At 33.1% G+C, this 72,089-nt stretch overlaps 4 protein-coding genes and 1 long non-coding RNA gene across 6 annotated transcripts; 2 read left to right on the top strand and 3 right to left on the bottom strand.

Annotated features, from left to right (window-relative positions):
- Nucleotides 1-251: 251 nt before the first annotated feature.
- On the top strand, nucleotides 252-1,621 carry LOC139898122 (uncharacterized). Its single transcript, XR_011776887.1, has 4 exons — nucleotides 252-360; nucleotides 897-938; nucleotides 1,126-1,207; nucleotides 1,467-1,621. It is a non-coding gene; the product is annotated as an uncharacterized lncRNA (long non-coding RNA).
- Nucleotides 1,622-27,790: 26,169 nt separating this feature from the next.
- Nucleotides 27,791-29,767, top strand: LOC139899774 (glycosyltransferase family 92 protein RCOM_0530710-like). The gene is made up of 2 exons (XM_071882609.1): nucleotides 27,791-28,057; nucleotides 28,240-29,767. The coding sequence occupies exons 1-2, from the start codon at nucleotides 27,946-27,948 to the stop codon at nucleotides 29,751-29,753; spliced, it is 1,626 nt and encodes a 541-aa protein (XP_071738710.1). The 5' UTR covers nucleotides 27,791-27,945; the 3' UTR covers nucleotides 29,754-29,767.
- Nucleotides 29,768-30,653: 886 nt separating this feature from the next.
- LOC139899775 (serine/threonine protein phosphatase 2A 59 kDa regulatory subunit B' eta isoform-like) lies at nucleotides 30,654-35,702 on the bottom strand. Of its 2 annotated transcripts, XM_071882610.1 has the most exons (3): nucleotides 35,570-35,702; nucleotides 33,862-35,248; nucleotides 30,654-31,276 (listed from the first exon to the last, which is right to left on the bottom strand). In XM_071882610.1, exons 2-3 carry the CDS (start codon nucleotides 35,044-35,046, stop codon nucleotides 30,920-30,922), a joined length of 1,542 nt encoding a protein of 513 aa, XP_071738711.1. In that variant the 5' UTR covers nucleotides 35,047-35,248; nucleotides 35,570-35,702; the 3' UTR covers nucleotides 30,654-30,919. The 2 variants fall into 2 exon arrangements, with proteins under 2 accessions (XP_071738711.1, XP_071738712.1); XM_071882611.1 differs by lacking the exon at nucleotides 35,570-35,702 and having other exon boundaries at nucleotides 33,862-35,358.
- A 6,864-nt stretch (nucleotides 35,703-42,566) lies between these two features.
- On the bottom strand, nucleotides 42,567-46,119 carry LOC139896264 (serine/threonine protein phosphatase 2A 57 kDa regulatory subunit B' theta isoform-like). Its single transcript, XM_071878861.1, has 3 exons — nucleotides 45,851-46,119; nucleotides 44,162-45,552; nucleotides 42,567-43,099 (listed from the first exon to the last, which is right to left on the bottom strand). Exons 2-3 carry the CDS (start codon nucleotides 45,353-45,355, stop codon nucleotides 42,740-42,742), a joined length of 1,554 nt encoding a protein of 517 aa, XP_071734962.1. The 5' UTR covers nucleotides 45,356-45,552; nucleotides 45,851-46,119; the 3' UTR covers nucleotides 42,567-42,739.
- An 850-nt stretch (nucleotides 46,120-46,969) lies between these two features.
- LOC139896263 (AUGMIN subunit 6) lies at nucleotides 46,970-52,031 on the bottom strand. Its single transcript, XM_071878860.1, has 13 exons — nucleotides 51,810-52,031; nucleotides 51,649-51,705; nucleotides 51,452-51,546; nucleotides 51,151-51,301; nucleotides 50,911-51,036; nucleotides 50,651-50,807; nucleotides 49,871-49,931; nucleotides 49,590-49,779; nucleotides 49,258-49,383; nucleotides 48,910-49,071; nucleotides 48,560-48,800; nucleotides 47,997-48,464; nucleotides 46,970-47,455 (listed from the first exon to the last, which is right to left on the bottom strand). The coding sequence occupies exons 1-13, from the start codon at nucleotides 52,011-52,013 to the stop codon at nucleotides 47,415-47,417; spliced, it is 2,079 nt and encodes a 692-aa protein (XP_071734961.1). The 5' UTR covers nucleotides 52,014-52,031; the 3' UTR covers nucleotides 46,970-47,414.
- Between the last annotated feature and the right edge of the window lie 20,058 nt (nucleotides 52,032-72,089).

Raw genomic sequence — 72,089 nt, 5'->3', positions numbered from 1 at the left:
GAATTTGAGTCACTGTAGACTCGACTATTTAATTTAAAAAGGGTAACTTAGACTTTTCCCACTCTTAGATATTTCCTTCCATGCATTCGTACCTTCTCCAGATGGTTCCACCATCTACCCTCACTTCCCATTGAACTCCCATAAGCTTCTGCTTTCTTTCCCCCAATTTTACTCCACCACCTGACTTTTTGCTACCGCACAACCACCACAACCCCCACCGCAATCCCAATCGCAACCACCATCGCAACCATCACCCCAACATACGCCCCCGCAACCACCACCGCACAACCATCTTTAAGTGATTTACGCCACCTTTTAATCTGATTGTTCCTCTACATCTTTTAATTTTAATCAAAGAAAGTAAGTATTCTTATGGTTTTCTGTCTATAGTTTCTCTGAATATATTGTTGCAAAAATGATTTGTTTCATACAACTAATGATTTTTGCTCAGGTATTAGTATCTTTGATTAATTTGCCAATGTATGTTTTTATTTGTATAAATATAAGGTAAGCTTTATTTTGTTATGCCCTTACCGATTTATTAGTCGTGTGTGACTTATTATTGATATTAGTATGTCTGTCTTATTATATATAGCATACTCCGTTGCACCTGTGAGTATGAGCTGCACATGGTTATATGTTGTTGTGCTTAGTATAATTGTTATCGATATAACTTACCATCCGTGTTTAGCTTATATAAGTTCATCTATAGTCTTTAATATCATAGTAGCATAATGACACTTAAAAAAGACAAAAGTTATTTACAAAAGTTAAACAATAAGTAAATCAATTAATGACAAACCTAACAAATGATATTCTGTAAACCATAAAATAGACACACACATATACAGAAAAATCAATTAGCTGACATTTGATTTCAACTATGGTGGGCGTAGGCGTCTGAACGAGTAGAGCTGCGAGCTGACTAAATCCTGAAGGTATTCTATTTTAGTTCTAATCAAATTGTGCCACCATCGTCTATTGATGTTCAGAATGCTTTTACTTTTGTTACACATGTGCTCAAGCAATAGATGTTGGGGTCTGATGTTCGGTATGTAATAATTGGTAACGGTGTTGTATTTGTTATGCGTTTTTATTGAGTTCGCTTCATGTAATTTTCTATAGGTGCTATATTTATCAGTCCACCTGCTTCCTGTGTTGTGCCGCATAACTATCCGGTGTTAGCATACGTGATGACGGTGGAACGGTGCGTTATCCTTCTAACCACTCTTGCTCAAAGGTACATGTTAGTGATTATGTTAGCTTAAAACAATCTGCACTGAAACTTCATATGGGTAGTGCCGTATTTTTTTTTTTGCTTATATATATATGTGTGTGTGTGCGCGCGCGTGCGCGCGTGCGTTTGTCCGCGCGTGCTGAATATAAATACATTTAGATGATAATTTTGTGGACATCATATATATATGTTGTTCTTATTGACATCCGTTGCTAAATTCTGTGTTCAGTGTCAGGTGGTCAATTGATATCCCACTAACACAGCAGATTTTGGCACATCAACAGTCGCGACAATGGAGATTGTGAATATCGGAGGTACGCTCTTTTGAATTCTTTTTTTGTCGGCACTGGAAATTAGAGAATAGTATGTTTAGTTCACATTTATTTACGTAGTTTAATAATAAGTTACACTGTTGAGTATCATGTTGTTTGATTGTATAACTGATCTTTATATGTCAAAGGTCACAATTGATTGTATACTCATTATAAGTATATTAACTATACAAAAAGCTGATGTAATAATATAATATATGCATGCATTATTAAAATTGTTTTAGGTTAATGTACCAAAGTTAAAGGTGATATGTGATTTTGGATGCACTTCCTATGAGTACTTACCTAAAGTTTGAATAGAAGGGAACAAGCTTTTTTTTTATCTTAGTAATGAAGGATGATAAACTATAACTTCTTTAGCTTCAAATTATGAACTTATATTTTTAAATGTTATAGGAAATAAATGTAGGTGACATCAATGAGAGGGCTATAATAGCATTTGCAATTGTTGAAAATAATGCAAATATCATAACAGACAAATTCATATGCTTCTACCTACTGCTTATTATTGGGTAAGAAAATGTATTTTCTATGCTTATAATAAATTATTGGATACTTTGTTGTATAACATATGTATTTAATCCGCAACAACGTTCGGATAGCCAACCACTTGTAATATTACAATAGAGCAAAATTGTTTTACTGTTCACCAACAGTACGGTGAGGGTATTTTCGTCTTTTACCTTCATAACATATATAGCTAGGGTTTTTTTCTGCTTTCATTTTCTAGATGTTTCTGGCTGATTCTCACCTTCTCCATCACCTGGTGATTTTACCACCTACTTCCTCCCCTGCTTTCTCAGCTCCTATGATTTTTGTAGGCTCGGATTTGCTTCATAGCTATGAAGTTACTGTGGAATGCTTCCCTTACTCCTTACCTCACCCCCTGCAGATATACCCATCACCTACCTAATTTTCCAACTTTTATCGACTGTAAATATCTCCACCGTGCTATCAACCTATCACTGTCTGCGTCGCAACCACCTCCGCCTATTACTCTCATCGTCGCAACCAAATTCGTCACACCCATTCCGCTGTTTTAATTTTATATATTTTATATCTTACCTTATCTAATTGCCTTCTTCTAATTGTTTTTGTCCTTCTATGTGTTAGGATTTGTTCGTTTCTCGAAAACACGATGGCCTTTTGTCATTCTATGGTATGGAATTTTGGTTTTTTATTTAATTCTAATCGTTCGATTTTTCGATTAGGGTTTTTGGATGTTGGTAACGGATTAGAGATTTTTTTAATTGTTAAGTGATTTAGGAGACGAATATATTGAAGGTCAAAGCAATTTATATCAGTACACAAACTGGAAGCACCATTTGGTACTGTAAAATCAGGTACATATTTGTATAAAAAATTTATATTTTCTGTTTTGCTATATATCTTAACTATTATAGAATTAGATTTCTCGTCTTCATATTTTATTATTATTGGTAATAGTTGTGACGATCGCTCCAAATCCATATGGACTAACACGTCATTCATTGATTTCATTACGAGGTATTTGACCTCTATATGATACATTTTGTAAACATTACATTCTTTTGAAAAGGCACACCATAAATGTATATTTAAATCAAAGGTTTTCGACATCTGATGATTTCTACATATAGACAATCACCGTATATAATAGTTTACAATAGTGCTTTCGTTGACAATGCAGTCAAAATAAGGTACATGGTGATGAATTGGTGAATGCAACGTTTTCTTGAAAAATATGTTATGTAAGACTCCATGCACATAGCTTGTATATCATATAAGCAAACAGCGGAAGACTTCTAGGGAATCTGAGAATAAACATGCTAACAAGTGTCAACACAAAGGTTGGTGAGTTCATAGTTTTAGTATTTCGCATAATCTGTATATAAAAATGGATCACAAGATTTCAGTTTTTTCATCCAGAAACGTTTATCAAAATGTTCTACAAGAATGAGCACCCTGGTAACCAAGCCTTAACGTCTATAATAAGTACCCCTCGTTTAACATGCAACCAACATGTACAATACACGCAATCCAACGTGTACTAACTTCAAATAGCATACGTCTGTTTTATAGTTCAGGCTAGAGTTTCTTTCTATACCTGGAACAGACGGGGATGTCAAACCCTATGGATCCATATATCTCTATTCATCGGTTCTTATAACCGACAGTTACTAGTTACCAAAGCTAAGGGATTTTCGGTTCAAACTCGGTGTAGAATTTAGTATGTACTTGTATCCATTGCGTTTAAAATAAATTGCATGTATTCTCAGCCCAAAAATATATATTGCAAAAGCAATTAAAAAGGGATCAATGAAACTCACCTTAGCAGCATATAAAGTTGTTCATCGTAATGTGATTGAAACTCAGAATATCAAATAATCGTAGATCTCAACCTAGAGAACATAGGTTGGTCAATAAATGTCTATCAAGCTAGGTCTGGTCATAGTGTATCACAATCCTAATGCTCGAGATCGACATACAAAAGTTATCCAAAGTCGTTTCAAAAAGTCAATTTTGACAATAGTTCAACAAAACGAGACGTACCTTATTTAAGGATTCATTTACTCGGCTGGTAATATTTAAAAATCCATTTTATCAATCTTGTAAACAAGTTGTTTAAATCTCAATTGCAGATTCAAAAGCAATTTCATTTAACGTCAAACATAATTTAGTTGATCATATCTTTTAATCCGTTCATCAAAACTATTCGATATCTAAATGAAAAGTTATTGATTTTTCGCCAGCTTTTCAAAAACATGTATATCATATACCTTTTACCAGTAATATATGTATTTAATTCGTGATTCATTATAAACTGTTTATCGATGAAATTTAGCATACAAGCATGTATAAATATATATACTCGAGCACTAGACATGTATACACTATTAATTTATAAAGGATAAAATATAAGTACTTACGTATGAATATTGAGATTCAATATTGTAGGGAAAGTACGTAGACGCAACGAAGATGATAAACACTAATTTGACTCACGAGCAATACCCTCGAACAATACCCATAACCTCCTTAGTAATAACCCATAGTTTCCTTAGCTTTGACCCATTTGAAAACTTGGTTTGAAATAACCCGAACCTACTCACGTCGTAATATTTTATGTATAATATTATTAATATTAATAATAATATCAATACTAAAATAATAAGATTAATAATAATATTAATCTTAATAATAATAATAATAATAATAATAATAATAAATAATAATATATATTTATGTATAACAGAGAGAGATTGAGAGAAAGTGGGTAAAGAGTTCGGCAGAAACCTGGGCTATTTATAGAATAATTCCTGATTCTGACCCCCATGCGATCGCATGGGTTTTGTGCCTATTTTCCATACGATCGCATGGCCCTCTGATCCAGCTCACAAACTTTTGTTTTCTTGTTTGTCGACATAATATTTAATTATATATATAATATATATAATTTATATAATTAATTATATATTATATTAAATTCATGTGCATAGTTGACTTGTAATTTTTGTTCCGATAAGTCGTACGTCATCACGCGACATGTTCCGGTTCCGGTTTTTTGAGTGTCCCTTCGTACACTGAGAAAACTTGTATTTTACATTTCGTGACACGTATTTTTGTCAAAATATAGCCTTAAATTATCCCTAAACTATATCACTCGAAATATATCTTAAACTCTCGAGTGTTTTGGTCATTTACTTCTATAAATCAATGGCTCGTTATCTAACGAAGTATTTTTAATAATATTGTTTTTAAATCAAAACGTTTTGTAACCAAATTAATATTTATAAACACGTTTTAAATATACGTCACAAGTTATTCATATATCCAATTCCAACAGTTAATATTCCTTATTTTTGTATCGTCTAGATTACGTTATTTAAACAAACACTTTACCATATTTTCCGAATATCGTTAAGAATGAACGATTTCTCAAATCAGCGTGAACCTCACAACAGAGACCCGTAACAACATCGTAATCATTAAAAGACTTAGTAAATATCTTTTAATTCAATTGTTTGGCATAATCTTTTAACTCCGTAGTTAAATATATCAATCAGATAATCAAACCAATAAGGTTAATGCACAGTATCATTTTCATAACACTTTGTTACGTTTCCAGGTTATAGTATGTATATCTAATTACATATAATTGTTCGCGAATCGTTGAGAACAATCGAAAGGTATTTGAATAGTTTAAAATTTTGAGATTCAAATTCATAGACTTTGCTTATCGTGTCGGAAACGTTAAAGATTAAGTTTAAATTTGGTCAGAAATTTCCGGGTCATAACAGTATCCCCCCGTTAAAGAAATTTCGTCCCGAAATTTGAGTGAGGTCGTCATGGCTAACAATAAAAATGCTTTCATGACGTATATGAGTCGATAAATAGAGTTTTATCACCGTTGAATAATATGGATATAACAATCCGATTACTCGAAGCGTATGGGAGAAGTTATCGTATAATAGTGAATTTGAAGGAATAGAGATTCGTCTTAACTTTTGATGTAGTAACGATTGATTTCCGGAATTTAAGGAATAGAAAATCTTCATAATCTAAATAAGATTTGATTCTTCGGGAATTAAGGAGATTTTGTTTTGCGTAATCTGCCTCGATTGCTATGTCTGATATTTCGCTATAAATTGACCACTTCCGTTTCATTATTTTCACCACTCCTACATTTTCTTTCTCATTTCATACTTCCAAAAGATTGTGAAATGCTTCATCCAGTTCTGATTCTTGATATACTCCTAACTTTCATATCCGTCATTCTTCTTTTTCATCTACCACCAGAGGAAGTTACTTTCTTCTACCATTACCTTGGGGTTATAGTATTTTTCATTCTCCCGTTTCTTTATATCGCTATACACATTGATATACACGGTTTGTAAATTTCGAGGTTGTTATCGGGCTTATATTCTCCATTATATTTCGGAGCTTCATGCTTTCATTTTCTCTTCCCGACTTTAAGTCAAGCGAATAATGGTCCAGAATTCGTAGGTATGATGTTTTGAGATGAACATAACTAATGTTCTAAGAAAGAAATTGTAATGGCACGATCTTGATTTGTCAAATTACTAGAATATCCGGAAAAGACCGAATCATCAAGAAATATGTTTTCTTGATAACTTTAGAGATTAAATAGAATGAAAGAGTTATGTAACATGGTTCATGATGAGGGTGAGATCTGTGAACCTTCATCACATTCCATTAGAAACTCAGCATGACTTACTGTAATATAATCACGTTGGCCTGACGTCATTATATTATACTAATTCATGCTTCAGTTCCCAACACTACTTCAAAACATTCATATTTTAAACTTGAATTTTTCAGAATTTAGAAACTAACACAGTTTCTTTTATGATGTAACACAGATAGCGTAAAGGAATGAATAATTTAGATGGTTACGAAATTATCTTCAGAAATATTGAGGATATTTATAATGAAAGATACGATGATATCTTAGAATATTCAAGATAATGATGATGATGAAGAATATTGTCCGTAACGGTTTTAGAGTAAGGAGTAAGGTATTTGCTAAGGATTTCAGCAGACACTGAATCATTTGTATTCTTTGAAGGCAGGTTCAGTCTTTGTGATTTATCCACAGCCTCCTTCATACTTTGCTCAATCCGTTTTCCAGTTCCAAACCTTCTCCTTTTCTCAGCTTTACCACCATACCATTCTTTATCATCAAACTTTTGACTGTTAAGCTCGTTTACAGTTTTTGCTACTTCATCAACATTTTTCCAAAATTCGGAGAACTAGTTTCGTAGTTTGGGGTATTTTTCAGAAACTTCACATTCGAAGTATGTACGTCCAGGAGATAGACATTATATGTATATATATAATTGTTGGCGTAGACGTGCTGCAAGATTTCAAAATACTGATTGCTAATTCCCGATAATTCGTATGGCAATTCTCGTTACAGGATGTGGATGAGTACATGATAGGGTTTCAATGAGTATAAGGATTTTTCGGAAGGTCAAGGATAAATGAAGTTGTTGGTAAATTTACTGCTAATGTGGTGGAACATGAAAGGTTCCCGGTAACAAAAACGTATATGCCAAAGTTACCGGTCTGAAAGGTCGTCATTGACTGGTTGAATGGTTGATAATACTGGATACTTTGAAAAGGAATTGCAAGATTATTTTCGGTAAAAACAACTCTAAAGGATCTTGCATGGTTTTGAAGTCAAAGTATAGCTTTGAAAGATGTAGAGATCTAAGAATGATGTCACCAGTTCAGAGTTATGAATTGGATTCTGATCCGTCAATATCATAATGTGTAATTGAATTTGTATGAGATGATTGGGTATCATTGTGAGCATGATTAATAGATTTGTGAATCAAAGTTGAAGAATGTACAATCTAACATATTAATTGTGAACTTATATATTTCCCGAGTATTACCTACCCGTTAAAGATTTCACATTTAATATTTTGTATAAAAGAATTTTCATTACAGTCTTTATGAAAATATATGTATGTATATTTTCTTCAGATGTAATACAGATTTAATGAGTTAATATCATATTAAGCTTATTTGATTTTTGGCTTGAATTAGAAATGAATAATCTCTAAAACATTAGAGATTGCATAATCTTTGCGGAGTATTTCACTAATGAAATCAATACTTCATTCTTTATTCTTATTGATATTCCTCGATAAAGGATGTTGGTATTCGTGGAATTCTTGCTAACTTCGCAAGGTGCAAATGATGTCTTCTAGAAAGTTTCGAGTGCATCGAAGATGAAAGTGTAAAATCAACCATGTTATTGAATAATACACTTGGTTTATTATGAAACGAAATTCATTGAATTGAAATAGAGATTGTAGTTAACGAAGGTTGTACATCATAGCATATTTGTAATATGAATTAACCGAGTAGTTAAGTTCCATACATAATAGCTTAGTACAGAAAGATTTATTAGGGTTTAAAATTTATATATATAAGATATACATATAAATTCTTCGGAGGGAATGAGTTATTATTTCATAGCTCGTTGATTCAATATACGCGTTATTGATTCGTAATGATGTCTACGGTAATTCTTGAACTGACGGAGCTTGTGATGTTAGAGGTGCTGTTGATTCTAACGATGTTGACAGCACTTACTGTGTTGGTGAAGCTAAGGGTACTATTGATGTTGTGATATAACAAGTCTAGCTTGTAAATCATACACCATTCCGATCAGAGTTTCTACTCTATCTGATTTATGGCTAGGGTTAGAATAGATAAGCTCTAAACTTTAGAAATTACATAATCGCCGTAGAATGTTTCTCCGATGAAGTTATGAATCAATAAATCATCGTTTATTGTCATTGATACTCCTTGGTATCTATGGTGCGTATGATGGTGATATCCGAGGTACAGATCGTGATGTTGAGGCGTGTGATGTGGATGTTGTTGGTGGTGGTAATGGTACTGTTGGCGTTGTTGTTAGTGGTACTAGTGCTGTTGGTGCTGAGGATGGTGATGTTACTGGTGTTGGTGATACTGCTGGTGTTTGTAAATTGTGTACAGTGCTCTCTAAAGTTAACACTCGAGCTCGAAGTTCTTTAACTTCTTCTACTAACCCTGGTTGGTTATCGGTTTTAGGTAGAGGTCGGATATCTTTTCTAGTTCCGTTAATGGTAGCTTCAAGATGAAAAATTCTCGCAAAAAGAGTATAAACGGTGTTGCGAACAGGTTCGCCGGTAAGCGGATCGAGTACTCCGATGTTAGGCGGTAAGTTCGGCTCGTGGTATGGAGTACCTTCTTCATTTCTCCATAGGGTAAGTATTTCGCGAACCCATCCCCATTTTCTAAAGAAATCACGGTAGTTGATCGGTCGGTGTGGTCCCGTCACGCTGTCTTCGGAGTTGGAGGGACTTGGTCTATTCGAAGAGGCCATCTTACGCGATCACTGAAAGTTATGAAATGATTCTCGATATGAATTGAGGGTTGAATACTGGATGATACCTTCGTATTCTCGCATACGTATATATAGTAAAAGGATTCCGTAATTTACGGAGGGAATTTCGAAAAACACCAAATAAGATCCACTATAGTAGATATGATAGGATATGATTCGTCTATACACTATTCATGCAATCAATGCAGTAACACGTGTTTAGACTTGAGATGATAGACAAGTAATTTCCGACAAGGAATGATAAGCAAAACTTTTGACATGCAGACACAGTCGAAGTCCAGACTTACTAAAGCATCCTAATAACTATCAGTTAGACACACTTATGCAAGACCTGGTTCACTAGGACCAACGCTCTGATACCAACTGTGACGATCGCTCCAAATCCATATGGACTAACACGTCATTCATTGATTTCATTACGAGGTATTTGACCTCTATATGATACATTTTGTAAACATTACATTCTTTTGAAATGGCACACCATAAATGTATATTTAAATCAAAGGTTTTTGACATCTGATGATTTCTACATATAGACAATCACTGTATATAATAGTTTACAATAGTGCTTTCGTTGACAATGCAGTCAAAATAAGGTACATGGTGATGAATTGGTGAATGCAACGTTTTCTTGAAAAATATGTCATGTAAGACTCCATGCACATAGCTTGTATATCATATAAGCAAACAGCGGAAGACTTCTAGGGAACCTGAGAATAAACATGCTAACAAGTGTCAACACAAAGGTTGGTGAGTTCATAGTTTTAGTATTTCGCATAATCTGTATATAAAAATGGATCACAAGATTTCAGTTTTTTCATCCAGAAACGTTTATCAAAATGTTCTACAAGAATGAGCACCCTGGTAACCAAGCCTTAACGTCTATAATAAGTACCCCTCGTTTAACATGCAATCAACATGTACAATACACGCAATCCAACGTGTACTAACTTCAAATAGCATACGTCTGTTTTATAGTTCAGGCTAGAGTTTCTTTCTATACCTGGAACAGACGGGGATGTCAAACCCTATGGATCCATATATCTCTATTCGCGCTCATCGGTTCTTATAACCGACTGTTACTAGTTACCAAAGCTAAGGGATTTTCGGTTCAAACTCGGTGTAGAATTTAGTATGTACTTGTATCCATTGCGTTTAAAATAAATTGCATGTATTCTCAGCCCAAAATATATATTGCAAAAGCAATTAAAAGGGGATCAATGAAACTCACCTTAGCAGCATATAAAGTTGTTCATCGTAATGTGATTGAAACTCAGAATATCAAATAATCATAGATCTCAACCTAGAGAACATAGGTTGGTCAATAAATGTCTATCAAGCTAGGTCTGGTCATAGTGTATCACAATCCTAATGCTCGAGATCGACATACAAAAGTTATCCAAAGTCGTTTCAAAAAGTCAATTTTGACAATAGTTCAACAAAACGAGACGTACCTTATTTAAGGATTCATTTACTCGGCTGGTAATATTTAAAAATCCATTTTATCAATCTTGTAAACAAGTTGTTTAAATCTCAATTGCAGATTCAAAAGCAATTTCATTTAACATCAAACATAATTTAGTTGATCATATCTTTTAATCCGTTCATCAAAACTATTCGATATCTAAATGAAAAGTTATTGATTTTTCGCCAGCTTTCCAAAAACATGTATATCATATACCTTTTACCAGTAATATATGTATTTAATTCGTGATTCATTATAAACTGTTTATCGATGAAATTTAGCATACAAGCATGTATAAATATATATACTCGAGCACTAGACATGTATACACTATTAATTTATAAAGGATAAAATATAAGTACTTACGTATCAATATTGAGATTCAATATTGTAGGGAAAGTACGTAGACGCAACGAAGATGATAAACACTAATTTGACTCACGAGCAATACCCTCGAACAATACCCATAACCTCCTTAGTAATAACCCATAGTTTTCTTAGCTTTGACCCATTTGAAAACTTGGTTTGAAATAACCCGAACCTACTCACGTCGTAATATTTTATGTATAATATTATTAATAATAATATCAATACTAAAATAATAAGATTAATAATAATATTAATCTTAATAATAATAATAATAATAATAATAATAATAATAATAATAATAAATAATAATATATATTTATGTATAAGAGAGAGAGATTGAGAGAAAGTGGGTAAAGAGTTCGGCAGAAACCTGGGCTATTTATAGAATAATTCCTGATTCTGACCCCCATGCGATCGCATAATTATTAGGTGAGTCAATGGGACTTGTTCTAGAGGTAGACATCTATCACATAATATCAAACGCGTTAAGAGATTAATATATCACATAATATTCACATGTTAAAAATATATAGTTTCCAACAAAATTTGTTAAGCAATCATTTTTCAACTAAACACGGTCGAAGTTCAGACTCACTAATGCATCCTAACAAACTCGATAAGACACACTAATGCAAAATTCTGGTTCTCTAAGACCAACGCTCGGATACCAACTGAAATGTCCCGTTCTTATTGATTAAAAACGTTCCATATTAATTGATTTCGTTGCGAGGTTTTGACCTCTATATGAGACGTTTTTCAAAGACTGAATTCATTTTTAAAACAAACCATAACCTTTATTTCATAAATAAAGGTTTAAAAAGCTTTACGTAGATTATCAAATAATGATAATCTAAAATATCCTGTTTACACACGACCATTACATAATGGTTTACAATACAAATATGTTACATCGAAATCAGTTTCTTGAATGCAGTTTTTACATAATATCATACAAACATGGACTCCAAATCTTGTCCTTAATTTAGTATGCAACAGCGGAAGCTCTTAATATTCACCTGAGAATAAACATGCTTTAAACGTCAACAAAAATGTTGGTGAGTTATAGGTTTAACCTATATATATCAAATCGTAACAATAGACCACAAGATTTCATATTTCAATACACATCCCATACATAGAGATAAAAATCATTCATATGGTGAACACCTGGTAACCGACATTAACAAGATGCATATATAAGAATATCCCCATCATTCCGGGACACCCTTCGGATATGATATAAATTTCGAAGTACTAAAGCATCCGGTACTTTGGATGGGGTTTGTTAGGCCCAATAGATCTATCTTTAGGATTCGCGTCAATTAGGGTGTCTGTTCCCTAATTCTTAGATTACCAGACTTAATAAAAAGGGGCATATTCGATTTCGATAATTCAACCATAGAATGTAGTTTCACGTACTTGTGTCTATTTTGTAAATCATTTATAAAACCTGCATGTATTCTCATCCAAAAAATATTAGATTTTAAAAGTGGGACTATAACTCACTTTCACAGATTTTTACTTCGTCGGGAAGTAAGACTTGGCCACTGGTTGATTCACGAACCTATAACAATATATACATATATATCAAAGTATGTTCAAAATATATTTACAACACTTTTAGTATATTTTGATGTTTTAAGTTTATTAAGTCAGCTGTCCTCGTTAGTAACCTACAACTAGTTGTCCACAGTTAGATGTACAGAAATAAATCGATAAATATTATCTTGAATCAATCCACGACCCAGTGTATACGTATCTCAGTATTGATCACAACTCAAACTATATATATTTTGGAATCAACCTCAACCCTGTATAGCTAATTTCAACATTCACATATAGAGTGTCTATGGTTGTTCCGAAATATATATAGATGTGTCGACATGATAGGTCGAAACATTGTATACGTGTCTATGGTATCTCAAGATTACATAATATACAATACAAGTTGATTAAGTTATGGTTGGAATAGATTTGTTACCAATTTTCACGTAGCTAAAATGAGAAAAATTATCCAATCTTGTTTTACCCATAACTTCTTCATTTTAAATCCATTTTGAGTGAATCAAATTGCTATGGTTTCATATTGAACTCTATTTTATGAATCTAAACAGAAAAAGTATAGGTTTATAGTCGAAAAAATAAGTTACAAGTCGTTTTTGTAAAGGTAGTCATTTCAGTCGAAAGAACGACGTCTAGATGACCATTTTAGAAAACATACTTCCACTTTGAGTTTAACCATAATTTTTGGATATAGTTTCATGTTCATAATAAAAATCATTTTCTCAGAATAACAACTTTTAAATCAAAGTTTATCATAGTTTTTAATTAACTAACCCAAAACAGCCCGCGGTGTTACTACGACGGCGTAAATCCGGTTTTAAGGTGTTTTTCGTGTTTCCAGGTTTTAAATCATTAAGTTAGCATATCATATAGATATAGAACATGTGTGTAGTTAATTTTAAAATTCAAGTTAGAAGGATTAACTTTTGTTTGCGAACAAGTTTAGAATTAACTAAACTATGTTCTAGTGATTACAAGTTTAAACCTTCGAATAAGATAGCTTTATATGTATGAATCGAATGATGTTATGAACATCATTACTACCTTAAGTTCCTTGGATAAACCTACTGGAAAATAGAAAAATGGATCTAGCTTCAACGGATCCTTGGATGGCTCGAAGTTCTTGAAGCAGAATCATGACACGAAAACAAGTTTAAGTAAGATCATCACTTGAAATAAGATTGTTATAGTTATAGAAATTGAACCAAAGTTTGAATATGATTATTACCTTGTATTAGAATGATAACCTACTGTAAGAAACAAAGATTTCTTGAGGTTGGATGATCACCTTACAAGATTGGAAGTGAGCTAGCAAACTTGAAAGTATTCTTGATTTTATGTAACTAGAACTTGTAAAATATATGAAGAACACTTAGAACTTGAAGATAGAACTTGAGAGAGATCAATTAGATGAAGAAAATTGAAGAATGAAAGTGTTTGTAGGTGTTTTTGGTCGTTGGTGTATGGATTAGATATAAAGGATATGTAATTTTGTTTTCATGTAAATAAGTCATGAATGATTACTCATATTTTTGTAATTTTATGAGATATTTCATGCTAGTTGCCAAATGATGGTTCTCACATGTGTTAGGTGACTCACATGGGCTGCTAAGAGCTGATCATTGGAGTGTATATACCAATAGTACATACATCTAAAAGCTGTGTATTGTACGAGTACGAATACGGGTGCATACGAGTAGAATTGTTGATGAAACTGAACGAGGATGTAATTGTAAGAATTTTTGTTAAGTAGAAGTATTTTGATAAGTGTCTTGAAGTCTTTCAAAAGTGTATGAATACATATTAAAACACTACATGTATATACATTTTAACTGAGTCGTTAAGTCATCGTTAGTCGTTACATGTAAATGTTGTTTTGAAACCTTTAGGTTAACGATCTTGTTGAATGTTGTTAACCCATTGTTTATTATAACAAATGAGATGTTAAATTGTTATATTATCATGATATTATGATATATAATATATCTTAGTATGATGTATATACAGTTAAATGTCGTTACAACGATAATCGTTACATATATGTCTCGTTTCGAAATCATTAAGTTAGTAGTCTTATTTTTACATATGTATTTCATTGTTAATACACTTAATAATATATTTACTTATCATTTAACATAATTAACCAAGTGTATCAATATCTTAATATGATTCATATGTACCTAGTAAGACGTTGTTATAACGATAATCGTTATATATATCATTTTCGAGTTTCTTAAATTAATAGTCTCATTTTTATGTATATAACTCATTGTTAAAATACCTAATGAGATACATACTTATAATAAAAACATGTTAACTATATATATAACCATATATATGTCATCGTATAGTTTTTACAAGTTTTAACGTTCGTGAATCACCGGTCAACTTGGGTGGTCAATTGTCTATATGAAACATATTTCAATTAATCAAGTCTTAACAAGTTTGATTGCTTAACATGTTGGAAACATTTAATCATGTAAATATCAATCTCAATTAATATATATAAACATGGAAAAGTTCGGGTCACTACAATTAGTGTCAACCCCGAGTCATAGGGTACATTGGTGAGTCAGACTACAACCGGCATATAGACTTGAAGTACGAATTACTTGACTACTTGTGCATTATACTCGTACTCTTCTATCATATCTAATTCTTATTCAATCTTAATCTCACGTTACTTGATTTAATTGACGCGCCACCTTGACTATATGAAGTAATGTCGAATGCACATATGAATTAGGGTAATATAATTTCCGGGATTATATTATGGTAACTCATATGAACGTTCCGACATTATGACATAAAGAATTTAAGGCGAGTCAAGGAAAATTTTCTCTCTATTTTTATTCCATATCACGGTTAGTATTATTTAGAATACTAACCAACGGTATTCTTTTGTTTTGAAGGAACAATGCCTCCTCGCCGTGTGCCACGCCGTGAAACTCCCGAACAAGCACTAAAACGAATGGTGACCACCGCCGTAGAGGCGGCCATGGCCGGTCACTCCACCAACAACAACAACAATAACAACAACCACAACAACAACAACCAAGGGGCCGGTAACTCTAGCGAAGGGTGCTCCTACAAGGCTTTTATGGGGTGCAAACCTCATACTTATGATGGAATCGGGGGACCGGTTAATCTTACTCGATGGTTCGAACAAACGGAGGACGTCTTTAGCATAAGCGGTTATCGGGACCAAGACAAGGTCAAATACTCCACTCACACTTTCGCCGGTGTCGCCCTCACGTGGTGGAACACCTATGTTCAATCGGTGGGTACCGATGAAGCTCATGCCCTCTCTTGGGCCGATTTAAGGGAAAAGATGATTGTTGAATATTTCCCTCGCGAAGAAACCCGAAAGCTCGAACAAGAGCTAAGAGCTTTAAAGGCGGTCGGGAACGATCTCAAAGCTTATAATCAATGTTTCGCCGAATTATCCTTGATGTGTCCTAATCTCGTGAACCCCGAATCTCAAAGGGTTGAACTCTATATGGATGGTCTTCCAAAGAGCATCAAACAAGGTGTGATCTCCAAACCCGCTAATCATCAAGCCGCTTTGAACATGGCCCGTCAATTGATTGAAACGGTTGATGAAATCGTAGTACCGGCTCCTAAGGCCGAGGACAAATCGGGTGGCAACAAAAGGAAATGGGAAGCCACTCCATCAAGCAACTACAACAACAACACCTTCACCAAAAAGCCTTTCACCAACGACGGCAAGAAGGTTATGCCGGAACTCAACCTTTTTGCAACAAATGTCACAAGCACCACTCGGGTGAGTGTGGCAAGCTAATTTGCCACCGGTGCCAAGGAGTTGGTCATAGGGCCAACAATTGTACAAGTGCCGCCCCCGTCGCTCGAAAAGGGCCCAATCCTTCAAAAACGGTCACTTGTTATGAATGTGGCCAAACGGGCTTATAGGAACGAATGCGCGAAGAAGAACGCCAACCCCAACCCCAACACACGCGGTCGAGCCTTCAACATTAACACCGAGGAAGCCCGGGATGACAATTAACTAGTCACGGGTACGTTTCTTCTCAACAACACTTATGTTACTTGTTTATTCGATTCGGGTGCCGATAAATGCTTTGTATCCAAGACTTTGACTCATTCTTTTAGCACTCCACCACTTCCACTAGATACCACTTATACCATTGAAGTAGGCAATGGGAGACTATTGAGTGCCGACACATATTACCGGGGGTGTACGTTAAACATTTTGGGTAATGAGTTTGAAATTGACTTGATACCTTTGGAACTAGGAAGCTTCGATGTAATAATTGGTATGAATTGGCTAGCCAAAATGAAATCTCACATCCTTTGTGATCTTAACGCAATCCGAATTCCTATTGAGAACGGCGAACCTTTGATCGTCTATGGCGATAAGAGTTGCAGCGGACTCAACCTCGTTTCATGCATTAAATTTAGAAAACTACTCCATAAGGGTTGTTTTGTGATCCTTGCTCACGTTAAGAAAGTCGAGTCCAATGAGAAGCATATCGATGATGTGCCAATTGTTAGTGACTTTTTCGATGTATTTCCCCACGAATTGCCGGGTCTTCCACCTCATCGACCGGTTGAATTCCAAATCGATCTTATTCCGGGAGCTGCACCCGTAGCACGTGCACCATATAGACTCACTCCATCCGAAATGCAAGAATTGCAAGGTCAAATCCAAGAACTACTTGATCGTGGTTTTATCCAACCTAGCCATTCACCTTGGGGCGCTCCGATTTTTTTTGTTACAAAGAAAGACAGATCCCTACGAATGTACATTGATTATCGTGAACTAAACAAATTGATGGTTAAGAACCGATATCCTCTTCCTCGCATCAATGACCTCTTTGATCAACTACAAGGGTCTTGTGTATACTCGAAAATCGATCTCCGCTCGGGTTATCATCAATTAAGGGTTAAGGGGGAAGATGTCTCCAAAACCGCTTTCCGAACTCGTTATGGTAGTTATGAATTCCTTGTCATGCCATTTGGTCTCACTAACGCACCGGCGGTGTTCATGGATCTTATGAACCGCGTGTGCAAACGTATCTTGACAAATTCGTTATCGTGTTCATCGATGATATTTTGGTTTATTCTAAAAGCAAAGAAGAACACGAGGAACATCTCCGCCTTGTGCTTGAACTTTTAAGACAAGAACAACTCTATGCCAAATTCTCCAAGTATGAATTTTGGTTAAAGGAAGTTCAATTTCTTGGACATGTTGTAAGTGACCAAGGTATTAAAGTCGATCCAACGAAAATCGAAGCCACTAGTAAATGGGAGACTCCTACTACTCCTACTCACATTCGTCAATTCTTGGGTCTCGCCGGATACTATCGTAGATTCATCAAAGATTTCTCTCTGGTCGCTCGTCCTCTAACCGCGTTAACTCATAAGGGAAGAAAATTCGTTTGGGCAACCGAACAAGAATCCGCATTTCAAATCTTGAAAACGAAGCTAACCACCGCTCCTATCTTGTCACTTCCCGAAGGCAACGATGATTTTGTTGTGTATTGCGATGCCTCGAAATATGGTTTTGGGTATGTGTTGATGCAACGAACGAAAGTCATTTCTTATGATTCTCGACAACTCAAAATTCATGAACGAAACTACACGACACATGATCTCCAACTCGAAGCCGTTGTCTTCGCACTTAAAATGTGGAGACACTATCTTTATGGAACCAAGAGTACTATCTTTACCGATCACAAAAGCCTCCAACACATCTTTGATCAAAACCAACTAAACATGAGACAACGAAGGTGGATTGAAACCTTAAACAATTACGATTGCGAGCTTCGTTACCATCCCGGGAAGGCAAACGTAGTAGCCGATGCCTTAAGTCGAAAAGAAAGAGCGGTGCCTCTTCGTGTCCGAGCTTTAAACATCACCATTCACACAAACCTTAATAGCCAAATTCGGGTAGCCCAAGATGAGGCTCTCAAGGATGAAAACGTTTCACACGAGCTCTTGAACATTCTCATCTCTTGATTCGAAATTAGGGAGACCGAACTCCGATATTTCGCTGGAAGGATTTGGGTGCCTAGATATGGGGACCTACGAAACCTTATTTTAGATGAAGCCCATAAGTCACGATACTCGATTCACCCCGGTGCCAATAAGATGTACCACGACCTTAAACAACAATATTGGTGGCCGAACATCAAAAGGGACGTAGCTATTTATGTTTCCAAGTGTTTGACATGTTCCAAAGTCAAATCCGAACAACAAAGACTGTCCGGACTACTTCAACAACCCGAGATCCCGCAATGGAAGTGGGAAAGGATAACGATGGATTTTATCACCAAGTTACCAAAGACAACGGGTGGTTATGATACCATTTGGGTTATTGTTGACCGTCTCACCAAATCCGCACACTTTCTCGCCATGAAGGAGACCGACAAAATGGAGAAACTTGCACAACTTTACATCAAGGATATCGTAGCCCGACACGGTATACCTTTATCGATTATCTCCGACTGAGATGGCCGTTTCGTTTCTAGATTTTGGCGTACCTTGCAAGAAGCGTTGGGAACGCGTTTAGACATGAGCACCGCATATCACCCTCAAACCGATGGACAAAGCGAACGCACAATTCAAACCTTGGAGGACATGTTACGAGCTTGTGTTTTCGATTTTGGAAAAGCTTGGGACAAGAACTTACCTCTCGCCGAGTTCTCTTACAATAATAGTTATCACGCGAGTATAAAAGCCGCACCTTTTGAAGCGTTATATGGTCGAAAATGTCGTTCACCTCTTTGTTGGGCCGAGGTAGGCGACGTGCAAATCACCGGACCCGAACTCATTCACGAAACCACCGAGAAGATCGTACAAATCCGAGATAGGCTTCGGACGGCCCGGAGTCGTCAAAAGTGCTACATTGACAAAAGACGCAACGACCTCGAATTTCAAGTCGGTGACCGAGTAATGTTAAAGGTCGCACCTTGGAAAGGTGTAATCCATTTTGGGAAACGCGGGAAGCTAAATCCGCGGTATATTGGTCCTTTCGAAATCTTGGAGCGTATTGGAACCGTTGCTTATCGTTTAGATCTTCCGCCTCAATTAAACTCCGTTCATCCTACCTTCCATGTATCTAACTTGAAAAAGTGTCTTGCCGAACCCGATATCGTCATCCCTCTCGAGGAACTTACTATTGATGACAAACTTCATTTTGTGGAGGAACCGGTTGAAATTATGGACACCTCCGTCAAGACGTTGAAACAAAGCCGAATTCCGATTGTTAAAGTCCGTTGGAACGCCAAAAGGGGACCCGAGTTTACTTGGGAAAGGCAAGACCAAATGCAAAAGAAATACCCTCACTTGTTCTCGGTTCCGGAAACGCAAGATCCCGAGGAAGAAACAACGATTTCTACGCCTGCTTAAATTTTGGGACGAAATTTCTTTTAAGGAGTAGGTAATGTAACATCCCGCCTTTTTCCGTTTATCTTTTCGTCATACTATTTTAAATTCCGTTATGTAATTATAACATCTCCTGTTAATATGTGTTTTAAATTATCTTGTTAGGTAATTCACGCACCCGAATGGAACTAGAGGGACCAAACTTGCCCAAGTTCCAAACATTTGACTAGGTCAAATGGTCAACACTCCATCTCCTCCACCCATTATTTTCCATTTTCATTTTCACTTTTCATTTAATACTTTCAACTTTTCTCTCAATCTTCATCTTCAAGAATCATCATCTAAATTCGTTCAAGCAAGCTTCAATCAAAACAAATTACATATTTGGAATCCTTGCAACTTCCTCTTCGATTCCATACCGATTTCATTACATTTGGGTAAGTTTATAAAATCACTAGATTTTGTGTTCTTGATGTTTTTAACTTATAAAATTGTTAATTATTGTCTATGGCTCAAGTCTAACATGAATATATGATTTATATGTTCGATTTTGTTATTTGAAGTAACTAGCTTGAGTATGAACTTTAGTGTGCTTGATTTGGTGATTTGGTTGTTTGAATGTTGTTAAATGTTATAAATGCATGTATTAAATGTGTTCCTTGTATCACTAGCTTCAATTTGATGTGTAGGTTGCTTGAGAAAACTCCATAAACTTGATTAGTGAATTTGGTGAGTTTGAGTTAGGGTTTGATAAACTTGAAATGAATATTTGATGCATTGAATGCCATAAATTGTTGTTGGTAAGTAGTTAGTTGTATTGTATGCTCGATTACCTACGAAACGGCGTGTCATATGTATGCATTTAATTTCCAAATCCTATTTTGTGCATTTATGAACTTGAGCATTAATTGAGCATTTAATGTTGGAAAGTCGGTTTTGCAAATGATGTTTTTGGTTGATGAAATGTATTTAGTTGTGTTCCTTGTCAAATTACCTTTCCAACGATATAAGATGCGTGTCATAAGTGTTTACGGTTTGTGTTTTGTGTTTGATCGAAGTTCGGAAAAAGACTTGAACAATTGAAACTAACCAGGAACCAGCACACGTTAAGTGTCGCGGCGCGACATACCTTGGTCGTGGCGCGGCATTTGCCGCGTCCAGGTTCTGACCTCCTTGGTCAAAATACAAAAAATGTTTGGCACGCTATGGACCTCCTATTCACATGAGACTTGTTCTAACATGCTTATATATGATTAAAAACCTCAGAAAAATAGTTAGGGACCCGACCCGAACGTGTAGACTTTTTCGTTGACTTTGACCGACCAAAGTTTGACTTTTTGTCAAACTTAACCAAATGATTATGCAATCTTTCTAACATGATCCTATACTTGTATCTTGCATGAAACTTGACAATTTGATTCACATGCTACATAATCGAGTCGTATTGAGCCATAGGACTAATTGGACATCTTTGACCTATCGTGTTTACCGTTATTGATACAACCTATTTGTTTAGGTCAATACTAGCATTGTTCTTTGCACACGTCACTTGTCGAAGTACTTATTTACTCTTGCGCTTAAGGTGAGATCATAGTCCCACTTTTACTCTTTTGAACTTACTCTTGGGATGAGAAAACATAAACGCTTCTTTTAACTAAGTGAACACAAGTACATGAAAACAAACATTCTACATACGAGTTTTGAACAAAAATCCTCAATTCGATTATCATTAGTTACACTTGACGGTGTAAGCGAGAACTTATGTTATATGGCCATATGGGTTTGACAAACCCTCATTCGGACGGTTCGCTACCGTTATGCGGATGAAATATATTTTCGGGAAACAGTGTATGTTCTAACCCTATTGTGATGGGGTACTATTGAAGGAAACGTTAAGCCATGATGATTGGGTGCTCGTGAATATTAACTTTTGGAATGTATTACTATTTATCAATGATGCAAATCTTGTGGTTCGACGTACTTTTACTCATTTACTTACTTAAACCTATGATTTCACCAACGTTTTCGTTGACAGATTTCTATGTTTTTCTCAGGTCCTTGATCATTAGGTGATACATGCTTCCGCACTTTCTTTTTGATACTTGCTTTGGATGTCGAGTATACTTGCATATGTGGAGCGTCTTTTGACTACTTTAAATTGTGTCGCACGTGTTTCATTTGTACTTTAAACATCGTTATGTACTATTTATGGAAACTACTTTTGTAAACTTTGAAACATCCACACTTATGAAATGAATGCGACATATTTTTGGTCAAACTTTGTCTTAAGGACTTATGACCATGTAATGGGACCTACGTAGACGGCGCCGTCAAATATGTTTTGGTCGGGTCGCTACAAATACTGTTTGTTCTTCTTCATCAAACAATTTCCTTCCTAACCCAAATCATCTTCACTAATATAATCCTAATCATCGTTTCTAAATTGATAAAAAAAAAATTCAGAACGAAACCCATTCATCATCATTTTTCATCAGCAACCACACTGGGTCTCGGCCCAATTTTATTTCAGTCCAACAGAGAAGCCTACGGCTCATTTATAGAAGCAGAAACAAGATGACCCAACAATCAATTTAATCGATTCTTTTTCTAGGTTATGGTCTCCCAAACACCATCAGATTAAAACAGAAAACTATCATATCATCATCTACTTTTTATTTCATCATCAACTCGTTTATATACTCATCACCTTCGTTTACCATATCCATTCGATTATCATTTATTCTACTCATCCTCTATATTTTCAAACCGTAATCCTAATCAACATGGCGTAATAATCATTGTCTATACTATTATCGTGTTTTATCACATCATACCCACCATCATCCTATTGTCCCACATCTTTATTAAATATCATCATAAAAAAAATATTATAAAGGAACGTAGTGGTAGCCTTTAGACAATATCGTGTGGTACCTCGGCCCACCTCATAAAGTAGTGTGTTCTCCATCAATTGCAAGTTCTTATTTAACGATTTGAGCATGGGAAGAAATTCATCTTTTATACAATTGTTCACTACTTTAAAGAAATAGAAAACAATCAACTAGCTGCAGTAGGTACGTAGGGCAGTTTTTGATATTGAAACAGAAGCACTACAGCCGCAAACAAAAGAAATGATGCAGTAGTTTTTCGAAGGTGATAATATGGGTTTCGATGGTAGTGGTGACGGTATTCGTGGGTTTGATCATACAAGGGTTTTGGAGAGAGAGGGAAGGTGGAAGATGGCGATTTAATTAGAAGATGATGATGTTTGGTTGTGGTGATCTAGAAGTTGAAGATGGTAATGGTGGTTATAGTTTACGGTCGTGGTGATGAAGGGTGATAAGTGGACGTGGGTGATGGTTATGGTGAAGAGGATTTCACAAAAGAATAAGTAGCAACCATCCAACAAATCATAAAGATTTGCAGAGGTCTCGATGGTATTTTAAACCGGCATGTTAATCAGGAGGTAACATCCCGTTTGTCTATGGTTTTTCAATGGTGATCTTCGATTGTTATGATGATTGTAAGAGTAAAACAGAAATATAAATATGGCAGCAGCAGGTTTCGATGGTTTGTGTGGTGGTACACGTCAGGAGTATGAAAAGGATGAAGATGTATTACGATGGTGTTGGAGTGGTGTTATTTTCTATCATTACTCTATCAATCTCCCTTCTCCCCGTAATGTAACACGTATGTATATTATATATAAGAAGAAAGGTGGTGATTGATTGTACAAAGAAAAGAAGAAAGGAAATATCAAGAAAGCTATGAACAAAAATTAGGGTGGTGATTTAGTGTTGTTTTAAGTTTGTTTTTCTTTTCTCTCCTCCCTATGTGTATATGTATATATGTAATTATATAGGTTGATTGCAGGAGAGTAAGAATCACATTAAGTGATGTGCAGTGTTGACAAAGATATTCGAGTCAGAAGGAGAAGACAAGAAAGATGAAAAAAAAATGAATTCGATGGCTAACAGAATTTGGATTTATCTGTGTGATTACTGCAATTGATCTGTGATAAGAAACAGAAATGAATAAAGTTTGATCACGATGGCTAACAGTATCGTATGATTTCTACTATTGATCAGGTTGTTTGTATTGAGAAAGGATTTGGACGTGTAGCAGATTGTGATTATAATTGATCAGATTGTTTGTTGTATAGGTTGGTTGCAGTCGACACGAAGAATCAATCAAGAACAGAAGAAGAAAATAAAAGTTGAATATGACCTTCAACTGAATTTGGTTTGTACCTGTGATTTTAAGGTCGACTGGTGGCACGCAGCAGATAGGAACAAAACTTTCATAAAGATTGATGGTGATATGAAACAGAATTGATAGTGGTTAACTTATATAAAGTGAGTATACAATGGATTTAATTAACAAGGATTGATTGATGCTGTCTGACTCAATTCAATCAAGAACAGGAAGAAAAACAAAAAGATGAAACTGATAGCTAACGGATTTGGATTGTTCTGTTTGATTCATTAGATGGAATCAGATACTTGCATAAAGGAAGTACATGCATTATGTATCAGTCAGAAAAGAAAAAAAATATAAAACAGATAGCTAAGTGCAACTGATTTTGTTTGCTTGTTAAATCACCTCTTGTTATGTAAATCAGATTGGAGACAGAATCAACAATTTAATACAGTTTGATTGATACTTGTAACAAGATCGTACGAATTTATTAATGTTATGGTTTATATAATTAATACTAATAATTACTAAATATATTAATAATAATAATTATATTAATAATAATAAATAATAATGATACTATTAATAATAAAGATGATAATAATATTATTAATGTTTATATTAATAAGATGTATTATTTTCTAATAAATATTGATAATAAATAAATATGTTAATAATCATATAATATATTATATAATAACTTTTATTGAATGTTTATTATTTATACATTTTATTTTATATATATTACAACATTCATTTGATAATAATTATACATAAAAATTATATCTGTTGATATATAGATTACAACATAATTACTTTGTATTGTTGTTTTACACATTTATTTTAAATTATATTTTATTATTTCCAATTATCATATATCCTTACATTTACACACACATATATATATATATATATGTATACACATTTATTTACAAACAATTGTTCGTGAATCGTCGAGAATAGTCAAGGTTAAATGCTTGTATGAAAACAGTTCAAAAATTTTGAGACTCAACATTACAGACTTTGTTTATCGTGTCGAATTCATATGAAGATTAAGTTTAAATTTGGTCTGAAATTTCCGGGTCGTCACATACTGGATGGCGTCCCACACATTGGACGGCGTCCCAACCATCTGGGAAAACAGGATGTTACAACTACCATCTAAGGTCAACTATTTGAAGTTTTGAAAGCCTTATTGGGTTTAACAGCCTATATTAAGTTTATGGTATGGGTCATGTTAATGCTTAAGTTTGGCCACAATTAATGTATGGATATAACAGCGGTCTTGAACACTCAAATCTTATTGGTTTCAAAACTTCGAATAGGTACGTAAATTTTTGTAAGGGCGACAGGTCGAGTAATGGGTCAAAACAGGATCGAGTTGACTCATGCACCATATTTGCCCATTACGCTATCTATAATTTGAAAATTGAACTGTTGGTTTTATTGTTGTCTTACCATATAAATATTCAACTTTTTTGCAATTGAATTGACGACTGTTTATGAATCTTCTAGCAGAAACTGACTAAACATATTAATACTGCCTTTTTAGAACTACTTAATTATCTAACTGTTTACCAAGATTATTGTGTTTTTAGTTGTTTACTATTTACCACTAATGTGTATTGCCATTGTTATAACTTCACATTAGCTTACACATATTATTCTGAATATACAACTGAGTATTCAATCTCTATTTGATGCAGTATTATTATACAATTGAGCTTCAAAATTGCGGCCTCCCACATTGCCACACACTTTTATGGGTTTAATCTCCGGTAGAAGTATTCAATTCAGACGAGATCCATATAATCGTTTGGGTAGTACATCTGTTTGCCCTTCATTTTTTGCTGCTCATACTTCCGCAATTGCTACTTTCTTTCCTGGCTCTACCCAGCTGCAAGCTCAAATTCTATCTGAATGCCCTGCCAGTATACATTTCAGCTGGTAGTGTTATTGTTATTTCATTTGTTTGTGGTGTGATATTTATGTTATTAATTTTCGATGTCTACCAGTATACCTTAGATTGCATATTTATATTATGTTATGTTACTTATAATAGTTAGCATGAAAATGAACATGTAATTTTGGGTGTACTTTGTAATAGCTATCATGTATTTCATTCAATGTTGTATCACGTTCTCTGTAAACAATGTCTTCTGCACCTAAACTTAAACGCTTTGGAGGTTGGCCGCCGCATCGCGCGGCTGACCTTTTACTTGTTTATTAATATATGTGTTTATCATATACAGTGAAACCTCTATAAATTAATAATGTTGGGACTGGAATATTTTATTAATTTAGCGAGATATATTTATATCGATAAAAATATATCAATTTTAAAGAAATAGCTTATATTTGTGAGCAAGTCTCAAATTAATGTATCGGCATTCGAAATTATTATGTCCGTTTACTTTACCTATTTGAATAAAACATAAACAAAGACCTTCAAAGTTTCTATGTATGTACATTCACACATTAATGAACTTGTCAAGTTCAATGTATATTGGGATTTCAAAAAAAATTAGTAATTATTAATTTATAGTTTCGGTAGAACTAATATATTTACATTAGGATTTCAAAAAAATTATTATCTTATTATTTTATCGATTGGGGTCCAAATTTGTACTGATCCCACGTTGGGATCGGACAAATTATTAATTTTATCGAATATTAAATTACAGAGGTTTTACTGTAAATATAAAACAAACAATAAACAATCACACATACTCTTTATCCTATAACAAACGATTGATTCAAAATTTAGTTAAGGAAAATACAATTGCATATTTATTTGGATAGAGTTACAATTCTAAATAACTTCATTCTACTAACAAATAAACCTAACCAATTCTAATAAAATTTTAGAGAAAATATTCATTCACGCATTTTTGCACACAAATATTCACACAAAATGTGATTTTTTGTGTAAAATTTGAATGAATGTAGAATTACTCGTTAATAATAATAATAATAATAATAATAATAATAATAATAATTATTATTATTATTATTATTATTATTATTATTATTATTATATTATATTATATTAAAATTTTTTAGCTAAAATAACGATTACTATTAAAATTAAAAGATATTCATCAATAGATGAAACCCCCAAACCGATAGCAACGAAACCAAACATGACGACGAAGGACTCGAATAGAGTAAACCGATCTAGACCAACCTAACTAAAATGCTAACTTGAACCGAGCCCTACTAACCAACTAACAAGATATTTGAAAATATTAATATTAATCAATTACAAACCAGTATTCTTTAACAACTCTTGTGGGGTTGGGGCAATCCTATAAAGTCGTTCAACTCTCAACAATTTCAAAAAAAACCTTCAACTTTTTCTACAAAATTCTCAAGTGTTAGTATCGAATTAATCTGCCAAACTAATTTGGTAAAAAGCTTCAATCTCTAGTCTCTCCATTTGTAATCTGCAATTCTGTATGTCTTATTGTCTCAAACAATTTATTCGGATTCGATTAGCGATTTTACCGCCATGAAAGATCGCCTGAAACGTGGTTCCGTGTTTCTCGTATTTCAGAGTGCCCTAGCTTTCCTTTTCTTCTCCGGCATCACTTTCTCATCTCTCCGATTGTTTTTAACCACCGGTAACCACCATATGCCCTACCTTTGTTTATAACTGAACTTTAATTATTACTTGTTAATTACAAAAGTTTGATGAAAATTGAGCATCGTTTATTTGTTAATCAATCAGTGCTACTTAAGTTCATGTACAGAGTATTTATCGTTATTATTGATTTTAATTTTATTTTAAATTTTTGAATAACAGAGAGATATCAACTGAATTTCATATCATCAACGGAAGTTAAAACCAGTGACTCATCACCGGCTAACGACATATCAATTTCTGAAACGGTGTCGTTTCCAGACCAAGTACTGATTTTCCTAAAATACCCTCCATCAACTCCGTTCCTAACAAAAAACGAATTCAACTGTGTTTTCTTATCACGAAACACATCCGTTACGTCATCACTGTTATCAATCGACAATGAATACCATGATCACCAGATCGTGCGTTGTGAGCTTCCTCCACGTGGCATGATCGCATCCGTTAGTTTGAATGGTCAAATAAAGCTCCCGCCTGGACCCACACATGACTGGAAGTCGTTAGTTTATGAAGCTGTGATTGATCGAGATAATAATAATACAACTGTTGTGTTTGTGAAAGGACTAAATCTACGGTCAGGAAAGGTTAGTAACGCTTCTAGGTTTCAATGCGTGTACGGTTCAGATTTAACGAACTGGAAGTTGATGGTGACGTCAGAAGTCGTATCTATTGCACAAGAGATTGTACGGTGTAAAACTCCGTTAAGCATTTTAGAAGAGAATAGTAATAGTAACAGTAGGTCTGTTAAAGTTTCAGTTAAGGTTAAAGGTAAGGGAATTTTGGGCTCGATCGCCCGTCCCGATTTTCGGGCTAGACATGGCCCACTTGGAACGACTAAACACAAGATGTGTGTATGTACTATGCTACGTAACCAAGCGCGGTTCTTGCGTGAATGGGTTACGTATCATTCACGAATTGGTGTTGAACGTTGGTTTATTTATGATAATAATAGTAACGATGATATTGAGGAAGTGATGGAATCGTTAGTGGGTCAAGGTTATAAGATTAGTCGACATGTGTGGCCGTGGATCAAGACCCAAGAGGCGGGCTTCGCACATTGTGCATTACGGGCTAGGGATTTTTGTGACTGGGTTGGGTTTATTGATGTGGACGAGTTTTTGTATTTATCTTCTGGGGCTCATTTGGGTAGTGTGATTAGGAACTTGACTGAAAGCCCTGAAGTCGCTGATTTAAGAATATCATGCCATAACTTTGGACCATCAGGCTTGAAAAGGGTCCCGTTGGAAGGAGTTACGATGGGATACACTTGTCGGTTGGTCCTACCCGAAAGGCACAAAAGTATAGTCCAACCCGATAAACTAAACCCAACGTTGATCAACGTGGTGCACCATTTTCATTTGAAAGACGGGTTCAAGCATGTGAATGTGGATAGAAATTTGATGGTGATTAACCACTACAAGTATCAAGTTTGGGAGGTGTTTAAAGAGAAATTTTATAGGAGAGTGGCAACTTATGTTACAGATTGGCAGGAAGAGGAAAATGTAAATTCTAAGGATCGGGCCCCGGGTTTGGGAACCCAGCCAGTTGAACCCGTTGATTGGTCTAGTCGATTTTGTGAGATCAACGATACAGGGTTAAGGGATTGGATTATAAAGACATTTAGGGACCCATATACGGGTATACTACCATGGCAACAACAAGAAAGAGTTTTGTGAAACTTATTGTGTTATTATCAATTTATCATTGAATTAGCCCTTAGATAATTGACCAACATATGTACACCTTGTGGTGTATAGTAATGTATTTACAATGTATATATGACAATGTATATGTATATATAGCTTAAAATATTTTGTGGAGTCATTGTATACTCTTAAAGTTCCTTGCCATTCATTTTCATATTCATAAACATTACCTCTTTATTAACTTATTTTTTTATAGTTTACAGAACATGTGGAGCATATATTTAAAAAAATTTAAGACATGGGGGTATGTTATTAAAAGATATGGTAGGTGTCATGTTCCTAGTAGAAAATGAATTCAGAAGATGGAGCATCTTTTGAAGCTTATGACATGTTTTTCTTTATTATTAGAGTAACATCCCATTAGATAATATTGGGTGGGAATCACATGGGTTTGTTGTCTTGCTTCCACTAATTGGTTATTACCCTCTATAGAACTGAGGAAAAATCAACAAAATGGATGTCATATAAGTGGTGCAAACATAAATTTGTTGCATAAAATGAAATGCATTCGAGTGCCATCTAATAATGGTAATAACTAACAAGGTTTGCCAAATGACACAAATCATCCATACATCAATGATGTATGTTGATTTGATGACATCATTCAAAGTAGAATGGATCAATGACCATGGTTGTACAAAAATAACAAGTCCCAGTATTTAACTCTATTGGCAGTGAAATAAATTACCCAACTTAAGATTTAGAAAGTTAGAAGTTGTAGAAACACCTTAAAATTTTGAAATGGGTCGGGTCAAAATGAGTACCTTTTAGGTACCACTGAATAGCAATTTACGTTTAGTATCAACTATCAAGGCAGTATTTAACCAACTGCAAAAGCCATAGTTACAACGCAATATGATACACATCAAAAATCAAAAGTAAAGAAGTACAATCATAGTTCAATCTTGAAAGTTATATGAAGAAGAAAATACAACACAAGGAAACAAATACCTGAAAAAATGAAAGCTTTTTCCATGTCACCCTTTTGACAGTAACAACTAAATGGCCAAATTCGAACTCTAATGACACAACATTTTCATATATGTAGGCATAGATATAGATGTGAATATACACATTGGCATACAAATAATACATTTTTAAAAAACCCAATAAAAGGATTTTAAAAGCAGTCACTTTTAGCTGATGGTTACCTTATGAGGAAATAGCAAGTGTAGGTCGTTGGCACCGTAATCAGATCTCTTTGCAGCAACCTCTTCTAGACGTTTCCATACGGCTTCACGTTTAGATTTGGTTTCTTCCTTTTTAGATTCCTCTTCCTGGAACTTTAACAGGCATTCTTGAAAGAGGTCAGGGTCAGCATCTGAAAAGATTTTTCTAACATTTAAAGTCAAACTTCTGACTGCTTGATTCCAGTGGCTTTTTGTGTTATTTTCTAAAGCGGGTAATATGATTGGCAGGATTACTTTGCGGTTCTGTTTGATTAGGTTGTCAATGTGATCATTGTTCCATAAGAACAATGCCCTTTCAGCCACCTACATACACAAGAAACAGTTAGTTCCAAGAAGATAGAGGTATTCGTTTCTGGTTGCCGTTTTCATTATACCATAAAGGTTCTCAATTTAATACCTTATTATGGTGCCTTGTTTATATATAGACCCTTAATTTAGATAAAAGAAGGTACACTACACCTAGTTTAGTGATTATATGTGAAAAAAATACACCCCATGGCAGTCTTAAACTCCGAAATCATCGTTGGAGAACATAATACAGCCCAAGTAAAGATATTCAGTTGTTAATGTCAGTCTGGATACATTAAGGCTGTATGCTGTCTACAATAAAGTATGGAGTAGATAAAATCTTATGATAGCAAAAGTAAGTGATTAAAAACAAGTGAACAATCACATATGTTCTTCTTTTGGGCTTGTGACAGGTCAAGTCAAACAAGTATCATTACATATCATTCCAATACTCAAACACGATTTCAATCTATACCTTTGGTTGTATACAATCTTAATAGCACTTGTATCAGTATAGCATATGCACATGAAATTCCATATGTAGTATCAGCCTAAATGCATTGAGGCTCTATACAATAAAGTATCAGGATTTTGAAATATAACCTCCAGACCATCTTTTACACTCACACCAAGGTTACCATTTTGCCTAAATCCTTTGTGTGGGGCCTTAACGCGTGAAACTGCCTCAAAATGCTTAATTCACATTGTCGTAATAGTTATTGTCTAGGTTGACTAACTGAAACTTTCCCAAACCATACCATGCACTAGACTCAGACTTTGGCTTAAATGACATCTATAAAGGTATAGAAACAAAATCTGGTTGTGGACGGGGCCTTAACCAACGGGTTATTCATACCATGGACTGAGTACTGAAGGCCTCTTTCCGTTCAAGGGACTCTGGGAGTGGCATCCCGTTAAGCTTTATTTGAAATCCCCTACCTGTTACAAAATACTTCTTACAATATGCTATGGAAAAGCTCTTCATTGTACTTACTGCTTGATGGCATACAATTAACTAATTAACTAACCAGCTCCACATATCAACCTAATGAATAGTTGATCTCAGTTTACATCAATGGCTAAGATTACATGTCCCTTGAAATTCCTAGAAGCTGTTTATATGATGGAGATAGCCAGTGGCGACTCCAGGATGAAACGATTTTTTCTAAAAGCTAATTATATTTGAAGAGTACTGTAGTGGCTAAAAAAACTATAAATCCTAAACATATATGGGGTCCTATAAACTTAGTGGTGTCCTATATACAATTTGAAGAGTATATTGTAAAAAAAATAAAAAAATCAAAGTGGTGGGGTCATAGGACCCCACACTCATGTACATACATTTGCCTCTAGAGACAGCTATGATTCATTGTAATTCGATAGAAAATATGAAAGGAACAATCCATGTAACATTAGTCTCGAATTCTTAGAAGCAATTTAACATTTCATATTTGGGTCCTACATATGTGGTGAAACAAAAAAAATAATGATGTTGTCCTTGGTCAAATTGAAGCAATCAAGATGTGACACGGAAATTGAATACGGGAGGTGATTGTAGAAGCAGATAGAACTTTAGTTTCATGGTCAACTGATAATCCATGCATTTCGAATCACCATTGTTCATTTGTCCCCCCCCCCACCCCCCCCCCCCCCCCACCCCACATCCAGTTTAAAATAGAAATCCAGAAAGTGAGGAAGACGCAACTTTCCTATAAATATATGAGCAATTATAGCTATATTATATCAAGTTGACCTCTAAGTGTACTATTTTACTACCCATGTACCCAAGCAACGTCTCAGTTATTGGCAATTTCCAGCGGTAGTGGGCATTGTATTTTGAGAGAAGAAAGAGATAATGACAAAGGGTGTAGGTGTAGGTGTATGTGTCTGTTTTGTGATGTGTAGTATGTGTTTGTGGAGCTGTGGGTGTTTATATATAGGGTAGGTTAGGATGCTTAACTTTAAGATTGAAGTTGGTTTAAGGATATGCAAGTTAGATTTGATCTATCTATATAAAAGAATAAATAGATAAAGTTCACATATTTGAAGCACAAGAGTTGGCATGGTTCATAATTAAATGGAACTGAAAATTTGATAGGCAACACCATCCACAAATTGACACCTGCACCTATACCTTACCATAACAAAATATGAACTTTGCAAAGTAGACCTCAGCACAAGTTCATGAAGTGTGAATTTGTGTTTTAAAGCTGAAAATAATGTTCATCAATATTTGTTGTTTGAACAAACAGGCTCGCCTTCCATTATCTTGTTGATAATCAACTTTAACTAATCAGCTTCATACTAGCTACAACAAAACAGATTATCTAGGGTAAAATAAAATTACCTAACCCCTTCTATGTAAATTTACTCACATCTCACAATGTGTATCCTTTTTTCATAAGGGTGTACTTTTAATGATATTAAAGTTAAGTACTAACAATGAAAATATTCAGAGCGTATTGCAACATTCAAACAACCAACTACGACAACTGCAAAATCACATAACCAATTAAAACACCCATCCAAACAGCCCCAAACGAAAACATGAAGCATAAATAAATAACAAAAAGAATGAAACATTGTTCAAAGTTCATTACCTGAAAGTGTGAACTGCTCAAGCAGTGAGAGATCTGGCGAAACAGGGGCACCATACACCTTTGAAACTCTGGGGCTTGAGTTGCTTCCAAAACTTCTTCAAGCTCACTCAAGAACATCACCTCCTTTGAACTGTTTGTGATGGGCCAGTACCTCAATAAACCTCTAATAACAGTATCAGCTAATTTGCAGTCTTTTTCAACAAACTGAGTGATGCAGTAAGATAATTGTTGATGGTACATCGGTATACATTTCGGCTTGTGAAGTGGTATTAATGCCCTAACAAGAAAAAGCTTGTGCTCTTCCTTTAACGGCAATGCAAAACCATTAATAATACTCCCTAGTATCTCTAAAAGCTCTGCAATACCATTGTGTTTTTCAGTTTCAAAAACGAACCGAAAGAATATGTTGTTGATTGATTTCCTGATAAATGGACGGTGCACCATAAACTTTCCATACATACGATGAAGTACAAATTTCAAGTACTCACGTTCTCGTGGGTCCTCGGAGTCAAACAAATCTAACCACCTTAAAATAAAACCATGATCGATATACCTTTTAGCCATTTTAGCATCCGTTTCAGGTGATGCTACAAACCTTAAAAGAAACTCGTACACTAATTGCAAATGAGGCCACGAAGGATCCATGCACGGTTCCTCTTCTTCCCCATCAAAAGTTTCTATCATTTTGTTATCACGTGGTTGTGGACTGAGTTTTCGAAATATGTTAACAGACACCATCTTAACTATTTCTTGCATCACGGTATCTGTAAACTTCCCATTTGGAGCAGAAGCATAATCAACAAGTTCAACCAATGTCTGTCTTTTAATCTCCTTTTCTTTCAAATTTTTTGTCGGGTCAGTGAAATCAAACACCACACAACACAAATTCATCTTTCTGATAAACAAGTTTTGTTTCTCAGCATTCGGAGCATCTTTGAGACTAGGCAATGCCTCATATGCGTTCGAAACCGCTGGCTTTTCATTCAATTTTAGATTCACGGCATTTGAAACATTTTGATCATCACTAGATGTAAGATTCGAGGCATTAGGCCGAATTTGTGCTACATCACTATTGTTCCGTGAACTCGTCGATGTATTCGATGAAGAACTAGATTTTCCCCCAACTCGACTATCGGTTGACTTTGTCTTCCGTGATGGAATCCTATTAAGTATCTGTTTTAGCATCACTTAAATAACAACTTCCAATCTTCAAACACCAAATGCTTGTTATGATAATCAACAAATTAATTATCCTTTATGAAATCACATTATAGAACCACATGCTTTTTAAATCAATCACTATTAAGCTTTGTAACAGCATCACCATCCAGAACACTAGATATTGATTCTAAACATAACCTAAACAAACGTGGAAAACAAAATTCTCCTGCATAAAAACAAATTACACCTATACATTAATTAAACAGATCCAACAATATATAGAAACCCTAGAATCGAAGCTATTATACAATTCGATTTCATTAAACATAATAAAATAGTTATAATTTCATTTATCGGAATGGAATAAAGCTGGCTTAGTTGCATTATAAGATATATAACAAGATCTGGAAAACCTAGATAGCGTTATTGATCAAAAATTGCGCAAAATTATGAGGAAACTGAGAGGAACAAACGATTAGCTAAATTAAATTAAATTAAATAAAAAGAAACAGATGAATTGGTGAAATGATATGATTATGATACTTACGTGAGGTTTGTTGGTGATAGCAGATGACGGAGAATATCATATCATATCATCAGAAAATAGAGAATAAAACAAAATAAAAGTCAAAATAAGAAACTCTGAAAGTGACGAAAATTATGAAAACGATCTCTTTCTTTCAATTGAAAAAAAAAAAGAAAAGAGAGAGAAATAAGAAGAAATCAATCTTACGGAGGAGTTTGGTAAGAATTTTACAAATTCAATTTAATTATTTATTAATTATCAATGTGCAACTAATTACCTAATTTACCATTCATTATACTTATCTATCATCTATCTATATCTATCTATCTATAGATTCTATTATAATGCTAAAATGATGATATCATAAAAAAGTAATTTACTTTGTTAAAAAAAATTAGAATAAAAAAGAAAAAAATCTAGACACTCTAGATGATGTCATAATTGTATTTATACTAATTAGTTCTATATATAAAAATTAAATTCACAATTAAAATTATACGGAGTACTATGTATCTGTATCTGTTCCAAATTAGGGTTTCTATTAAGCCCTACCGATTCTTTCAATTCTTCTTCTTTATTATAACAATTATTCTCGAAAGTTTTGGGGTTTAAATCCGTGAATTTGTAACATTTCAATCTTATCTTGGATTATATATATCTTTGTTTTAATCCCAAATCTCTTCTTCTGATTTGATTATCTTAGGATTTTTCGTTTGATTGTGTTAGTCAAGAGCTTTTAGTTACAGTTAGATATCAAATGTAAAGGCATTACTCCGTATGTCTTTTAAATACGATTTTAAATACATTATATGAGTATGATTATTCTGTTCTTCTTGCTTCCATTGATTTCATTATTGAATTTACAAATTTGTGGTTGTGATATTGATTAGTTTTTGAGGTAGCACTAAATTAATTGTGTAAACCAAGAATATATTGGCATTTGCTATTGTTAAATTGTTATTGATTTGAGATCCAGGTTAGTACTCATGTTGATATAAAATTATAATTGATCTTGGTGGAGGGATATGGAATATATTTTCATGATTCTGATTCTTTGATATTGTTAAAATGTTAAATTGGCTACTTCAGGTGCTTCGGCTTCAATCATGTGTTTGAATTAAAGGTGGAGAGAACCCTTAGGGGTTTGCAAAAAGTACCCCGTAATGTTATTTTACAGAGGGTTTAGTTTTTATATAACAATGATATCAGTTTACTTTAGACTTATGCTTGCAATTACTCCGTATTATTATTTTTTATATTCATATATATTAAGTTTAGTCTTATGTTGAATTTGTGATATGCTGAATTTTTGGTATGCTTAAGGTGTTTGATTGTTGTTTCACAGGGTTTGAATGGGATGCTTGCTGGGAAGATGGGACTTGGGAAGTTTATTCAAGCAATGCCAATTTTTACTCGGTTGAAATGAGTAAGCTTCCTGAAATTATGTGACATTTCATGTTTTGTTGTATTAACTCTTTGAATGGTTATGTTATGTTGATAATAACTATATATATGCAGTCATCTTTGTTCAAGATATTTATGTTTCTTCAGGCTAAGTTTTACTATAATGTGTTATGTTAAATGTTAATGTTATGGTTCGGGGAGAAGAGTAGAGAATATTAGGTGTTTGTCAAGCAAGGTTTTGTGAAGGGTTAGCGGTTGCAGAATAGTGGGTGTTTACTGTCATAACCCGATCTTAACCATAAGGACGAATACAATAACATATGATTTCATCGCGAGGTATTGACCTCTATATGCGACATTTTTCAAAAATTGCATTCGTTTTTACAATACAAACCATAGCTTTTATTACAAATACAAGGTTTAAACAACTTAATAATGATTATCGTTTAGCGATAATCTTAGACTTACAAACTTTACATGTGATAATAACAATACGACCTTCAACATATTTTACATTACAAATCCTCCGATATGCAGCTTTATTTTTGACACAAATATGCATACTCAAGATCTTGCTTAAATTCAACATGTTGCAGCGGAAGCTTTTAATTATCACCTGAGAATAAACATGCTTAAAACGTCAACATAAAGTTGGTGAGATATAGGTTTAATGCCGGCAGCGTTATAAATATAGACCACAAGATTTCATATATAAACGTTTTAATAAAAATATTCTAAGTTGTTGAGCACTTGATAACCATACTTAACATTTAATCAACGTCGCATATTCCTTTTATTATGAAATCTTACTACACCGTACCAAGTGTAGTCACCGAAACGAAGTACTGTGCAACCGTTGAATACTGGTCGTCCAGTCCGGTTGGGGTTGTCAGGCCCGATAGATCTATCAACAGGATTCTCGTTTACAATACCTCATGTAAATAATAGTTACCAAGTTACAGGGAAGTATGCCAGTGGTACAACTCAACGTAGAATATATATTTTTAATCACTTGTGTCCATAACGTAAATCATAAAATGCATGTATTCTCATCCCGAAATATTTAGAGTTTAAAAGTGGGACTATATACTCACTTTTGCCTTGAAGGTATTTATCACGACTTGGTCTCCGATAGATATCACGAACCTAACCATATATATAATATATCAACATATTTTCTTTTTAAGTAATCGTTACATATATATATATATATATATATATATATATATATATATATATATATATATATATATATATATATATATACATATATATATATATATATATATATATATATATATATATATATACTTTTAATATTTTCTTAGTCCGTAGTTAGCAGTCCGATGTTAGTGGTCCACAATTAGTTGCTCAATAAAATAAATAAAGACCCAATCGTATTCGTATTGATCAGAATTAATCTTGACCCATGGTACCATGTTGTCAAATGACGTGTTGCGTACATAAAGTACCGTGTTGTCAAATGACGTGTTGCGTACAATCATGAGGTCTTATGATTAATCTTCTCGTGTTGTTTACGGGTGGTCCTGAAATATATAAAATCAAATCATAAGTAAATATATATGAAATATCATATTAATTAGAAATATATGATTAATTTAATTTTTCTCCAAATATTTTTGTAACTAAACTAGCTTCGGATACCCGATCTTGTTTTAGTCGTAGTTTCTTCATTACAACTCCGTTTTTGTTGGTTCAACTTGCCACTTCCTTGGATCAAGTCAAATTTTAAGAATATGAACTGAAAATACCTTAGGTTGTATTCAAAATCACAGGTTATAGGTCAAACTTTGGTGAAACTTATGAAAGTGATCATTTTCCATCATAAAAACAACATTTAATGATCATTTTTCTAAAAACACTTACACTTTGAGTTAAACCATAAAAATTTTATGTGTTAACATATTCATAAGAAATATCATTTTTCCAGAACATGAACCTCCAATTCAAAGCTTAAGATGGTTTTTAATTATCCAACCCAAAACAGCCCCCGGTTGCACTCCGACGACGTAGATTCAGTTTTTAAGATGTTCTTTGTAAAACCAAGTTATATCTTGTTAAGTTAGCATATCATTATGATATATTACAGGTCTTGAAGTGTTTTAAAAGTTAAGTTAGAATGATCTATTTAGTTTGCAAACAAGTTTGAAATCATTCAAACTATGTTCTTGTTGTTAAAATTTTACAACACAAAATAAGATAGCTATATAAATATGAATCGAATAAGGTTATGAACAAGGTTACTACCTCAAGTTACTTGGATAAAGTTACTGTAAGAGATGAGAAAAATCCTAGAATCAAAAGAGTGGTGGAGTTGGATTGAAAGGTTGGAAGTAAACTTGTTTACTTGGAAGGATTTTTGAAGTGTTCTTGAATGGATTTTCTTATGATGATTAAGGGTTGTTTTTGAAGCTAGATCTTCATGGTTATTTGCTGAGATTGTGAAGAACACTTAAGGTTCCTAAGAGTGTGTTTTTGGTTAGAGAAAATGTGTAGTAAAAATGAAAATGGAATGGAGTATAAATGGTGGTGAAAAGATGTATAAATTTGTAATATTGTGCAAAAGTCTTGTAATATGCCAAATTGATTAATCATGCATGCTAAGATTCAAAATTGGCTGACTCATGGCTGCTAATAAAGTGATTGTGATGTGTATATACCAATAGTAAATATGTATAGAAGCTGGGTATGATACGAGTACATATACTCTAGGTATACGTGTAGAAATTTTGAGGAAACGGAACGAGAATTCAAATATAGCTATCTTTTGTAAATATACTTATATTGTTTTATGTATATAAGCCCTTTAAAAGTGATTAAATACATATTTATACGATACTTGTATAAGTATTATAGGTTAAAGGTATATATGTCAAATAACGTTACGTATAGTTATCATTTTGAAAACTTAAGTTAGTAGTCTCAAAGTATACTTATAACTTATTGTTATTAGTGCACAATGAGATGTTAAACCATTCTTAGATCATGTTAAATATATATAAATACATATATATACACCAACGTATAATTATCGTTTGTTATATAGTTCGTGATATCATCGGTCAAATTGGACGGTCAAACGTTGTGTAAAACTCTTTTCAAAAACATAAGTCTCAACAATTTAGATTGCTTATCATGTTGGTAAGGTTTAATTTATGTAAATATTAATCTTATAAGTGTAAAACGATCGGAAAAATCCGGGTCGTTACATTTACAAATATTATCTACCTTCTATTTGTACTGATATCTTTAATAGCAGTGACTAGGAAGCTTAATATTACTGCGGTAAGTTTTTCTATCAAAGATGAATAGTGGTTGTTTATGCAAAACAGGAGATTAAATATATTGGTTTAGCTTGCTAGGCATAACTTAATGTTGCTTGCTTTCATTGTAGTAGGTAAACCAGTAACAATGGTTAAGGTATAAGTCACTACCATAGTGAATGTTTAGATTGTCATGTTTGCTTACTTTTTCTGTCTTAAAAGTCTCATGTTTAGTGATAATTAAACTAAATGACTTTAGCATTTACGTTCACTTAATACCAAAAACATATCATTAAACTGTTTCGCTTAAACAAACTCGTGATTCCAAGGGTCATTAAACTAAATGACTTTAGCGTTTACGTTCACTTAATACCTAAAACATATCATTAAACTGTTTCGTTTAAATAAACCCGTGGTTCCACGGGTTATTTCACTAGTAATAATAATATAAGTTCAACTTTTTAGGGGCATAACTGTAAGTTTATGAGACAAAAGTGTACATGGATCAAAAAGTGATAGTGTGAGAATCAACTCCCTATCATAATTTATGAATTAAATTAATTATTTAAATTTATTTTGTTACATATTTTATTTTAATACAAACTATAAATAAGCAAGCTAGAGTCTCAGGTCGTGAATTTTTTTTTTTCAATTATGAGGTTCGAATCTTGTGCTGGTCAGTAACGTTTAAAAATGATAACGGATTAAACCGGTTAAATTTCGTACATCATTTTAATACCTACCCTCCCGAATAGCTTGTGTGTCACTGTCAATCACACACATATTTTTGTAATTATATAAACTGAGATTTTTAATACAACTCTTATTTTACCATATGGCCTTTGGTCTATTGGCATGGAGGTTGGAACAAAATTTGATTTGGTGTAAATGAAAGTGATTAGAAAATAATTATGAAGAAGAGAATGAACTAAATGGAATATGTATTAAACTGATAATCAAAAAATGTTACAATGCTTCTTAAATAGTAGCAAGATAGTGAAAAATGATCATTAAACCACTTATCAAACATTCCATAAATAAAAGGAAATAACTACCCACTAAGAGCACAAGGTGTCCGTATCGATTTTTCAGTGTCAATTTCAGTGTCCATTTTTGACACTGAAATTGACTGACAGTGTGTAAGGTGGAGGTGTCCACAGTGTCGATTTCAGCGTCGATTTCAGTGTCCATTTTTTATTTTTTATTTTTTTTAAATTGAATTTTAAATATTGTATTTAACTAATTTAATATAAAAACAAAATAATTGATTAAAATTCATAAAATAAACTATTACATTAATTAAAATTCATAAAATAAACCATTACATTTATTAAAATTCATAAAATAAACTAATGAGTGTGTGTGTTAAAATGTTAAAATGTAGTGTTATTTATAGTGTAAAAAGGGGGGGGAAAAAAAAAACTAGTTTTTTCAAAATTCAAACAATTGATCAGTTGGAACTCAGCGTCGGATTGTGGAGGTTGGAAATCGACGGCGGGATCGACGCCGTGCCGGTGTCGACCGACCGTCGATCCCGTCATCGATTTTGGGTTGACGCCGAGTGCTCTAATTAAACTACCTAAACAAACTCAAGGAAAATTATTAGATTTATTTTGTCCAGTCATCACCCACCTCTTAGTCCAGGAAGTGACCTCGCAATCCGAGAAGTGGCCTCGTGATTGAGGAAATCTTCATCATGTCCGGGTTCGAATTCTCGCGAACCGCCTAACATTTTTGACAGAGTTGACCTCTCCAACCTTAAGGTTGTGAGAAGGTTGGATGTTCGAATTCTGTAATGGAAAATATGTACAACCGTCTTTTGGATGTGAACCTAACCCTAGTTCAACATAAGAATCCACATTGAATACTTAGGATGTTGATCATTCAATTTAGTAAATTGTATGTTTATGCTATTTTTAGTTGAGTAGTATTTTATTATAATGTTTTTAGTATTAGAAAGATTTACTGGCATAAAAAATTGTTATTTTGCCCATAATCTAGAGCTTTTAATAATTGCTTCAAAAGCAAAACTTACCATGTGCACGCTTGGTATCAAGGTGGTATTTTACTACTGGCAAAAGCCAATGGTAAAGCACAAAAGTTGCCAAGGAAAATAAAAAAGTATAACAATGGGTCAACCAAATCATTAGTTTGCAAAGCAACATGATATGATACACGTCATATCAAAAATAAAAATAAAAATAAAAATAAAAATAAAAATAAAAATAAATAATAAAGGAGTACAATTATAGTATAATATTGAAAGTTATATGAAGAAAAAAACACAAGGAAACAAATGCCAGAAAAATGAATGCTTTATCTTTTCACCCTTTTGACACCAACAGCAAAATGGCTAAATTTAAACACTAATGACACCCCATTTCAATTTCGAGTATATATATGAATATAGATAGATATAGATATGAAAATACACATTCTTGGCATACAAATTGTACATTTTGAAAACCCGCAATACGGGTTTTGAAGACGGTCATTCTTAGTCTCAGCTGATGGTTACCTTACGAGGAAATAGCAAGTGTAGGTCGTTGGCACCATAATCAGAAGATCTGCTTGCAGCAGCATCTTCTAGACGTTTCCATACTGCTTCACGTTTAGATTTGGTTTCTTCCTTTTTAGATTCCTCTTCCTGGAACTTTAACAAGCATTCTTGAAAGAGTTCAGGGTCAGCATCTGAAAAGATTTTTCTAACATTTAAAGTCAAACTTCTGACTGCTTGATTCCAGTGGCTTTTTGTGTTATTTTCTAGAGCAGGTAATATGATTGGCAGGATTACTTTGCGGTTCTGTTTGATTAGATTCTCAATGTGATCATTGTTCCATAAGAACAATGCTCTTTCAGCCACCTACATACACAACAAACAGTCAATTCAAATAAGAGGAAGGTATTCAACAAATTAAACAGATGCAAAAAGAAATTGAGGAGGGAACACGGATGTTGTATTCTATGGAAGAACTAATCATTTTTGGGTCCTAATTATGTGGTGAAAGTATATATAATGATGTTGTTCTTCGTCAATTTCAAGCAATCAAAATGTGACACAGATATTGAATACGAGGGTAATTGGAAACATATATGAAACTTTAGTTTCATGATCAAATGGTCATCCATGCATTTCGAAATCATCATCGTTCATTAGTCCAACCATCTTTTACTACCTTGTACCTGCGAAATGCAAAAAGGTAATACATCCCTGCCAAATTTGATCTATCTGTATAATATGATATATAGATAAAGTTAAAACCTTTGAAGCACGAGATCAGGCATGGTTCATGATTCACTAGACTGTATTTTTAAAAGGCAACACTATTTATTAATTGACAACTATGCCTAGACCTTAGTATAACAAAATATGAAACTTCACGAAACAGGCCTCATCATAAGTTCATAGAGTGTAAGTTTGTGTTTTAAAGCGGATTATCATCATTAATAGTTTAAGTTTGAATTAACATACTCTTATTTACATAATTATAATCAACTTTAAGCAGTGAGATTCATACTAGTTTGGCCGCAGATCCTACCGGAAGCAGTCTCTTTACTACCTGCTAGAGGGATGACTTGCTCTACCCGAGAAAAGACAGTATACACCCCACATATGCGGATAGGGTGGTGTTGTATTCATACTAGCTACAACAAAACAGATACTTTTGGGTAAAATATTTAACTATCTATCCATTCTTTGAACATAAATAAGACTTTTATTCCTTCTCACATGTATCGCTTTTTCACAAGGTGATCCTTTTAATCATATTATATACTATAGTAACTTTGTAGAAAAAACAGAATGTACTCAAACAACCAACTGTCACAACTTCAAAATCCCATAATCACTTTCAAACGCACATCCAAAACCAATAACATGAAGCAGAAACAATACAATAATAAAGCATCAATCGAGGCTCATTACCTGAAAGTGTGAGCTGCTCAAGCAGTGAGAGATCTGGCGAAACAAGGGCACCATACATCGTTGAAACTCTGGAGGCTGAGTTGCTTCCAAAACTTCTTCAAGCTCACTCAAGAACATCACCTCCTTTGAACTGTTTGTAATTGGCCAATACTTCAATAAACCTCTAATAACAGTATCAGCAAGTTTGCAATCTTTTTCAACAAATTGAGTGATGGAGTAAGATAATTGCTGATGGTACATCGGGATGCATTTCGGCTTGTGTAGTGGTATTAATGCCCTAACAAGAAAAAGCTTGTGTTCTTCCTTCAATGGCAAAGCAAAACCATTGATAATACTCCCTAGTATCTCTAAAAGCTCTGCGATTCCATTATGTTTTTCCGTTTCAAAAATGAACCGAAAGAATATGTTGTTGATTGATTTCCTGATAAACGGACGGTGCACCATAAACTTCCCGTACATACGATGAAGTACAAATTTCAAGTACTCACGTTCTCGTGGATCCTCAGAGTCAAACAAATCTAACCACCTTAAAATAAAACCATGATCGATATACCTTTTAGCCATTTTAGCATCCGTTTCAGGTGATGCTACAAACCTTAAAAGAAACTCGTACACTAATTGCAAATGAGGCCACGAAGGATCCATACACGGCTCCTCTTCTTCCCCATCAAACGTTTCCAACATTTTGTTATCACGTGGTTGTGGACTGAGTTTTCGAAATATGTTTACCGACACCATCTTAACTATTTCTTGCATCACGATATCTGAAAACTTCCCATTTGGAGCAGAAGCATAATCAACAAGTTCAACCAAAGTCTGTCTTTTGATCTCCTTTTCTTTCAAATTTTTTGTCGGGTCAGTGAAATCAAACACTACACAACACAAATTCATCTTTCTGATAAACAAATTTTGCTTCTCAGCATTCGGAGCATCTTTAAGGCTAGGCAAAGCCTCGTATGCAGCTGAAACTACTGGAGTTGCACTCAACTTTGAACTCACAGCATTTGAAACATTTGAACCATGGAGACTAGATGTAGGATTTGAAGTATTAGACCGAGTGTGTGCTGCCACATCACTGTTCACTCTTGAACTTGTGGACGTATTCGATGACGAATTAGAGTTCCCTCCACTTCGATTATCAGTCGATTTATGTGACTTCCGGGATGGGATTCTATTAAGGAAATGTTTGATCATTACTTAAATTACAACTTTGAACCTTCAAACACCAAATGCTTATTATAAATATATCAACAAACTGGTTCTCTATCCTCTATGCAACCGCATTATAAAACCACATGCTCTTTAAACCAATCACTACTCAACATCAACATTCAAAACACTAATAATTGATTCTAAACTTTAACTAACCAAACCCTGGATACAAAATTCTCCTGCAAGCAAACAAATTACAGATATGAATTACTTAAACAGATCCAGTAATATGTAGACACACTATGATTCAAAGGTATTACACAATTTTACGCAATAATTTAGTTATTAATTCATTTATCGCAATTGAATAAAGCTGGCTCAATTATACAAAATCTACAACATGATCTGGAAAGCCAATATAGCGTTATTGATCAACAATAGCGTAAAATTAACAGAAAACTGACAGATAAGCGGCTGAATTAAACAAAATTACAGGAAACAGATGAATTAATGAAATGATATGATTACGATACTTACGTGAGGTGTGTTGGTGAGAACAGATAACGGAAAATATCTGATAAGAACAATGAAACAATCAAGTATAGGTGAAGATCTAAAGATCTTTAAGAACACACAGGTTTGCCGTTTCACTATTTTTCCAATAAACGTACTAAAAACCTTTTAGCAACTTACACTAGAAAATTCAGTACGGAACAATTTATTTATACTCATACATAAAATACACGAGCAATCATCAACCAGATCAGCTTAAATTTTACAGACAAAAGGTTGAAAACCCTAGACCAGAGAGGAGAAAAAATACAGACAAAAATAATGAGAGAATTAAAATTAAAATTAAAATTAAAAGAATTAATTTAACAGCTCTTCTTTGTATTTCTTTGACTATTGACTAATTTCATTCTTACCCCTTAAGTTCCTTCCTTCTTTATTCGGACACCAAACTTTCCTTCCTTGTTTAACATTGGGTCTAAGCGAGCCAAGTCGCGCGCATAGGCTCTCTCATTTAAAATCAAATAGCTCGAGTCTAAATCGTTTCAGGTCTAAATCGTTTCAAATTTGGTATCAATTTCTCGAGTCGACTCATTTGATATTAAATCATAATAAGTTCAGCTCAGACTCGCATTATTTCATAACTTCACACTCTCGCATTTCTTTCAACCACGTAGTTCAGGGAGGACCTCATCTGCAGACTTGGACTCATTGTAGGCCGTTGGACTCGAATTGTGTAGTTGACAGCTTGGAAATCTTTCTAGTCTCATTATTGTTAGTTATTGGTTTGATTGTGGTGATTTGTCGAGGTAGTTTGATTTTTTTGGTCATGATTTTTGTTTGGATGTTTCGTGAGTTTTGGTTGTATAGTTTTTGGTTTCAAATGTGTGGTTTTTTCATAAATTAGTTGTATTTCCTAGCTTCGTGCTAGTTGTATTTCATTCCTTATCTGTAAAATTCTTGCCTTAAAAAATTGATATTTTGAACATGACATATATGTAACTTGATAATTTATCATGTCAGTGAAGTTTGTAGACTTCGAAAGTTTATAGTGAACGCGAGGAAATAATGAAACAAAGAAGCAAACTGTCATCCAAAGTTTTTAGAATAACTGCATTTTTAATATCTGATACTGTGGAACTAAAATCGCAAATAATCAATTTCTTACCAAACAGTAAAAATACAATATTCACGCGATAATCTAAAAATCACCTTCATAACGCAATCCAAAAAACACACAATCTCACAGACAACGTAAACTGATGACTAATGTGTGAATCATATCAGCTCTAGCCCCAGATCCAACAAAGACGGATGTGAGACTTAATCTATAACCCATTAGACACCAATACTATCAGAATGCAGTTATCATCATCTGTGGACCAAATTGTGTAGTTGCAGGATCTTAGCATTACCGAGTTCAGCGAATCAATGATAGCTAGAAGCGAGCCAAACAAACAAACAAACACCATGTATATCCAAATGATTAGAGAGAACAATATCACATCCAAACCTAATACCGATTATGGAAACTAAATCATCTTTATGAAGAATACAACATCAGCAACCTCTTAGAATCCGTTATCAATCATTAAAGTTCCATCAAGGCCGTTTCGGTTTCTGAGAGAGGTGCTGCAAATACAAATAGTAGCAAAATGACACAACAAAACATTTTAACAAGTGTAAAAAATACGCACCCAGAAAAACAAACAAGGTTAGGCAAGCATAGTACACATTTTTAACAAGTGTGAAAAATACCAAATTATGGATACAATATGAAATCAAATTTCATTAGCAGAAAGAATTGCAACGCATTACATGCGAAACACGTTTGTGTCCATTACTTTATAATTATACTTTGTGTTACAAGAACCACGTTATTACCATAATAATCTGATCTTTTTAATAATAATAATAAAAAAAAATAGTTAGATGAGTGTATGCATTAAAGAAACGCAATTTGGACTTCAACTCATTTCCTCTTCAGCTAATTGTTTGACCCATTAAAGATAAAGCATAATCCAAATTATTAGTTGCAATTGTTACCTCTATATTCAATTGATATAAGGATCTCTTATGTGATTTTAGTAATGGCCAATATGGCGTTTACATATCGAACAACATACACGGGATATATAGAACATATAAACTTTTTCAGGAAAAAAAAACATACCGAGCAAGTCCTCAAAGGTCTCTGCCGACAGAGATGAATCCATGAGAAAAGGGGGCGAAAAGACTTGGTCATGAGTTTCCTCCACATCATAGAACGACAATCGTCCCTCAGAATCGGCATAATTTGAAGCAACAGCAGACACAAAACCACTAACTCCATCATACTCGTTCACCATATCGAGGTTACTGGATGTGTCGAGTGATTCATTATATTTCATCACATCCGAAACACGATTATCCACCAAAGAATTGTTTAATTCAGATGCAAACAACTGTTTACTTCTCAAAGAAGGTGGTTTCTTTTCTGGGCCCACACGTGAAAACCCAGTTCCTGAAAGAGGAACGAAGAAATGTTCAGAGCCATCATCAGATTGACTATCTTGTGATTGGCCTGTATTGCTGGGTCGTGTTGACAAAGCTGATTCTCTCACAGATTTCTTCAAGTTACGAATATAATCATTCCCATTATCTGCAAAAAGTGAAATACGGAGTTACAAATTACAATTTACAAACTAAAGCTTAAAGCTTTAATATAAATGAAAAGGGGACAGAACCATTTTTGACCTGTGTGTGGTGTATTTACTTGGCTATTTGATACAGTTTGTTCATGAGACGCGTTTTCGGTCACAATGTTGGTATGAACTTGAGCCTGTCTCTTGTAGAAGTTCCCACTTTTTGCAGTTGAATTTGGAGTTAAACTAAATAAAGGTGGTAGCTTTAAGGTAGCGGGGCTAGAGGAAACTTTATCAATATGAGTAGTTGATAGTCTTGAAGTAACATCCATGATCTCATCACTGCTACTTTCCTAGACATAAAATGTGCAATTTTAATCTCAATACTTGTAAAAACATTTAGAACATTGACTAATGTAAAAAAAAAGAAAAAAATAAATATAATCTGCAAAAAATTGATACCATCGTCCTTCCAGTGCTTTGTGCTTGAATAGGTGATGTAGATCTAGCATGGTGATTTGTCATTTGAGGAAGATTAGCGGATATACTGTTGACTTCCTCACTCAGCTCTGATATTGAATTCTGTATTGCTGGGGCTACACCTTTTAACTGATTAACAAGCACCTGCACACAAAAAATGTGAAGAGGAAACATTTTTATTCATTTACTGCAGCTAGAAGCCATAGAGCAATCACATAAACAGAGTCAAACAACATGAAAACTCTGTAGTAAATATGTACTGTAATGTAATAAATACTCTGTAGTCCATAATTTTCAAATTTAAGAAGTACTGGTTTTGCATTAAGATACCTGTATACTAGCTAGATGTTGTCGATGTTCTGCAAGTGTTGTAGCTAACGATTCAGCATGACCACTTGTACCACCTTCATTTGCACTTCGTAGAAGATCAGGACCTTCACCATCATTTGCTTTTGCCTACAATCAAGTCAGGCATTATAGTATCATAAAGTTACCACCAGGTCTTAAATCGTACTACAGGTACCAATGTAGTTACTTTGGCCCATTTTACATTTTTTTTGTGTCCATGATTGAGTTGTGCACGGTAACATTAAGAATTAAGAATAAATAACAATAAGTCAATAAAAAAACTTAGAATGCTTAATTTGTTTAATGTGATATACCAGGTGGAGTGACTGTTTATGTATACGCTGTAGGGCATGAGTCCAGCGCCTCAAAACTTCAGCTATATCAACTGTCGGCTGCTGACCTCTTCCACTTCGATCATCAGATTGGTCCTTGTCTGGATCGCCGTTAGAAGCTTGAGTACTTTCATCCATGGCTGCAAGAAGAGATGATCCAGATATACGGTATCTGACAACCAAACATGGCAAGAATATGAACGAATGCAACAAACAGAACTTAAAAGCAATGGCATATAAGAACTGACATCAGGTATAACTACCTATGCTCCCGATGTGCTATCAGGTCCTCGATAGGGCCTGAGGCAAGAACTTCGTGCTGACCTGCATCAGAACATATAACCCAAATTAAAAATAAAATAAAAACCATGGACACTATAAGGTTGGAAGGCAGTAAAAAAGATATTTCTATAGTTCTATACCAATACTTCTATGAAATAACCCTGGGATACTTTCTTCATTGTACATGGTATAACTTAGCTAGACTCAAATGACTACATCAGCATTTATTCTTCGCACCACTACTACATAGATTAATGTTTAACCGGAATGAAACATACATATATATGGTTTATAGGGCTACATATATGTAGCAAATCAATTACTTTCACCTACAGGTCTCCTCATGGGACAATGGCATAAGGCATACAGGTAGTACTCAAAGTGTAGCTAAAATATTCACATTAAGCTTTATTCTAACCCTTTTAAAAAACTTTTCAAAAAAAAAAAAAAAGCTTTATTCTGACCAGAAATACACATGTGATAACAGACAAGACGGCTATACACCTGAAAATACTTTCAAGAGTCTAAGGCACAATAAAAGGCAACAAAGGATGAAGTGATGATTAACTATCCAACTAACACTAACCTCTGTAGCATTAAATTGTTACTTTATAAGTAGAGTCTATATAAATTCTGACTCCATGTACAAAGTGATAACAAAAGCCGCATCAGATTGATAATGTAACTACCAATTAAACAAAAATCAATTAAAGATTGACAAAATAGAAAAAGTAAGAAAACCGTGAGATGTTTTCACTTACTTTTGCGTGATAATAAAGAATCCCACAAACGAGTAGCTCTCTGAACTAAATGTGAGTTCTGACTCGAACTAGAAACTAGTTCATCCCATGGTTCACCTTCCATCTTCACTTTGTTCCGCAAGTCATGTAGCTTCTCCAACTCTTGCTGTAGATATGCCTGAGATTCAAAAGTTTCAAACAAAGGGAAAATGTATGTGTTACCCAAACACAACTTGATCTTTAAAAACTATTTAGCCCTGAACTCAGACTGTCACAAGTACCTCTTCAGCACAAAGACCACGATACTCTGCTGTCATTTCATGAGCCAAATTCGACCACGTAGCCTGTCTCTGGACTGCTGTCTCGGCATTTTTAAGAAACCTTCTTCTCTCTAGAGCTATTCTAGCCTGTTCAATAAAGGAAACAAATTTACTTAAGTCATTGCTTCTCTTTAAGGGAAAAAAATGCTTTTGCTCTGTCTATTTTTATATGATAAGAACAAAAATGCAAGTACAATCTACCTTTGTTACAGGAAGAAGAGTAGCTGCATGTGAGAAAGCCACATCAGTCAGCGAAGCAGGTAATGGATTTGAGACTACATCTGCAGTATACGTTCGTCTATGAACTTCTCTCAAAGCATGCAACGAAAGTTGCCACAATAGTTCCACAAATCTGCATATCAAACAATCATCATCTATAATCTAATTAACTAGATTAATTCCAATAACTGTCAAATTCCAACTTTAAAAAAGGTATAAGCTGCAATAGATACTCATCAAATTCCAAATCTTCAATTCAAACTTAAATCTATAATTAATCAACCTCGGTCCACAACATGTAGCCAGAGATGAAACCCTGGAATTACTTCTCGGAAGTGCCCCTTGTGATTCAAGCTCACTTATAATACTTTGTACAACCTAACAATAAAACAAAATGTTCAATAATTAACATCAAAACCTGATCTTATACATTAACGAAAAATTAAAAAAAAAAATGCACTATAGATAACAATAACACACCTTTCTGAAATCACGAGATTGAGTAGAATCAAAAATCGGCCAAACTTTATCAAAATCCTGCGAGATCGATCTGGATGTTAGATATGACAATAAAAAGTAACTAATCGTGATTGTAATTAGAAATGTGATTAGATTAGATTAGAAAGTGAAATTAGGCGTACTTTAGGACCTCTGAGAGAGGATAATATAAAGTATAGAAGCTGTTCACCCAATTTAGGGTTAGAGTGACGAAATAACCCGACCCGAGGTGTACCGTTATTTGCTCCGACACCAATAATTGACGGATCAAGCCCTAATAATAAACAATTTGTGTACATCGCACTCTCTAATTCTGTTTCTCTTTCCTTTTCTCGGTCCATCGTCATCAACCATGCGCTATATTATAGATATACAGCTAGAAGGATAGATATAGAAATAGGTATATACACATACACAAACTGTTAGTAACTCTTAATAGTTTTTGTTCATCTTCTTCTATTTTATGTGTATGTAACTATGTCTGTATCTCTCTCAATTGGATTTTTGTTTAAGAAGCTTTAGTTGCAAACAGGTCCTTTGTAATTGGAGAATGTTACTAACAGGTTCTTTGTAATTAGAAAATGTTACAAAAAGGTCCTTGGTTTTTGAGTGCTTTTGAAATTTGAAATGTTAATGGTGGGACCGGTTTGTTACATAATGGTTGTCACGATTGTTTATTCCGGACGGGGAGAATTTGAGATGTAGTAGTGTTTGGTCTAACATGCGCCTAAGGTGTAGTGTAAGTGGTTGGTGCCGGCCACCATTGAGTTTTCGAATAGACAGTGTTTTGGGCCTTTTGGGCCAGATAAGGGGTTCATTGTCTATGGCTGCTGGGCTGCGTATACATCCATTCGAGTGTAAATTCATAATTAGGGTGCGTTTGTTTGACTCTTACTGAAATGGTTCAGCACTGAATACTGAACCATTCAGCATTCAGTGCGTTTGTTTCTGACCTCTGAATGACAAATGGTGCTGAATGGTTCATAATTCAACTCTGAATCATTCAGAGATGAAACACTCTCTTAACCATTAAGAGCCTAACTTATCTATAATATTCTACTCAAATCATATCCTGACCACCTAACTAACAAGTATATTGAATTTTTTATTAATGTCACATGCTAATAAGGTAGGTTTAGTCAGTCCATATCGTTCATTCTAAATGATTATCAAACAGCTTATTTTCATTCAGAGCAAACCTTATTCAGAGGCTCTAGACCATTCAGATTCTGAATCATTCAGCACTAAATCATTCAGTTTTATCAAACGCTTAGATTGATATGGATTTACCAAGGATCAAACTTGAGACGTGTAGTTTCAATATGAGTCCTAATAACCACTGGTATGCTTAAATGGTTAAACTACCTAGGGCTTTATAACTTTTCGAGTTTTGCAATAAAACTTACTTAACATTTGAATCTAACGAGGGAATAAATCGCCGATGATGGTGGCGACGTTGGCGAGGGAAGAAGTCGTTAGAAGGATGTAGATGGCGGTGGTGGACAAATTGGAAGGGGTAGGAAGGTGGAGTAATAGATATCATGTGGGCAGAAAAGATGAAAATACTTTTTAGGCAATATAATCTATATACTTATATAAAAAAGAGATTTTTTTAGCTTATTTGTCAACAAAACCGATTTTTAAGGAATTAATGACATTTGTAATTTACACTTGTCATTATCAACAGCTTTATTAAATAATTGAGTTGATAGACAAATTTATTTATTTATTAAATAATTAAATTAAATTAGTTACTACGTAAGTTAATAAGGGATATCACCTGAAGCTTCATAACTCAATCCCTTTTTTATTCAAAGGATGCAATCAAGTTTTATCCTAAAATAACGCATCCAAATTAAAAAGTACGAATCAGTTACGATAATTAAAAACGACAATCTTATCTCCAACCCTTTGTTCTCTGGAAAAATTCAAGCGGCGATGATCTTATCTTCAACATCAAACAAGCGTAACACAAATTTAAGCCTAACAGATTGGCAGGTTATTTTCTTGCATTTTTCAATTGATTGATTTTATAAATATTTTTCATATCATGTTTATTTGATTTACTAATTATGGTTGCTTTCTTTAATTTTATAAATAAAAAGTCTTGCAATATTTGTAGACTTACTTCATTGGTGACCACCACAAACAACTTCATCCTTCAATATGTACCGTACTCATTTAAATTTTATTAATATTAATTGGTTGTTAAATTTATTGATATTCTGATGATATTAAGAGAATGGTCAAATTGACTACAGTCTTGCAGAACTAAACGACTTCATTAGATAATGTTATTATGTTAAGGATTCAATTATATTGTTCAAAATGTATGAGATGCTCATAATATGTTCTTCATTTGTTTTTGTTGTTAATTATAGGATGAATATAGTTTGTGTGGTGGCCAAATAGATGATACTTCTATTACTACAAAATTACATGTTTCATACAGTCATTCACTATATCAGCGTGCAGGTCCTTAGTAGGAGTAAGAACTAATTAAAAAAGGTTCTTGAGCAGCCGTGCAAACGCACGGGCTCAAAACCTAGTAATGTTATGAACAGTAAAATCTTATTCTCTAATGATATAATTTAAATGACTATATATTATTATATATTCACGGTGAGATGATAATTAGTTATTATTATTATTTCTCAGAACTATATGAATAATTGTTTGGCGATATTATTTATTTTTAGGTAACATTCCATTTCCATGAATGTATACCATGTGACAACATTGATTATTTAACTTTCGTTTCAGATGATTTGTTATAACGTGCATGAAACCACATAAACTAAACAACCTTTTACGTCAAAATTTAAACAAATGCTTGTTAATTATATGTACGAGTAGATAACAGGATATTCTAGACGTACATTAAATGATTCTTACGAACAAATTTGTATAAAATATATGATATATCATATATGGCATATAGAATCAAACAATCACTCTTTTTTTCTTCTCTTTGACATTTATCTTTCATCATCATATTACGACTAATCTTTTTTTGTAAAGGTTATCTACTTATCTAGAATATATTTTGTAAACATGGTAATTTTATGTAGATAATACGCACTTGATATATAAGTATAGTCTATGAGATACTCAATAGAGCATCTAAAGATCATGTTTTTATTACATTGTGTAACACGTTATAGTATTACAAATATATCGTAAATACTTCCGCGGCAACGTGCGACCTTAATCCCACTCGTTTATATTCAGTTTTAGGATTTCAATATGTCTTAACTCTTAACATTTACCCTAAAAAAATTTGTACAAATATAAATTAAGGTGAATTTTAAACGTAGCCTTTAATTATGATTGCGTTTAAATATACCATATTTAGATTTATAAACTTTGTTGAATTAAGAAATATAAGTATTCATTTTTAATCTATTTTTCTTATATAGTTTTATTATAAATGTTTTTTAATGATAGTTGTGAGTTATAAGAACGAAATTAAATTATAAGGAGTATATTGTATATTTACAGTCACGTTTATCATTTTTCATAAATTAGTTGTAATAATTAAGCATTTTGTGAAACTAATGCTATGTATTTACTTACCCAATGTAATATACCCACCTATTATAATATGAAAATTGTTATAATTCAGTAGGCTTATAACTACCTTTAGTGGTCTGATTTTTTGCTATAGAATACTAATTAAAGAAAATAGAGAATATGAAAGAAGTATATGTGAGAATTATATTAAGAATTGTATCTCTGCACTCTTATCTCTGCACCACACACACATATATATATACTACATAATTATCACTGTACAATATTTGAATATTAATATATATGTCATCCATATTTGACTATACTGTTCAACAAAATTGTCTATACATTGCATGTAATTTTCATAACACTCCCCCTTGGATAGCAATTTTGTTTTGTTGGAGATCAACAGTAAGTTACTGCCTCGTTAAAAACCTTGCTAAAGAAAACTCAGTGGGAAAAAACTTTAGCTAAGGGCAAAAGAGTGCAGCATGGAGTTGACTCCCCCTCAAGTAGACATCGCTTCAGCTGTTACATCTTTTGAACATATCTCATGTCAATGTTATGAACGTTTGTTCTGAAAATAGCAGTTGAAAGTGATTTCGTGAAAAGATCAGCGGAGTTTTTGCTGGATTGCACATACCTCATTTCAATATGGTTGTCCTTAATGAGATTTTGAGTGTATGAGAAGAATCTATGAGGTATGTGTTTTGTTCGGTCACTTTTGATATACCCTTCTTTCATCTGTGCTATGCAAGCTGCATTATCTTCATAGATAGTTGTTGGACTTTTATCGCGTTCTAGTCCACAAGAATCAGTAATGAATTGTGTCATTGATCTCAACCAAAAACATTCCCGAGTAGCTTCATGTAATGCAATCACTTCGGCATGATTTGATGATGTTGCAACAAGTGTTTGTTTTTGAGAACGCCATGATATTGCGGTACCTCCATTTAGGAATACATATCCATTTTGAGATTTAGCTTTATGTGGATCAGATAAATAACCTGCATCGGCATAAACAACCAAATCTTGTTTTGATTCGTTAGAATAAAATAATCCTAAATCAGTAGTTCCTCGAAGGTATCGAAATATGTGTTTGATTCCATTCCAGTGTCTTTTGGTAGGAGCTGAGCTGAACCTTGCCAACAAATTAACTGCAAAAGAAATGTCAGGTCTTATACAATTTGTAATATACATAAGAGCTCCAATTGCACTAAGATATGGTACTTCTGGTCCCAGGATATCTTCATGATCTTCACAGGGACTAAATGGATCAGTGTCAACATTAAGTGATCTAACAACCATAGGAGTACTTAATGGTTTTGCCTTGTCCATATTGAAACGTTTTTAAAATCTTTTCAGTATATGTTGTTTGATGTACAAGTAAACCATTAGGCATATGCTCAATTTGTAAACCAAGGCAATACTTGGTTTTTCTGAGATCTTTCATTTCAAATTCTTTCTTTAAAAGTTGAATGGCTTCATGGATCTCTTTATTTGTACCTATGATGTTAAGATCATCAACATAAACAGCTATGATCACATATCTGGATGTTGTTTTCTTAATGAAAACACATGGGAAAATAAGATTATTGGTATACCCTTTGCTTATCAAATAATCACTTAATCGTTTATACCACATGCGACCCGATTGTTTTAACCCATATAAAGACCTTTGTAACTTGATTGAGTACATTTTTTGGGTTTTGCATTGGTTGCTTCTGATACCTTAAATCCTTCAGGTATCTTCATATATATATCACTATCAAGTGATCCATATAGATAAGCAGTCACAACATCCATGAGATGCATTTCTAAATTTTTAGAAACTGCCAGACTGATTAAGTGTCTAAAAGTAATTGCATCCATAATAGGAGAATAAGTTTCCTCATAATCAACTCCTGGTCTTTGAGGAAAACCTTGAGCTACAAGTCTAGCTTTATACCTTGTAACTTCATTTTTCTCATTTCTTTTTTGCATAAAAACCCATCTATATCCCACAGGTTTCACATCTTTAGGAGTGAGAATGATAGATCCGAAAACTTTTCTTTTATTGAGCGATTCAAATTCAGCTCGTATTGCTCCTTTTCAATGATCCCAATCATGTCTATTTTGACATTCCATGACAGATTTTGGTTCTGGATCATCATCATCATTCATGATGTTATATGCAACATTATATGAAAATATCTCATCAAGATTTTTCATTTCATTTCGATTCCATAATATTTTTGAATGTGCATAATGGATTGAGAATTCTGTATTGACATTATCAATCTCCTCTGCAGAAGGAGTATTGATTTGTGGTTCTTCTTGAACACTTTCTTTTACCTCATTATCAGCTGATTTTCTTTTTCGAGGATTTTTATCTTTGGAACCAATTGGTCTCCCACGTTTCTGGCGTGGTAAAGACTCAAGAGTGACTAGCTTTTGGAATTTCAATTCGAGCAGGAGCATTTGCTGCTGGTATATATGATTTAGTCACTCTTTTCGTATCTGTAAATGCATCAGGCAATTTATTCGCAAGTTCTTGCATATGCATTATTTTTTGAACTTCGGTCTCGCATTCTTTTGTGCGAGGATCAAAATACATTAATTGAGGTTCACACCATGAAACATCATTTTCTTTATTTTTTATTTCTCCCCATAATCTAGGGAACAATGTTTCATTAAAGTGACAATCAGCAAAACGTGCTGTAAAAACATCACCCGTCATGGGTTCAATATATCTTATGATTGAAGATGTTTCATATCCAACATATATTCCCATCCTTCTTTGAGGACCCATTTTAGTGCGTTGTGGTGGTGCGATAGGAACATAAACCGCATAACCAAATGTTCTAAGGTGGGAAATATTTGGCTGATGCCAAAAGCAAGTTACAAGGGAGAATATGTATGCCTTGCACATGGTCTAATGCGAATTAATGATGCAGCATGTAAAATTGCATGACCTCATACAGATACGGGGAGTTTTGTTCTCATTATCAATGGTCTAGCTATTAACTGCAATCGTTTAATTAGTGATTCGGCTAAACCATTTTGTGTATGCACATGAGCAACATGATGTTCAACAACAATCCCAATAGACATGCAAAAATCATTAAATGATTGAGATGTAAACTCACCAGCATTATCCAATCTCACCCTTTTAATAGTATAATCAGGGAAATGTGCTCTCAATTTAATAATTTGAGCAAGAAATTTTGCAAATGCCATGTTTCGACTTGATAATAGACAAACATGAGACCATCTACTAGATGCGTCTATTAGGACCATGAAATATCTAAATAGTCCACATGGTAGATGAATTGGTCCACATATATCACCTTAAATTCTTTCAAGAAACATTGGTGATTCTTTTTCAACCTTAAGAGGTGATGGTCTTATTATCAATTTTCCAAGTGAGCATGATGTACATGAGATAATTGCATCATGAGAGATCTTTTGATCCGTCAATGGATGTCCATGTGTATTTTGAATTATTCTTTTCATCATTGTTGATCCTGGGTGGCCTAATCTTTCATGCCACAGATTGATCATTACAGGATCACATGCCTTTTCATTAACTACCATGTGTGTTTCTGGTACATTTATATATGTATAATGTAAACCAGAACTAAGTCTTGGTAGTTTTTCAATCACATGCTTCTTATCAGTGATACTTAAATATTTATCATTTTATGTAGTCACTGACTGATAATCATATCCATTTTGGTATATGTCAGAGAAGCTTAACAAATTTCTCTTTGACAAGGGAGAAAATAAGGCATTTTTTATCAGGAAATTTTTACCATTTGGTAACATGAATTTTGCTTTTCTCATTCCTTTTATTAAATCCGCAGGACCTGATATAGTATGTACCGTTCCTTCTGTTACTTTAAAATCAGTGAAATATTTTTTAGATTTGAGTATAGTGTGTGTGGTACCACTGTCTGCAATACAAAGATCCCCACCATTTGACTGATTTTGCACTCGAGTAGTGTACATCATGAACTTCAAAAATATGAGAAACAAATAATGAGTAGATAATTCATCAATATATGAGAAACAAATATGTTATAAACGAAAGTACATAATAAGAAAACATATAGTAAAGTAGATATGGTATAGATTGTAAATCTACATCCATTTATTTGATATGGACATATAATAGGAAATTTATTCATTAAAATAGTCACTTGTTGGCTCAGTGATTTTTGTATCAAGGTCATCCACAAGGTTTGCCTTTTTTCTTTTCCTTTTCCTTTTAGGGATTCCTGATATTGATTAACAAAATATTGATTTGTTCGACAGTTTTTAGACCAATGGCCAATTTTACCACATCGATAACAAGAATCTTCAATATTCTTTGAAGAGCTTCCTTCAACATTATGATTTGTGGGATTGTATGGTGGTTGAAATTTATAATTTTGTGGATTATTATTTCTTTATCCACGACCACGACCACTGTAACCATTACGACCACGACCACCACCACGACCATTACCATAAGGGTGATTTCGAACATAGTTATGATTTTTATTATTGTTATGGTAATTTCCATGATGATGGTTTTGGCCAATATGACCACGACCTCGCCCACGTCCTCGTCCAGGTGCATTTCTTTTCTTATTATTATTATTGTTAATAGCATTAGCTTCAGAGAATGCTAGCGCACTCGTAGGATGAGACTCTTGATTCTTCATCAGTAATTCTTTATTCACTTCTGCAACTAAGAGATAAGTTTAAAGTTTGGAAAAAGTATTGTAATTCTGCAATCTTAAATTTTCTTGTATAGTAATGTTTGCAGAATGCATTGTGGTGAAAGTTTTCTCCATCATATCAGCATCACTTATTTCTTGACCACAGAATTGAAGCTTTGAACGGATCTTGAACATGGCCAAGCTGTATTCACTTACCTTTTTAAAGTCTTGGAACCTTAGATTTCTCCATTCTTCCCTCGCAGCTGGGAGTAATATTTCCTTTTGATTATCGAATCTACTCTTGATACTTTCCCATAAAACATGTGAATCTTTGATAGTGAGATACATATGTTTTAAGGTGATATCAATATGTTTGCGAATAAAAGCAATTGATTTTAATTTATCTTGATCAGAACAAGTGTTGTTTTCTTTTAAAGTTTCTAGAATACCCAATGATCCAAGATTTATTTCTACATCCATGACCCATGATGTGTAGCTTTGAACGGATCTTGAACATGGCCAATCTGTATTCACTTACCTTTTTAAAGTCTTGGAACCTTAGATTTCTCCATTCTTCCCTCGCAGCTGGGAGTAATATTTCCTTTTGATTATCGAATCTACTCTTGATACTTTCCCATAAAACATGTGGATCTTTGATAGTGAGATACATATGTTTTAAGGTGATATCAATATGTTTGCGAATAAAAGCAATTGATTTTAATTTATCTTGATCAGAACAAGTATTGTTTTCTTTTAAAGTTTCTAGAATACCCAATGATCCAAGATTTATTTCTACATCCATGACCCATGATGTGTAGTTTGTTACCGATACGTCTAGGGCATCAAACTCAAGCTTTGATAAGTTTGACATTTTCTATTTTTAGAAAGATGAACAACATAAATTATAACCATAATCAATTTCTAACAACATGAAATTAGAATCATTTTAAATTCATAAGTAGCAAACAACAAAATATTGGTATGATTACAAATAATAAAACCACAATGGCAGGATAGAATATAGGTTCACCATGTGGTATATTAGCAACAATGATGATAGTTAATATGACCAATACAATAGGAAAAATCATCCTTGTGTGAATCATCTTTACAAAAACTTTTTGAGAGTGGTAATCTGAGAAAATGAAGATTGATTTATGAAAAAATGAAAACAGAGATGTTTATTTTATATTTGAAAAAATATAGTCGTTGTAACGTCGTCAGTTGATGTTAACAACCATTATGTGTAGTGACCCGTCCTAATCCACCTAGACGAAGTCTTCATCAGCTGGTCCCATTGCGAGGTACAGACCTCTATATGCCATGAACGACTCCAAGTATTATCTCTAAATGAGCAAATGTACAGCGGAAGATTTCTTTCATACCTGAGAATAAACATGCTTAAAAGTGTTAACCAAAAGGTTGGTGAGTTCATAAGTTTATCATAAACAGTAAAATTCATCATTTTGATAGACCACAAGATTTAAATACAGTACACCTATCTCGTGTACGAAACCATTTTTCAATAATTCTTTGTAACCGTACACATATCTCGTGTACAAAATATTATACACATAACCTGTGTATAAAATTATTCTCTCGATTCATAACATTCACATTTCTTTGCTTTCGTAGCTTCGCTTGGTAACCGACCTTAACATATAATGCGCATCAATAATATCCCCAAAACAGAACATCTCGTCTGTATAATATATAAACTTCGAAGTACTAAACACCACGCCCACTAGCTCTTCCGTCTAGTGAACATTCTGGGTGGGGGTGTTAAACCCGGTAGCTACCTTTAGGATTCGCATGAATTAGGGTCATACCCAATTCTAATTCTTAGGTTACCAAGCAATAATAATCAGGGAAAATATATTCATCAATTGGTGGCAATTATCATGTCCACATAATTCAATAATAATCCACAGAACTTCTGTCTGTATAATAATTCATTCGAGGAATGTTTTGCTTGTGTCTATCTCGTCAAACATTTATAAAAGCATTTCATGTATTCGCAGTTCAAAAATATATTTCAAAAGCATTTAATAAAGCAGTTGTAAAAACAGCGCATGTATTCTCAGTCCCAAAAATGTAAAGAGCAAAAGGGAATCAAATGAACTCACAATACGATATTTTGTAGTAAAAATATGCATACAACGGAACTGAACAATGCAAGGTTGGCCTCGGATTCACGAACCTATATCAGTTATATATATTAAAACATATAATAACAACTAACAAGTTGATATATTAATAATTTACATATCGTATTACTAATTAAGTTATATTTATCCTATGTATTTTAGGTAGTTAATATTTATTTCTATATTACATTTATTAATATTAATATAGTAAATACTTATTAAAATAGTTTAATAATATAATATTTATCATTTATCATAATATATTACAAATAGAAATTTATTTCAAGGTTTATATATGATAAGAATATATATTTATATTAATTAATATATTTTATATATAGCTTACTTAATGTCATAAAAATTTAGTAATATATAATATTAACATATTTGTAATGTATTTTTGAAAAATAATATTTATTTGTAATAATAACAATAATAGTGATAATAAAAATGATACTTTCGATAATGATAATTTTTAATATCAATGATATTAATAATAATTTCAATAATGATACTAATAATAATAACCTAAATGATCATAATAATATTAATTCTAATATCAATGTTAGTAATAATAATAACATTCATTTTAATACTAAGGATAATAATTTTTAATAGAAATGATAATAATAATAATAATAATAATAATAATAATAATAATAATAATAATAATAATAATAATAATAATAATAATAATAATGATATTACTAATATTAACAATAATGATAATAATATTAATTGTATTAACCATACTAATAATTATGTTCTTCATATTAGTAATAACCTATTAACAATAATAACTAATAATAACAATAATAATAATAATAATAATAATAAAAATGAGTAATAAGTAAACTACCTCAATGAAGTAGTCCTAAAAAAAATGCTGCTGCCCGAGTTCGAACCCGCAACCTCTCGCTAACTCGAAACACACCCAAATAACTGATTAGTGGCCTGTGGCCCAATACCTCAGTCCAATTGTCTAATCCAATAACTAATTAAAAGAAGCCCACTTTATAAAAGTGATGTGTTGGGCCTCAATATCATAAACAAAGCTTAAGCCCAAAAATATTCGATGGCCTGCCTTACCTCATACGGTCCCTTATCATTTATTTATTTATTTTTTATTATTTCCACAGTTTCATTTTCCCTAATTCAAATGAGCTCCCAACTTTCCAAGATCCACTTCAATAATTAAGTCACAAGATCAATTGAATTCGTTTCCTAAACCCTCGATTAAGAAGTTCTGTGAAGGAATTTGAGGCTAAGAACAACAACAACTCCGATTTTGTTAATAACAAAGGTGATGGTGATGATGAAACCGAAAGTCAGGAATTGAAATTCGAAGTGTACCAGATACACAGGATGTAAGTATTTCCATCTTATCGAATGTTTATATATATATATATATATATATATATATATATTATATGAACACGATATAGCAGGATAATGGTAGTGGTAGTAATAGATGATGGTTGTTTGATGGCGAGTCAAAATAGAAACAGAGTAATAGCAAACTGAATGATGACGTATAGTTGGGGTATTATCGTGTAGTGACCCGAACTTTTCCATGTTTATATATATTAAATGAAATTATTATTTACATGATTAAGTATTTCCAATATGTTAAGCAATAAAACTTGTTAAGACTTGATTAATTGAAATAGGTTTCATATAGACAATTGACCACCCAAGTTGACCGGTGATTCACGAACGTTAAAACTTGTAAAAACTATATGATGACATATATATGATTATATATATAGTTAACATGATATTATGATAAGTAAGTATCTCATTAGGTATTTTAACAATGAGTTATATACATAAAATTGAGTTTATTGAATTAAGAAACTCGAAACGATATATATAACGATTATCGTTATAACAACGTCTTACTAAATACATATGAATCATATTAAGATATCGTTACACTATGTTTAATCATGATAAATGATAAGTAAACATGTCATTAAGTGTATTAACAATGAACTACATATGTAAAAACAAGACTACTAACTTAATGATTTTGAAACGAGACATATATGTAACGATTATCGTTGTAACAACATTTAACTGTATATATATCATACTAAGATATATTAATATATCATAATCATAATATCATGATAATGTAATAATTTAACATCTCTTTAGATATAATAAACAATGGGTTAACAACATTTAACAAGATCGTTAACCTAAAGGTTTCAAAACAACATTTACATGTAATGACTAACGATGACTTAACGACTCAGTTAAAATGTATATACATGAGTGTTTTAATATGTATTCATACACTTTTGAAAGACTTCAAGACACTTATCAAAATACTTCTACTTAATAAAAATGCTTACAATTACATCCTCATTCAGTTTCATCAACAATTCTACTCGTATGCACCTGTATTCGTACTCGTACAATACACAACTGTTTGATGTATGTACTATTGGTATATACACTCCAATGATCAGCTCTTAGCATCCCATGGGAGTCACCTAACACATTTGGGAATCATCATTTGGAAACTAGCATGAAATATCTCATAAAATTACAAAAAATATTAGTAATCATTCATGACTTATTTACATGTAAACAAAATTACACATCCTTTATATCTAATTCATATACCAACGACCAAAAACACCTACAAACATTTTCATTCTTCAATTTTCTTCATCTAATTGATCTCTCTCAAGTTCTATCTTCAAGTTCTAAGTGTTCTTCATAAATTCTATAAGTTCTAGTTTCATAAAATCAAGAATACTTCCAAGTTTGCTAGCTTACTTCCAATCTTGTAAAGTGATCATCCAACCTCAAGAAATCTTTCTTATTTACAGTAAGATATCTTTTTAATACAAGGTAATACTCATATTCAAACTTTGATTCAATTTCTATAACTATAACAATCTTATTTTGAGTGGAAATCTTAGTTGAACTTGTTTTCGTGTCATGATTCTGCTTCAAGAACTTTCAAACCATCCAAGGATCCTTTGAAGCTAGATCTATTTTTCTCATTTCCAGTAGGTTTATCCACAAAACCTGAGGTATTAATGATGTTCATAACATCATTCAATTCATATATATAAAACTACCTTATTCGAAGGTTTAAACTTGAAATCACTAGAACATAGTTTAGTTAATTCTAAACTTGTTCGCAAACAAAAGTTAATCCTTCTAACTTGACTTTTAAAATCAACTGAACACATGTTCTATATCTATATTATATGCTAACTTAATGATTTAAAACCTGGAAACACGAAAAACACCGTAAAACCGGACATACACCGTCGTAGTAACACCGCGGGCTGTTTTGGGTTTGATAATTAAAAACTATGATAAACTTTGATTTAAAAGTTATTCTTCTGAGAAAATGATTTTTCTTATGAACATGAAACTATATCCAAAAATCATGGTTAAACTCAAAGTGGAAGTATGTTTTTTCAAAATGGTCATCAAGACGTCGTTCTTTCGACTGAAATGACTACCTCTTACAAAAACGACTTGTAACTTATATTTTCGACTATAAACCTATACTTTTTCTGTTTAGATTCAGAAAATAAAGTTCAATATGAAACCATAGCAATTTGATTCACTCAAAACGGATTTAAAAAGAAGAAGTTATGGGTAAAACAAGATTGGATATTTTTTTTGATTGTTGTAGCTACGAGAAATATTGTAACAATTCTATACAAATCATATCATAGCTAACTTATATTGTATTATACATGTATTCTAATATATTATGTAATCTTGGGATACCATAGACACGTATGCAAATGTTTTGACATATCATATCGACCCATGTATATATATTATTTGGAACAACCATAGACACTCTATATGCAGTAATGTTTGAGTTAGCTATACAGGGTTGAGGTTGATTTTAAAAATATATATACTTTGAGTTGTGATCTAGCCTGAGACGTGTATACACTGGGTCGTGGATTGATTCAAGATAATATATATCAATTTATTTCTGTACATCTAACTATGGACAACTAGTTGTAGGTTACTAACGAGGACAGCTGACTTAATAAAGTTAAAACATCAAAATGTATTAAAAATGTTGTAAATATATTTTGAACATACTTTGATATATATATATATATATATATATATATATATATATATATATATATATATATATATATATATATATATATATATATATATATATAATATGTATATATTTGTTATAGGTTCGTGAATCGACCAGTGGCCAAGTCTTACTCCTGACGAAGTAAAAATCTGTGAAAGTGAGTTATAGTCCCACTTTTAAAATCTAATATTTTGGGATGAGAATACATGCAGTTTTATAAATATTTTATGAAATAGACACAAGTAAATGAAACTACATTATATGGGTGAATGATCGAAGCCGAATATGCCCCTTTTGCTTGGTAGCCTAAGAATTAGTAAACCGATCTACTAATTGATGCGAATCCTAAAGATAGATCTATTGGGCCTAACGAACCCCATCCAAAGTACCGGATGCTTTAGTACTTCGAATTCATTTTTATCATATCCGAAGGATTTCCCGGAATGATAGGGGATATTCTTATATGCATCTTGTTAATGTCGGTTACCAGGTGTTCACCATATGAATGATTTTTATCTCTATGTATGGGATGTATATTGAAATATGAAATCTTGTGGTCTATTATTATGATTTGATAATATATAGGTTAAACCTATAACTCACCAACATTTTTGTTGACGTTTTAAGCATGTTTATTCTCAGGTGATTATTAAGAGCTTCCACTGTTGCATACTAAAATAAGGATAAGATTTGGAGTCCATGCTTGTATGATATTATGTAAAAACTGCATTCAAGAAACTTATTTTTGATGTAATATATTCTTATTATAAACCATTATGTAATGGTCGTATGTAAACAGTATATTTTAGATTATTATTATTTGATAATCTACGTAATGCTTTTTAAACCTTTATAGATAAAATAAAGGTTATGGTTGTTTTAAAAATGAATGCAGTCTTTGAAAAACGTCTCATATAGAGGTCAAAACCTCGCAATGAAATCAATTAATATGGAACGTTTATAATCAATATGAATGGGACATTTCAGTTGGTATCCGAGTGTTGGTCTTAGAGAATCAGAAATTTGCATTAGTATGTCTTATCGAGTTTGTTAGGATACATTAGTGAGTATGGACTTCGACCGTGTTTTCTTTAAAAACGATTGCTTAACACTTTTGTTGGAAACTATATATTATTAACATGTAAATATTATGTGATATATTAATGATGTTATGCGAGGTGTATATGAAATACTATTAATTTTTACAAGGAAATACTATTAAATACGATACAATTTTACACAAGTGATTTATTTATTTATAGAGTGGATATACCTAAACCTTGCTACAACACTTATAGGCAATGTACCTAATCCTACAGTAGTGTAGTTTTTAGTAAGTCCGGTTCGTTCCACAGGGATCTTTAGCCAAGCTTAACGCTATATTTTTAAAAACTATATTTGTAAAAATACAAAAATATATAAGTAATATTATTATTATAAAAAGAGGGTTTTTACCATTTAATGACCGGTTTGTCGATTTTAAAACTTTAGTCGCAGTTAAAACCTAATGTAAAATATTAAAAATAAATACAACTTAATTTAAAGCGTAAAGTAAATAACGATAATGAAATTGCGATAAATAAAAGTGCGATAAAATAAAATTACGATAATTAAAGAGTACGATAATTAAAATGCAATTAAATAAAATGACAATAAATAAAAGTGCGATAATTAAAAGTGCAATTAAATATGAAATATATAAATTATGCTTATTTAAACTTCCGTAATCATGATGTTTGACGTGTTGATTTTTGTTTTATTACCATAGGTTAATTGTCCTTTGTCCTGGATTATTCGATATGTCCATATGGATTTGTCCATAATAGTCCATCAGTCATAAATATAAAGTGCGAGTGTCCTCGTTAAATTATCCTTATTCCCGAAGTCAAATATTCCAACTAATTGGGGATTCGAATTGTAACAAGGTCTTAATACCTTGTTTAATGAATACACCAGGTTATCGTCTGCGTGTAGTCCAAGGTTTTACTACTTTGTTAACAATTACACCAATTACCCTTAAATGTAATCCACCCCTGTTTCAACAAGTCTATTAACTATTAATCCAGTTCTGTGTCCGGTAAAATGAACAATTATTGGTATTTATAGATATCCCGCCCACCGTACCCAGTCAAGCGTATATGGTTATATATAAATACATCAAATTATAAGTCTATATATTAAATCAACGAGGTATCATTTAGTTAATATAAAGCCCATTAATAGCCCATAGTCTAATTTCCACAAGTGTCGTTCTTTTGTCCAAACCCCAATTATGGTACAAAGCCCAATTACCCAATTTTAATATTTAGCCCAACATCACGATTACTTCGGCATTAAATAAGCATAATAATAACTTAGCTACGAGACATTAATTTAAAAAGGTTGAACATAACTTACAATGATTAAAAATAGCGTAGCGTTACACGGACAGAATTTCGACTTACACCCTTACAACATTCGCTAACATACCCTTATTATTAGAATTAAAATTAAAATTAAAATTATAATATATATATATATATATATATATATATATATATATATATATATATATATATATATGTTTACGTTGAGAGAAAGGAAAGAAAAAGATGGATATATTTGCTCAAAAACTGCGAAATTTATAGATGTGGCCTGTCACCTACTGCCATGCGATTGCATGGAAAATGTACTTTCAGGCCATGTTTTCGCATGGCCACTTTTTCCAGCTCACAAGAGTTTGTTTCTTTCTTTACCGACGTTTATAATATATATATATATATAATATATAATATATATATATATATATATATTAATTTTAAGAATTAATTATATATTACATTATATTCATGTGCATAGTTGACTTGTAATTTTTAGTCCGTTGCGTCGAGCGTTGAGAGTTGACTCTGGTCCCGGTTCCGGTTTTTCGAACGTCCTTGCGTACAATTTAATATCTTGTACTTTGCGTTTCGTATCTTGTACTCTTGTAATTTTGAGACGTTTCTCATCAATAATTGGAACAACTTTGATTGTATTTTGTACTTTTGAGCTTTTTTGTCATAACCCGACCTTAACCATAAGGACGAATACAATAACATATGATTTCATCGCGAGGTATTGACCTCTATATGCGACATTCTTCAAAAACTGCATTCGTTTTTACAATACAAACCATAGCTTTTATTACAAATACAAGGTTTAAACAACTTAATAATGATTATCGTTTAGCGATAATCTTAGACTTACAAACTTTACATGTGATAATAACAATACGACCTCCAACATATTTTACATTACAAATCCTCCGATATGCAGTTTTATTTTTGACACAAATATGCATACTCAAGATCTTGCTTAAATTCAACATGTTGCAGCGGAAGCTTTTAGTTACCACCTGAGAATAAACATGCTTAAAACGTCAACATAAAGTTGGTGAGATATAGGTTTAATGCCGGCAGCGTTATAAATATAGACCACAAGATTTCATATATAAACGTTTTAATAAAAATATTCTAAGTTGTTGAGCACTTGATAACCATACTTAACATTTAATCAACGTGGCATATTCCCTTTATTATGAAATCTTACTACACCGTACCAAGTGTAGTCACCGAAACGAAGTACTGTGCAACCGTTGAATACTGGTCGTCCAGTCCGGTTGGGGTTGTCAGGCCCGATAGATCTATCAACAGGATTCGCGTTTACAATACCTCATGTAAATAGTAGTTACCAAGTTACAGGGAAGTATGCCAGTGGTACAACTCAACGTAGAATATATATTTTTAATCACTTGTGTCCATAACGTAAATCATAAAATGCATGTATTCTCATCCCGAAATATTTAGAGTTTAAAAGTGGGACTATATACTCACCTTTGTCTTGAAGGTATTTAACTCGACTTGGTCTCCGATAGATATCACGAACCTAACCATATATATAATATATCAACATATTTTCTTTTTAAGTAATCATTACACACACACACATATATATATATATATATATATATATATATATATATATATATATATATATATATATATATATATATATATATATATATATATATATATATATACTTTTAATACTTTTAATATTTTCTTAGTCCGTAGTTAGCAGTCCGATGTTAGTGGTCCACAATTAGTTGCTTAAATAAAATAAATAAAGACCCCATCGTATTCGTATTGATTAGAATTAATCTCGACCCATGGTACCATATTGTCAAGTGACGTGTTGCGTACATAAAGTACCGTGTTGTCAAATGATGTGTTGCGTACAATCATGAGGTCTTATGATTAATCTTCTCGTGTTGTTTACGGGTGGTCCTGAAATATATAAAATCAAATCATAAGTAAATATATATTAAATATTATGTTAATTAGCCAAGATATGATTAATCCGATTTTGTCATAATATGATATATTACAGGTCTTGAAGTGTTTTTAAAAATCAAATTAGAAGGATCTATTTAGTTTGCGAACAAGTTTGAAATCACTCAAACTATGTTCTTGTTGTTAAAATTTTACAACACAAAATAAGATAGCTATATAAATATGAATCGAATAAGGTTATGAATAAGGTTACTACCTCAAGTTACTTGGACAAAGCTACTGGAAAAGGTAAGAAAAATCTTGGAATCAAAAGAGTGGTGGAGTGGGATTGAAAGATTGGAAGTAATCTCCTTGAAATCGGATGACTATATTGATACGTTCTTGAGTAGGTAAATGAAGAAAGATTAGGGAGTGAATTAACTTGAAAGAAAATTGGAAATGAAATTGTATGTGTGTGTGTGCCAAATAGCATGATTATGAGATGGATATATAGGAAATTTAGTTTGTTTTCTTGCACAAAAGTCACACATGAGGTTAAATGGCTGGTTCCCACATGTAACATCATGTCTAGTGGCTGATCATTGAAGTTTATTGTTGGTATATACCAATAGTAAATACGTATAGAAGCTGGGTATGATACGGTTACATATACCCTAGATATACTTGTAGAAATTTTGAGGAATCGGAACAAGAATTCAAATATGGACGGGTTTATAACTGTAAAAGAGGCTCAAAAACTGGGCTTTTATTTTTGGGTCAAACCGGGCCAAAATAAAATTTTAAGACATTTTTAATAAAGCAATGTTAGCCCAAAAACTGCCCCTTGGACCCCGCCAGGGGTTGAAACCCCTTGGACCCCGCTTATCGGGGGCGCTGCCCCCGAACCCCCGTCATAATCAAGATAAGTTCAAACAAGTGTGCACTCCACACTTCCCCAAACTTGTTCGATATTTATCAAGATTATTTTGGTTACAAATTAATCCCATTACACTTAAATCATATTGGTGACATAGATCACCAACACATTATAGATTGTAAGTATATATGTCAAAGAACGTTACATATAGTTATCGTTTTGAAAACTTAAGTTAGTGGTCTCAAAGTATACTTATAACTCATTGTTGTTAGTTCACAATGAAATGTTAAACCATCCTTAAATCATGTTAAATATGTATAGATATGTACATATACATAATCGTATAATTATCGTGTGTTATATAGTTCGTGATATCATCGGTCAAATTGGACGGTCAAACGTTGTGTGAAACTCTTTTCAAAAACATAAGTCTCACCAGTTTGGATTGCTTATCATGTTGGTAAGGTTTATTTTATGTAAATATTAATCTCATAAGTATAAAACGATCGGAAAAATCCGGGTCGTTACATTTTTGGTCGTTTGCGTCTTCAATTCGTCGAATCTGTCTTTTGTCTTCACCTTTTATTATTTAAACGAATATCACTTCTAAATAGAACAATTGCAACTAAAAGCTTGTCTTTCTTGAGGGATAATGCTATAAAATATATGTTCGTTTTTAGCATGATCAAATATTTCCACACTTGAGCGTTGCTTGTCCTCAAGCAATATGGTCTTGAAATAAAAACATACTAGAATCACTTCTTTATTCTTCACACTTTGTACATCAGTAATTTCTATACGGCGGTA

Source organism: Rutidosis leptorrhynchoides, chromosome 3, assembly GCF_046630445.1.
Source record: "Rutidosis leptorrhynchoides isolate AG116_Rl617_1_P2 chromosome 3, CSIRO_AGI_Rlap_v1, whole genome shotgun sequence".
Classification (NCBI taxonomy): domain Eukaryota; kingdom Viridiplantae; phylum Streptophyta; class Magnoliopsida; order Asterales; family Asteraceae; genus Rutidosis; species Rutidosis leptorrhynchoides.
The sequence above is the reverse complement of the archived record's forward strand: the minus strand, read 5'-3'. Positions and strand labels throughout refer to the sequence as shown.

Bases quoted from the DNA above. Each gene is read 5' to 3' on its own strand.
- LOC139899774 (XM_071882609.1), top strand. From the start codon at position 27,946: ATGAAAGATCGCCTGAAACGTGGTTCCGTGTTTCTCGTATTTCAGAGT. The intron at 28,058-28,239 runs GTAACCACCATA...TTTGAATAACAG, and splicing joins CCGATTGTTTTTAACCACCG to AGAGATATCAACTGAATTTC.
- LOC139896263 (XM_071878860.1), bottom strand. From the start codon at position 52,013: ATGACGATGGACCGAGAAAAGGAAAGAGAAACAGAATTAGAGAGTGCG. The intron at 49,932-50,650 runs GTAAGTGAAAAC...GTTCTGATGCAG, and splicing joins TTCTTTATTATCACGCAAAA to GTCAGCACGAAGTTCTTGCC. The intron at 49,780-49,870 runs GTAGTTATACCT...TTTGGTTGTCAG, and splicing joins ATAGCACATCGGGAGCATAG to ATACCGTATATCTGGATCAT.
- LOC139896264 (XM_071878861.1), bottom strand. From the start codon at position 45,355: ATGATCAAACATTTCCTTAATAGAATCCCATCCCGGAAGTCACATAAA. The intron at 43,100-44,161 runs GTAATGAGCCTC...TTGTGTATGTAG, and splicing joins TGAGCAGCTCACACTTTCAG to GTGGCTGAAAGAGCATTGTT.
- LOC139899775 (XM_071882610.1), bottom strand. From the start codon at position 35,046: ATGCTAAAACAGATACTTAATAGGATTCCATCACGGAAGACAAAGTCA. The intron at 31,277-33,861 runs GTAATGAACTTT...TTGTGTATGTAG, and splicing joins TGAGCAGTTCACACTTTCAG to GTGGCTGAAAGGGCATTGTT.